This window comes from Eriocheir sinensis, unplaced genomic scaffold (genome assembly GCF_024679095.1).
Source record: "Eriocheir sinensis breed Jianghai 21 unplaced genomic scaffold, ASM2467909v1 Scaffold121, whole genome shotgun sequence".
Classification (NCBI taxonomy): Eukaryota; Metazoa; Arthropoda; class Malacostraca; order Decapoda; family Varunidae; genus Eriocheir; species Eriocheir sinensis.
The window spans coordinates 660,227-730,000 of NW_026110530.1; the positions used below are offsets into that span (position 1 = coordinate 660,227).

Here is a 69,774-nt window from a genome sequence, read left to right on the forward strand (position 1 = left end):
ACTCTGGGTATGGGGAGGAGAGAGGAGGTGGAGGAGGAGGAAGAGGATGAGACGTGACCGAGAGAGAGGAGGAGGAGGAGGAGGTTGGTGTATAGTCTGGGAGAGCAAGGAAGGGAGGAGGAGGAGGGGGCAGGAAGGAAAGGAGAGAGGAGGAGGCCGAGGAGGAGGAGGGCAGTGTCAGCTTACACTTCTCAGGCAAGGATTTACGACTAGCTGAATCCTCTCTTCCTGCCCTACGCTGACGGCCTTGCCTTCCTTCCTTCCTTCCAGTGGGTGTGGAGGGCCAGGGAAGGGCGTGAAGGGAGAGGTCAGGGCAGGTTGTGATGGCAGAGAACGAAAACTAGGTAGGGGTTGAACGGGAGAGGTTAGCATAAGTTGGAGTGCCCTCCTTCTTTCCTTCCTTCCTTTCAGTGGGTGTGGAGGGCGAGGGAAGGGCGTGAAGGCAGATAACGAAAACTAGATAGGGATTGAACGGGAGGGGATAGCGTAAGTTGGGGTGCCTTCCTTTCAGTGGGTGTGGAGGGTGAGGGAAGGGCGTGAAGGGTGAGGTGTATCCATCATACCGAACCTATCACAAACATTGGCTTAGTGTTGCAACGTCAAAATCATCTTATGGCGTCCTTCGTTATCTAAAGTCCATCTCAAAACGCTAATGTATCGATTGGCTTGAGGATTTATTGATGTATTCTAAGCCTCGTAATAATTAAGAATGGCTTATATGCCTATGAGGTCGCTACGGCTGTTTTCATTCTCTACCAACCAGCTCACCATTCTCTCTCCCTCTTCCTTAGGTATGTTGGCAAGGGCGACGGCATCACCATCAGCGTGTGGAACAGACGGAAGATCCACAAGAAGTCTGGCAGCGGGTTTCTAGGATGCGTCCGTCTCCTGGCCTCGGCTATCCACCGCCTCAAGGACACCGGATGTAAGTCTTGGGGGCCCGTGCATCACCGGGCTCCAGGCGTGAGGAATGGGCGCTGCCTTTTTTTATAATCCTCACCGCATGTGCTACTCGTGTTGAATTTCTTCTTACCTGATAATGATAGTGGGAGTGAAGGGGTGGAAGAATGATAGAATGAAAGAATGAAGAGAGGAGGAGGAGAAGGAGTGAGAGTGAGAATAAATGAATGAAGTGAGAATGAGAATGAGAGAATAAGAATGAAAGAGGATAAAGAGAATGAGAGAATGAAAGAATGCAGATAAAATAAGGACGAGAGGAAAGTGAAAGAATGATGGAGGATGAGAATGAAAGAATGAGAGGATAAAGTGGTGAAGAATGAAAGAATGCAGAGAAAATGAGAACGAGAGGAAAGTGAAAGAATGATGGAGGATGAGAATGAAAGAATGAGAGGATAAAGTGGTGGAGAATGAGAGAATGAAAGAATGCAGATAAAATAAGAATGAGGGAAAGTGAGAGAATGATGGAGGATGAGAATGAAAGAATGAGAAAGAATAAGAGAGAGGGGATAAAGTTAAGAATGAGAGAATGAAAGAATGCAGATGAAATGAGAATGAGGGAAAGTGAGAGAATGATGGAGGATGAGAATGAAAGAATGAGAAAGAATAAGAGTGCGAGGATATAGTGGTGAAGAATGAGAGAATGAAAGAATGCAGATGAAATGAGGATGAGGGAAAGTGAAAGAATGATGGAAAATGAGAATGAAAGAACGGAGAAAATGAAGTGGTGAAATGAAGGTGAGGATTAAACTAACCTAACTCAACTCTTCCCATCCCCAGACCAGCGACTTGACCTGACGCGCGTTGGCCACGATGACAGTGAGCCCGTGCGAGGACAGATCGTGGTGTCCCTCATGTCCCGGGACGGCCGAGGCACAGGCTCTCACAATGCAGTAGTCGACACATTAGGGAACCTCTCCTCTCCTGACGACCTGCCGGAGGTAAGATGTGACCCCGAAATACTACTACTTCATACATAGCATTTCGTCGCCCAAGAGCACCTATTTGACAAGACTCGTAGGGGTTGTGGGCATTTCCAGGAGTAGTTTTATGACCCTTCTTCTGTACCATGAACCTGAAAAAACACTCATTAGAACCCGACTGACCCCCTCTTTGACCTTTAGTAATAGATGATGTGAGAAGCGAGTGTCTTATAATACTGACCATAGTCCATCTATTCTTGGGGTTGGGCTTGCTATGATCCACCTCTACCTTGCTCAATTCCTCTATTTCTGACACCATTTCTCAACCTGTTTTTCTACCCCCCGGACTGTCAAAGTGATTGGACAGACACAAAGGAGTAAACAGTGGTATATTTTTCCTAATGTTGGGTGGATGGCAATGCAGTTTAGGTTATTTTGTCAGAGAGTTTAAGTTGTCATCAGGGTGAGCCTCTCAGTGTAAACCAGAGAGTAAGGAAATGAGAACATGAGTAGTCTGCAAGATAGTATAGTAAATCAGGACACCTCTCCTCCCGAAATTGACCTATCTTTCGGCCACTCCTCTTGACTCTTTTGTGTGGTGCAGTGGTTAGCACACTCGGCTCACAACCAAGAGAGCCCGGGTTCGATTCCCGGGCGGAGTGGAAAAATTTGGGCGGCTTTTCCGATACCCTACGCCCCTGTCCACCCAGCAGTGAATGAGTACCAGGTATTAATCGGGGGTTGTGTCCCGTCTCCTGGGGTCTGTTCCCTTCTCCTATAATTCCTTCCCGTTCTGTCTCTCTCCGGCATATGACCACAGATGTTGCGCCGACTAAACGAAACTTTCCAACTTACTTTGACTCTTTTGTAGGAGCAGTGAGTAGTGGGCTTTTTTTCATTATTGTTTCCTTTTTGTTGCCCTTGAACTGTTTCCTCTACTGTAAAAAAAAAAAGAGGCCGGTAATATTATCTAATGCAGAAGTAGAATTGCAAATCACAAAGCATAACACAACTTGAAACACATTATTTCCTGTAGTTCCCGTCTTTCCTCTAACTCCTTGTCTCGCTTCTCATCTTCCAGGGTTGGGAGGAGCGGAGAACCACCACAGGTCGCCTCTACTACGTCAATCACCACGACCGCACCACCACCTGGGAGCGACCCACACTACCAGCGCACATCTCGTATGTACTCCTTCCCTTCCCTACTCCTTGCCTCTCAACCTGCCTAACCTCTAAACACTATACCTTGCTTGTGTGTGTTTGAGTGTGTGTGTGTGTGAGACCTTTTAACTCAGTTTCTTAGTGGAGGTTTGTGTGTTTTGTAAAGGCATTAGATCATCCTACGACTTTACTTCTATCGAGAGGGGAGTGTCAAGGCTCCGCTTCACCCGAAATTGACCTCTCTTGTAGCCACTCATTTCTATTATCTTTCTAGGATCTGTGATTAGTGGGATTTTTTGTAGTTATATATTATTTGCCCCTTGAGCTGCCTCCTTTACCTTAAAAAAAAGAATATCAGTCAGTTGAACACAGAGACTCAAGCGTTGGCTCATGTGGATAATGTTAAAAGTGTGTTGAAGGGATGCTCGACAACTGCATTAGTACAAAATTTTATGCATATCAGTTTAACTTCAAAATTATTAATGGTGTTGTCATTGGTCATTATATTAGACCCTCAATCACTTTTAAACCCAGAATACTCAGACTTTGGTTCATGGGAGGTTTAATGGCTGCACCGCAAAATTCTATGCATATCGGTTAAGCTTCAAAATTATTAATGGTTGTGTCACCGGTCGTTATATCAGAACGTCAATCACTTTTAAACCCAGAATACTCAAACTTTTGCTCATGGGAGGTTTAACGGCTACACTACAAAATTCTATGCATGTCGGTTTAGCTTCAAAATTATTAATGGTTGTGTCATTGGTCATTATACTAGACTCAATCACTTTTAAACACAGAATACTCAAACTTTTGCTCGTGTGCCATTTTAGAAGTATGTTAGAGGACTGCATTACAAAATTCTATTCCTATTGGTTTAACTTTTGTCATCAGTCATGTCAGGTAGAAGGCGCCACATGACTTTGCAGTTGCGGCGCCAAGACCAAACGCTCCAATAATCAATCAGTGTCAGGTAGAAACTCCTTCGCCTCAGGGGCAACACCAGAAGCTTTCCCCTCCGCTCCGGATCTTAACACACAGACTAACCCCTGAAACACTAGAAATTACACTGCCTGCTGAACCTAACCGTGACTTACTTCTCTTAACAGTTCACAGTTACATGGCTTCCTTCCTCCTATGTCCTTTTCAGAAACTATTGTGAGTGAACTAAATTACCCTCCAGTCAGTCATAAGAACATAAGAAGCAATAGTTATGTGAGGGGTTGTTCCTACCTACACTCAGAATACTGCACTTCCCGACATTGAACTTCATCTGCCATTTCCCCGCCTAGTCATACAATCCGTTTAGTTCATCCTGGAGAAGAGAAGAGTAGAGTGATCAGTGTTACCATTCATCCAGTTAGACCTAAGATGTATCCGTGGTGTTATTTTTCATTATGGGTATTGAAAGTTAGTATTGAAAGTTAGATAGTTTTATATAGAAGTGAATGTTCATTGCCAAGTGTTGTCAGTAGCTCAACAGGTCTTGTCATCCACACACATGCAAGGGAGGGTCTGACCACTTGCTTCTAATCATCCATAGACTCATCCATCCACTTTGCAACACAGAAGAAGTGAATGTTTTTTGTTACCAAGTGTTGACAGTAGCTCAGTAGGTCTTGTCATCCACACACATGCAAGGGAGGGTCTGACCACTTGCTTCTCATCATCCATAGACTCATCCATCCACTTTGCAACACAGAAGAAGTGAATGTTTTTTGCCAAGTGTTGTCAGTAGCTCAGTAGGTCTTGTCATCCACACACATGCTGGGAAGAGGGTCTGACCACTTGCTTCTCATCATCCATAGACTCATCCATCCACTTTGCAACACAGAAGAAGGCTGATGTGTTTGCTTTGTTTGTTTTGGTTTTGTAACATCCTGTGAAAGCTTCATATTCTGAGCTTTCATTTTTTTTGTGTACGTTCTTTTAAGGTCAAACCCTTTTTTTTTTTATTTATCTTCATTTCTGTTGTCATGCTTCCTGGAGATTATTAGTTATGTTTTCTTTGTGTGTGTGTGTGTGTTTGTATGTGTGTGTGTGTGTGTGTGTGTGTGTGTGTGTGTGTGTGTGTGTGTGTGGACATCTTGCATTGATATCAACATTTATTTGCTTCACAAGTCTGCTTCTCCTTGGTTCATTGCTTAAAGCAGCTAAGTTATTTTTCACTGATCCATTTAATTTTGACTCAGGCTACAACAGATTATTTTTTTATAAGACCAAGTTAGAGGCTTTGCTTTATCACAGAATTTCATCTTCCTGAGGTGAGGTTCTGAGTGAATTCCATCAAGTTTTTAAAGGCTGTGCTGCTTCAGGGTGGTGCTTGGCAACTTTGCTTTCATATAATATGGTAATTTCATTTAAGCCAACCTTCCACCAGTGTGGGAAGCGTTGGATCAGCTTCGTGTGCTGGCTGGGGTCTGCCTCACCAGCACCCACTCAGTCATAGGAAGGGAAGGGTGTTGATTCCTCTCGGGACGTTGTTTGGCGCCACTCTGAGCCAGCACGGGGAGAACCAAGATGTGCTGTTACATTTTTATTTAGATTTTATTATGTTCCATTGCCTTTCAGTTTTATTTTAGCCTCACAACATGCATGCTCCATTTACTGCTTGCTTTTCTCTGTTATGTTGTAGTAATTATTTCCTTTCAGCTGAATGACTTTTGTAAAAAGAAAAACTGCTTGTGCTGCTTGCTGCTGCAGGCCAGTGGGTTTTATTTGCATTACAGTCTTACAGAAGGAAATCATGGGCCTGCAGGTACTTTGTTCATGGGTGGTGGTGGTGCATGCTACCTGAAGGTGTTAATGACCCTCTCTCATAACCTCATCTTAAAGGCTCGTCACTCATAGGAATTAAGACAGTTGCCTCATTTCTTTCCCCACATTTTAAGTGTAGATATATCTGTTGCAGAGGTTCGCTGTCAGCAGACTGAAGCACAAAAAATACTTACTTTTGGATGCTAGCATCTGTTCAAGAGTCTTGTATATCACTCATATTAGTCAATCCAATTCTGTCCAGTAAGATTAATTTAAATTCCATTAGTCCAATGGGGTTTTAATATTTCATCATGATATGTGATTGTCCACCACTTGACAGATATGTTATTACTTGAACAGCATTGTTTCATCCTGTTGAAAATTAAAAAGGTGCATTATGTCTGCCGCTGTGTGAGTCTGACAAGGATGCTGAAGCACGCGTCACTACTCTGTGTCTCCTACCACGCCCACTAGTTGTTACTGTACAACTTTCCAAATTCAGCTTTAAATCAAGTATTTTACCGTTCAGTAAGGATAATTTTGGACCAGTTTCCTCGCTGGCTTCAGTTATAAGTTTAAGCTTCACTGCTCCCTTCTTGGTGTCATGAGCAGCAGGCGGCGTAGAGACGTGACCGCCTCACTGTGCCGTCCCAACCCCTGGACGCTGCCCAGCCTGTAGCTCCATGTGTTTCCTTCCGTCCGTCACCAGTAGCCCCGACCTGCAACACCCCAAGGCAAAGCTGATCAGATTTTCTTCTCCTATTTTCTTTTGTTTGTACCAGCTTGCCTTTGGTTCTGCTTCCTTTAGTTTGTGTCCTTTGTTCTAGCCCATGGTACATGGATACACGAGGGGGAGTAGCTTGTGTGTCGTGTGCTGTAGTTTGTTTTGACTCATCACAGTTATGTTCCCATCACCTCTGTCTGATATTATGGTTTATCCTGGGAAGTATATATATATATATATATATATATATATATATATATATATATATATATATATATCTATATATATATATATATATATATATATATATATATATATATATATATATATATAGATATATATATATATATATATACTCCATTACAATATTAATTAACAACTTGATTTTGGACTGTAATACATGCAACAAAATACTATAATTCTGACTGAAGTTCAGCAATGTAAATTTTCCATTAACATCATTTGGTAGTTGAAGACATTTAATATAACCTTTAATTATACCAGTTAAGTAATAGCTTCAACATAATGCTTTGACCTAAAGCCGGCACAGTTCTGTAAACCAAAGGCTCAGGCTAACGTAAATAAGTGCCCCAGAGTTAAGTAGCTTGACGAGAGGCAGAAGTGACTGGTCCTCCCGATTGGCTCATTGCAGAGTGGAGCGCAGGCGGCCCGACAAGACGTACACGTGTCCATGTGCCATCTATGTCTTCCTCTCGTCTGTCTTCTCCTGTGTTGCTCCCAGTGCCTCCAATTCCCCCTCATGCTCAGGCTGCCCTTCCTCCTCCTCCTGTTCCTCTTCCTCCTCTGCCTCTCACTCCTGCGCCAGAGGTTGTGGTCAAGCATGCCCCTCATCCTCAGCTGCTTCTGGCTGCACAAGATGTTCTAGTCATTCCCAGCCTTCCACTTCCTCTGCTCCGTCTAGCTCTGTTGGATGCCATAAGCCTTGCTCTCACCATCACTCTCACTCGCACACACCATCATGTGCACAGCCCCCAAAAATTACATGTGGTGAGGCGTGCCCTCCATACACATCCTCCGGTTCTCCCTGCACTGGACCCTCCCCCTCCTCCAAGTGTGACCCCACCAAGCCCTCACGACACAGTGCCGCGTGTTACAGGCCGGGTGATACAAGCGCTCTGGGCTCTCCAAGCAGACATTCCACATGCTCCAACTCAGTCCCGGCAAGTACAACCTCCAACTCGTCACCCGTTGGAGGGAACATTGTACTCAGCAACCCCAACACAAGCTCAGACGTGCCCCCGCCGCCAGAAGGAACGCCAATCAGACGGTGAGGATGCTAATGCAGTATTTTCTCTTTTGGTTACCCCTGAAATTGACCTCTCTTTTGGCCACCCCTTAACCCCTTCAATACAAGCAGACAAAACATAACCTCCATGCCCTATCCTGGTTTTACAGACTACGTAGAATAGTCCAATGACCATGACGCACATACAGCGTCTCTGGGATATGGTTCGAGAGATGAAATGACTCATATACTGCGTCATGGTACTGAAGAGGTTAAATTGACCTCTCTAGACCACCTCCGAAATTGACCTCTCATTTTACTACCCCTGAAAATGACCTCTCTCTAGACTCCCCCTGAAAATAGCATCTCTTTTGGCTACCCCTGAAAATGATCTCTCTTTTGGCTACCCCTGAAAATGCCACCCCTGAAGTTGACCTCTCATTTTGCTACCCCTGAAAATGACCTCTCTTTTGGTTACCCCAGAAATTGACCTCTCTAGACCACCCCTGAAAATAACATCTCTTTTGGTTACCCCTGAAAGTGACATCGTTTTAGTATCCTTGAAAATGACATCTCTTTTGACCACCCCTGAAATTAACTTCCCTTTTGGGCAAGTTTTTATCCTTCCTTTCCAATAAAATGCTCACATGAAGAGTTTTTGTGGGCTTTTGAGTTTTATCTACATTTCCCTGACCGCCACAGAGACACACGAGACCGAGAGCACCGGAGGAGTAGGGCGGAGAGCGTGGAGCGTGTCAGTCAGCGGGATGGCGGCAATGAAGCCCGGCAGAACCCAAGCTCCGTACGCAGACGTTCTGCCCGCCACCGCCACTACCTCTCACGCAACCAGCTCCACCAGCCGCCAGACCTCCCGGAAGGCTTTGGTTAGTATGGGACACTTGTTGGTGGTCTTGCGGAGATCTCATCATAACCATCACCCAAAATTATTCCACTGCAAGACAGACCTTTTTCTTCTTATTATTATTTTTGCTTGACGTCCTTATTTTCCCTTATGGCATTGGTTAGTACAGGACTTGGTGGTGGTCTTGCAGAGGGTTCATCGTAGCCATCAAGCAAAATTAGTCTACTGTAGAATAAAATATTACCCTCATATTTGCCAATTTTCTCTGGGAGGGACTCTTTAATTTCATCTTTCCACCTCATCTTTCCTCCTGCCTGTGACTTGAACTCTATCTGAAATTGACCCTCTTTTCTGGCTACCCAATTCAGTGTTTCTTTTATATAGGGGCAGCACTTGGCAGGCTTTCATTTTATTTCTTTATTGTTTTACTTTCCCTTTCCAATAAAATGCTCACATGAAAAGCTTTGTGGGTTTTCGAGTGTTATCTATATTTTCCTGACTGCCACAGTGGGCCATATTACAAGTCGAATCGGAGAAGTTTCGGGTCCATACAAAGGTTGGTTTAGGGGCCATATTACAAGTCGAATCTAAGAGTTATTCATTCCGAACTCTGTAGGGACCTGAAACTTCTCGGATTGAACTTGTAATAAGGCCCCTAAACCGACCTTTGTAGAGACCCGTAACTTCTCAGATTCGACTTGCAATACTGCCCAGAGACCCATAAGCATAAGCACATAAGCAAATTAGACATCAGCAAAGAACCTTAACCATTATCCTCAACTCTGAAGCTCGGCAACACAGTTCTCTGCCTCTATTTCTTTTGCCTCCTCTTCTGCCTGATCCAACACTAGCTTCTCCTCCTGGTCAAAGTTCTACCCCCGACCCTTACCATCTCCTGCTCCTGGTCCTATCCCCGACTCCTACTACCATCTCTCCTCTTTCAATAATAATAATGAAGCTTAGAAACACACCACTAATCAGGTCGTTATTGTTGCTCCTCAGAAATGCGCACCACCCAGCAAGGACAAGTCTACTACTACAACATTCACACCGGAACCTCCACGTGGCACGACCCCAGAGTGCCCCGGGATCTCGGGAATGTCAACATCGATGATCTGGGTCCCCTTCCGAGTGGGTGGGAGCTGAGACACACCCCCAGTGGACGGCCATACTACCTGGACCACATCAACCGCACCACGCAGTTCACCGACCCAAGGCTCTCGGACAGTCTCATCCTCAGTAACATTCTCAGGTCAGTTTGGAAGTTTATTATTTTTTTCTTTTACAGTAAAGGAAGTATCCCATGGGCATAAAAAATAGGGACAAAAAGAAGCCTGCTAATCACTGTTCCTCCTTAAGTTTTGTTGTTTGTTCTGCAGGTCTAGAAATGAAGGAAATCGGACAAGTGTAATAGAGACTGGCGGCAGCAGTGACCCAAGATCTATTACGAGCAATGAGAGTCCCGTGCCAACCAACAGTATTTCCAACACCACGAGGAGTAACCGAACCTCCAGCAACAGCAGACGAAGCAGTACTTCCCGTAGCCGAGGTCCATCCCCTGAGGCCAACACCTCAGGAGTGACTATATCAAACAATGTGCCTAATAATGAAGATACTAATAACTCTGTCGTTAATAGTACTCCCGTTAGCCCCACTTCTGTGCCTACTAGTAGCATTAATAATAGCGTCAGCGTGAGCAGCGAGCGCAGCGGCGTCACGACCACCAGCGTGAGCAGCAGCAATACCGTGGTGCTGCAGAACAACAGCACCAACCTGCAGATCAGCACCAGCAATAATACTCCTGGACCCAAGGAGCCAGCTGTGATAGAGATGGATAGTGACTGTCTGCCCAAATACAAACGTGATTTAGTTGCTAAGATGAAGGTGCTGCGGGCCGAGCTGCAGTGCCTCCAGCCCCAGAGTGGACACTGCCGGCTGGACATTCCACGAGGAGAAGTGTTTGAGGAGTCGTACAGACAAATCATGAAGATGCGACCAAAGGACCTTCGGAAGAGGCTGATGGTTAAGTTTAAAGGAGAGGAGGGACTGGACTACGGAGGTGTGGCACGAGAGTGGCTCTACCTCCTGTCCCATGAAATGCTCAACCCCTACTACGGCCTATTCCAGTACTCCAGGGATGACATCTACACACTGCAGATCAACCCAGACTCCAGCATCAACCCAGTAAGTTTGTAGAATGATTTATTTTTCCGTTCCTCAAAATTTAGGCATGAACCATATTGTAATGACCATAGCCAATCTTAGGACAATTTGGGAGAGTATTAAAACACCTCCACCCAAATTTGACCTCTCTTTTGGCCTCATGCTTTGTTTTCATTTGTTTTTAGTGATTTATTTTTCCGTTCCTCAAAATTTAGGCATGAACCATATTATAATGACCATAGCCAATCTTAGGACAATTTAGGAGAGTATTAAAACATCTCCACCCAAATTTGACCTCTCTTTTGGCCTCATACTTTGTTTTCATTTGTTTTTAGAGTGATTTATTTTTCCGTTCCTCAAAATTTAGGCATGAACAACATATAAATGACCATAGCCATTCCTCGAAGGGTATCAAGGCACTTCTCCACCCAAAATTGGCCTCTCTTTTCACCTCCTGTTTTGTTTGCTTTTGTTGGAGCGGCATCTAGCATCAGGCCTTTTTGTTTGTTGCCCTTGAGCTGCTGCCCTTGTAAATAATAAAAAAAGGTGCTGGGTGAGAGGGTGTGAGAAAGCTTAGCATGGTCATTGAGACAGACATTGTTTCTTGAGGCTTGTCATCTCTGCCGTGTGTGTGAGGAAAACAGGGAGGCAGGCAAGGGTGATGGTGATGAGTGTGGTGACTAACATGTTGTCTTTCTTCCAGGAACATTTGTCCTACTTCCACTTTGTGGGCCGAGTCATTGGAATGGCAATCTTCCACGGCCATTACATTGACGGGGGCTTCTCCATGCCCTTCTACAAGATGCTGCTCAACAAGCTCATCATCCTGGACGACATTGAGGCTGTGGACCCTCACCTGCACCGCTCCCTCAACTGGATGTTGTGAGTAAAAAATATATGGTTCATCTTGGGTTTGAAATTCGGTACCAGGTAATATAAGATAACCTCTGGAAACTTAATTTTCCATAAAGTACTTGTAGTAAAATAAATTTTTATTAGTTTAAGGTAACAGACATGCCTTGCATAAACGTCTAAATACATGTTTCCATCCTAGGGAAAATGACATCACAGACATCATTGACAACGCATTCACTGTTGAGCACGAGAGCTTTGGCGTCCTGCAGATGAGGGAGCTGAAGCCCGGCGGCAGCAACATCATGGTGACAGAGGAGAACAAGAAGGAGTACGTCAAGCTCTACGTCAATTACAGGTTTATGCAGGTTGGTACAGAGACAATTTTTTCATGGTGCACTGAATAAATAACATCTTAGGAGGTATCACAAACACATTGTACTTGTATTAATTTGTAACCAGTCAAAGGGTGATCCTATCAAACACTATAATAAGTAAATAAGTGGTTAAAAATGCATCTGAATGAACCTTTTGCTTTCCAGGGTATAGAACAGCAATTTGCTGCTCTCCAGAAAGGTTTTACAGAAGTGGTCCCTCAACACTTACTGAAGCCTTTTGATGAAAGAGAACTGGAACTGATCATTGGTGGCTTAGGGAAGATAGACATTGATGACTGGAAAGCAAACACAAGACTTAAGGTGAGTATTATATCATAAGGAAAGCTATGAAAGTGTAAAATAAAGGGGAAAAATAGAACCTTGAGGTACCTTCTTTTATATTTTTATGATTACTTTCAAACAATTGTCAGATGAGTAGGGCATCAAGAGGTATTTGCATGCACTGATATGTGAAGCATGGCAGCTCACTTTCCCCCCACTCCTGGTAGCACTGCACCCCGGAGACACCAGTCGTCGGCTGGTTTTGGCAGATCGTTGACTCCTACACGGAAGAAATGAGGGCACGGCTGCTGCAGTTTGTGACAGGTTCCTCGCGGGTTCCTCTTCAGGGCTTCAAAGCCTTGCAAGGGTCCACCGGTGCTGCTGGGCCAAGGCTGTTCACTATTCACCAGATAGATGCTCCAACAGGTACTCACATGTTCTTTTTTTAATAGGGTTCATTGTGTTATAGCTTCTGTGTGTGGCATAGCACTGCAACCTCTGTTTTAACTGTGATTTGATATTTATGTGCCATTGTCATTTCAGAAAATCTACCTAAAGCACACACTTGCTTCAATCGCATCGACCTTCCCCCCTACGAGTCATATAGCAAGATGCTGGAGAAGCTGACTCAGGCTGTGGAGGAAACTTGCGGGTTCGCTGTTGAGTAAGCTGTGGGGACGCAGCTTGTTGGCATTTGAGCATAAATATTTGTTATGTTTGCATACAAGTGGTGTATGTGATTGTTTGTAGACGCAACTACTAAACGTTCAGTGCCGCGACACTGAGAAGGATACTTTCATGCATTACTTATGAGTTCTGTGAACTGTGGAATGTCAAAGTTGTTTCAAGTGCTTTCTATATTTATATGAATTAGACTGAAAAACTACTAACACAGCACTCTCCTTATCTTTTATTAGACATTAAAAGCCAAAAGTTAAGTGACAATATGTTGATTCCCATCAGCATATCATGGGTGTCTTCCCTTAGCAGTGATAAGGAGATTTCAACCAGGCTTTGTATTTTATAAACTGAGATGAACTCAGTATTTAGTCATTTGTGAATAACCTGTGATAGCAATACAGTTCCAACTTCCAGGGCAGTGACACACATGTACAGACTCATTTTTTGACATATTGCAAGTGAAGTGTGAGCTTGATCCAGGGATTTTAATTTATTATTAGTCAATCCTTAGAATGTCATTGCTCACTCCAGCTGTAAACATTTATAGGCTTTGGTAATGCTGTGGCCTAGAAGGGTCTATTTTTATTGAAAATTTTATGTACATAACTCACATATCAAAATGTATATTGAGGATAGGAGATATGAGATATGTCTACTGCCAAAAACATGAGAAAACTTCCCATAGCATACTTTTATGCGCAACCTCTCAACTTTGTAAGCAGGGGAAAATTGTTCCTCTTTTTAATGTAGATATTTGCAGATTGGTACAGAGGAAGCATCGCCGTACATTACTTCACTTGGGTACACACACACACACACACACACACACACACACACTTGCTTATATGCAGGTACAAAACACTGAAGACTTGCGGCCTGAAATTCTTCCCCGCACTCTACCGCCACACTTTTGTTTAGTCAGGGTAGTTGGTTGCAGGCATTTTTACCGTGAGTTTTTAGCTTACATGAGAAAGAATCTCATAATTCTTGCAACTGGGTGCCTCTTTATCCTAATTTCAGTCAGTAACAGATAGCATTTATTTTATACGGTGAAAGTAAATTGAAAAGTCTGCACAATTGTTAAAAAGTTATTGTTATTGTGTGTTGCTATTGCCATCAGTTAGGTTAAGAAATTAAAACCCCGTGTGAAAGTGGTCATGTTTATCATCGTGTAAATAACCATTCCATCATCACTTGACTTGTGCTGGAGCTGCAGAGTCTGTACCAAACACAACGTACAGGCCTTGGTCATTACAGTATCAGCTCTTGCTTAAAAAACTGTTAATACTCCAACCTCATGTGCTGTGTTCATATTTGACAGCCAGTAGGCACATTCCGTTAGTTTCTTTAATATGGTAGTCATTGGGATGAGGAATGAACAGTTTAAGGATTCATGATGCTTCAGGTATGAGTTGTTTAGCAGTACAGTGTAAATTGCCGTCTTGTTTTGTAGCGTTAAGAGTATACCGGTTACACTAGGAAACAATCAACATATCATGAGCCTAGAGTGTCCCATTTCCTCAAGGTGTCTCTGCAGTACCTTCTTCCTTGTTAAATTCTGATACATATAACAAGGTACTTAAACCATTATGAGGATTCTTGCTTATGCACCAGGAAGTGTTCGCTCTTGTTCGTCGACAGAATCTTGGGTATCACTGTTGGCTTTGAAAATAATCTCGTTCTGTAAATCACTGTTGCAGGGAAGGGAAAGGAAGGTCACTTGTATAACATTTTCCCAATCTTGAAATGATGAGTAGCTCTGGACATACTCCAAACTACACTTCTTTCTTGGCCTTAACTGGAACTTGAAGCAGAATGTATAGCAGCGGAATATACTCGTCAAATGATATTGGATTAGAAACTGTTGGATTGATACAAAATAGATTTTCGTTGTATTATCTCCCAGTCTTGTGGCAGTGGAGTCATTACGAGTATGCCAATTCCTCTATGGTGTTGGGCGGACATGCCATTTTTCTCCCCAATGTTGGTTCAGTGAAGTGGTTCCGTCTTCCTTTCCTGCTTTTATCGTCACCCACAACCTCATGCAGCTGCTTTGATTCAGAGATGGATATGCGAGGAAGCTTCCACCCATGGCATTGTTTATATGACTTCTCGGTGAAACATGATTGGTGTGAAGGTGTGATGGATAGCGAGACCCAGCCTTACTCTGATATACAACATGGTACTGCAGCCACAATCAATCTCAGCCCAGTGGTAACAGAATAATTGATGTGTGGTTGTGATTTTGCAGTATGCCCAGTTTTGCTTGAATCCTAAACATTAAAAAGATTGCCGTTCCTTCCCCTTAACAGTGCCACATGAGGAAAGATTGGCAATGGCTAATTTACACACGGGTTGAGCCAACTCGACTGTACTGTATTTTATGTCACAGGGTGTCCTCTGGTTTACCTCATAGGATGTCTGGCAGATTTTGGCAGAATTACAACATTTGGTACATAGATTGTAAATGACCTTTTGTAACCTAGGACTAGTTTATCCAAATAGAGAATCACAGGCATGAAAACGCAGCAGCTGTCAGTGTCCTAATGTTGGTGCAGTAATAGCCACTTCCGTAACCTCCGTGCTGTCATGACACCCATTTAGTAATACTTCCTGCTGTGAGCTTTGACCAATAAAGTGAAGTAACCCTCATGTCACGCCGCTAGTGTTGACGTTCTCTTTCGCAGTGTGTGTAACAAATTATGCCATTATGGACCCTGCCAGTTAGCCTAGAAACTTAAGTATTTTTAGAGGAGTTACTGCAGGTAGATTAATTTTGTACGGGAGCAGTGTCATCCATTTATTCCGAAGACCAGACTAGTTTTGCTGTCAAGTCAAGGTATGCATGGACATGATAAACAGCAGTCCTGATGTAAGGTGTACAATGTGGTCGTTCTATTCCTACACTTGTATATTCAGTGGCGTTCAGGCACGTGGGTATTTTTACATGTAACAGCCGAGACCTCGTCCTCTTGGCTGAAGAACACACTTTTCCCAGGTTCCTCTTTTGAAATGCCATTGGAGATGATGTTACTGGAGATACAAGCTCATGTAGTCAATTTAATCTTAATGAAATTGGCAAAAAATGTATCCGAGATTTTAAGTACTCAAATCTCATTGGTCTTATCAGATTTCAAGTTGAAGGACAGTACCTGTGCACCCTGTAGGGCATAAAATACAGTAACTTTGTGGGAGCATGTTCAATACGCTAACTTGGCGTTGCTTCCATTTGTGACGAAGCATTGTATGAATGGTTTGAGATGGAAGATATACTTGTTGTTTTTGAATAGTAATAGAAGTAATAATGGTCTTAGTAAACCCAATGCATATCATCTGTAACAAGGTTAAAAAGGGCTGAAGGCTTGCTTACTGGTTTAGTATACCACATTCATCGATGATATAAGATGTATTCAGGATGCCAAGAAATGCAGCAAGCAGCCAGTCATGTATTTAGTTGTGTTGGTAAGAGAATATTTAGAATTTTTAATAAATTTTCAAGTGACAGTATCTACACTTTTCTTTACCAAAAATTATATGTAAACTTAACACTCCCCCTCCTCCTTTGTCACTATGCAGCTGTGCCAGTGAAGTTTAACCGGGTAGCAGTTGACGGGCCAAATTTGTGGCTTTACCGTGTACCAGCGACAGGCCAAATTTTTGCCATGATATAAACCCCCCAAAATAGATGATGCATAAACTGATCACAAATGCGCTGATAAAAATTACGAAATGGTTTGCGTGAGTCATGATTTTCTCATTTTTCTCGCTTAGAGGGGCCTTTAAGAAACATGATCCCTGCAGCTACTGGGTTAAGAATATCAGCACCTTTAAACTCTCCTCCCTAACCATAAACATCAAACCAGAAAAGAAAACTTCAACGTATAACTTAATCAAAACACTCCCCCTTCCTCCAAGGCATCATCCTCCTCGTCAAGGTAATTGTCCCCATTGTCAAAGTAGCTGTTGAAGTAATCCGTTCCTTCATCCAGCTCCTCGTCCACCTCCTCCTCCATGGTCTCAACTTCAGCCTTGTCTGCATTGTCCTCTTCGCCTTCCTCCTCATTCTCCTCATTCGTCAACGCTTCCTTCTTTTCAAGTGCTTCCAGAGTCTCACTTACGTTCATATCTTTGGTTCGCGCCTTTTTCAAATTGACTTTAACTTTCGGCGACTCTTTCTTTCTCTTTTTCTTTAGTGCTGACACCGATGTGGGATGCAGTTCTTTGGGAAACCAAGACCAGTTCAGGGTGAGCTGGCCTCGGTGACTCGCTAAGACTTGGTACCTGTCGGAATACCTCTCAATGTCAGGTCTTTTCACTCCCGGCTGGATGTAAAACTGAGAATTCTGCATGTGCTCTCGGAACTCCTTTTTAACAACCAGCATGTACGATTCAGCAAGACTCTTTTCCTGGGTTGGCTGAACAGGTCTGAACTCGAGAGGCGGGTATGTCTCGGGGGGCCCAAGGACTCGCTCTGGCAGTGTCTCTCCTTTCTGCACCCCAAGCTGCTCCAGGCTCAAGCCCTTCCCTCGGCCGCGTCCTCGCCCACCCATCTTGTCTTCTGTGAATGAAAGGATAAAAAAATACACACATAAAAAACCTCTGCCTCATACTGTTAACCCAGTAGCAGCAACGGGCCAAATTTGTGGCTTGACATAACCCCTGAAAAATAGAGGATGCATAAACTGATCACAAATGCCTTGGTAAATATTATATAATGATTTGCGTGAGTGATGATTTTTTTCTCATTAATTCACTTAGAGGAACCTTTAAGAAACATGATATCCGCAGCTATCGGGTTAATGGGTTCTGATGTAATGTCAGTAAATATTATGAATGCTCAATAATTTTCCACTGATTATCAAAACACTTGAAATATCCTCCTACTGGGACACATATTAAATTGATAAGCCTGGGGATCTATCTTCTCATGGGTTCTGTGTCCTACCCATGGCTAGCAGTCTGTCTAATCTTATATATGGATTGGTTGGGGGTAGGCCTTGCGACCCCTTCCTCTTAAATCTCACTTAGGCTAAGGACAATAAGGGTAGAAGCTGGGGTCAGACTTTTTTACAGTAAAGGAAGCTGCTTAACCCCTGACTGCAGATTTCCTAAAAGAAGACATCACCAAGCTACAGGAATGGAACAAAAAGTGGCTGCTACATTTCAATGAAGAAAATGTAAAGTTATGCACCTTGGGAGGGGATATCCAGCACACCAATACCACATGGAAAACACTCCACTATCCACCACAGAGGCAGAGAAAGACCTGGGAGTACATGTTTCCAGGCTACCAGTGAAACCCAAATTCGTGTCAATCGCAGCAGGCGGGTTAAGGACAAAAAAATAATAATGAGAAAAATGGCCCGCTTATCACTACATGCCCCTATTGATTGATGGACTGATAGGCATTTTAGATACTTACATGACGTACACTAGGGTAATGGGTACAAGTCTTCAGTTGGTTGCCACTTGCTTCTCTTTGGGAGCAGTCACTTGCTCTTCCTCATACTCGGCAAAGTCCTCCTGAAATGAATGATTAGAAATAACATGGACGTTTTTATTTTTTTATTATTTTTTTACAGTAGAGGAAACAGTTCAAGGGCAAAAAAAGGAAACAATAATGAAAAAAAAAAAAGCCCGCTACTCACTGCTCCTACACAAGAGTCGAGGAGTTTATTTATGAATTGCCACCACGACATATACAAGAGGATGGGAAGGTTTTCAGTATAGTTCTCTTAGGTATCTCATGATTAGTTTTTCCTTGCACTTAAACACAAAAGCAGAAAAAAAATTACCCCGTCCACAAACTCACAATATTATAAATGACTGACAATGAGGGAGAAGCTGAGGAGAGATTTTGATTATAATTCTCCAAGTATCTCATGACTAGCTTTTCTTTTAAAATTAACAGAAAAGCAGAAAAAAAATTACCCCGTCCACAAACTCGCAATATTATAAATGACTGACAATGAGGGAGAAGCTGAGGAGAGATTTTGATTATAATTCTCCAAGTATCTCATGACTAGCTTTTCTTTTAAAATTAACAGAAAAGCAGAAAAAAAATTACCCCGTCCATAAACTTACGATATTATGAATGACTTTGATGACGAGGGAGCAATGAAAAGGGTTGAGAGGTATCCATTATAAGATCTCTAAGTATCTCATGACTAAAGCCTCATTTTCTCATAAAACCAAAAGCAGAAAATAAGTTACCCCATTCAGACACTTCAATATTATAAATGACTTTGATGATGAGGGAGATGCTGAGGAGAGATTTTCATTGCAGTTCTAATATCAAGCGACTACTTTTTAATTTTCTCATAAACACAAAAGCAGGAAAAAAATCACCCCGTCCAGAAACTCACCATATTATGAATGACTTTGATGACGAGGGAGCAATGAAAAGGGTTGAGAGATATCTGTTATAGTTCTCTAAGTACCTCGTGACTAGAGTTCTCCTTTTCTCATAAACACCAAAAGCAGAAAAAAATTACCCCGTCCAGAAACTCACCATATTATAAATGACTTTGACAATGAGGGAGAAGTTGAGGAGAGATTTTCAAGCGACTACCTTTTCATTTTCTCATAAACACAAAATCAGGAAAAAAATTACTCCATCCAGAAACTCACCATATTATAAATGACTTTGACGATGAGCGAGCAGCTGGGACACGTGGCACAGTCCTCCCCGGCCGCTAGTTCCTCCTTGGTGATCTCGAAGCGATCGCCGCAGGGACAGGGGTAGTGGTAGGTCTCGGTCTCTTCGTCGTAGTCAAAGTCTTCAATCTCAATCTCGTCGTGGTAGACGGACATAGCTGGAAAAAGGATGGATATACCGTTGATGCTTTCACGAATAGTATCACAAATATCCATTGGTTCAGTTTTCATGTCTGATATTTTCATTATAGTATCAATTAAATATCCAGCGATTATTTCCGACCCACTGAACATTTATCACACACAATTTATCTTTGAGTAGTACAAACACTAATTAATAGCCATGATCAGTTATGTTATGCCTTGACTGCAAATTTCCTACAAGAAGACATCACCAAGCTACAGGAATGGAACAATTAGTAGCTGCCACAATTCAGTGACGAAAAATGTAGTCATGCACCTTGGGACGGGATATCTAACCTAACTTAACCTAATGTAACCTACCTAATGGGGGTATATTCGCCCCCCTCGATCCCGCCCCCCCCTCTATTTTCTGGAAGTCATTTATTACTGCACTGTGTTCAAAAAAAAAAAAAAAAAAAAAAAAAGGCCATGTTATTTTTACTTTGGAAGAAGTGGATGACCCTTCTTTGACATTAGCCGGATAGATTAACTAAGAAGAAATAGAAGAAGAAAACATATAGTATAAGAAGAAGGAGGAGAAGAAAACGTATAGTACAGGAAGGAAACGTTTGTAGAGGAAGAAAACGTATTGTATTTAATTTGTATAGGAAGTAAACGTTTAGTACAGGAGAATAACGTGAGAATAACACCTGCACTTATAGACTTGCATTGGCTACCCATTAAGGCACGAATAGTCTACAAAATATGTGTCTTGACTTATCAAGCAACGCGACTTGGTAAACCTGGATATTTGAGAAATATACTACAGGATTTTTATTTGGACACCACCATGTCAATGAGACACAGTACGGAATGGTATAGACTCTATGAGCCCAGGGTCAACCTGGAACTGGGTTTTAGAGCATTTGAGAAGAGTGCCCCGCAGCTCTATAATGAGTTACCCGGGGATGTTAAGAACAGTGTCAGTCTGGCAATCTTCAAGAAAGCGCTGAAGACTCACTTATTCACTAAATCCTACGACTTAACAAATATGAGGATTGAGGACAACTTTAGGTGCTAATATTACTGTTATAATGTTAGCGGCCCTGTGGAGCGCTGCTACGGCGGCGGACCGGGGCCTGAAACCTCATCAACGGTAAACGGTAAAACGTTTAGTATAGGAAGAAGAAAACATATAGTATAGGAAGAAGAAGATGAAGAAAACATATAGTATAGGATGAAGAAGAGGAAGAAAACGTATAGTATAGAAAGAAGAGGTCAAGAGTAAAGCACACGTCTGATCTCCCCTCACCTCGGTCACCTCCTCCGCCGCCCTCTTGTCCTTGTGTCCCGTGGCGCCTGGAGTCCCTCAGAGGCTTGGCAGGTATGGATGAGCGTTGAGGACACACACACAGGAGGCAGCGACCCTTTCCACCCTCGGCCCGCCACAGCACACCACGTTGTTGTTGTTGTTGAAGACACTCGAACTTAATCTTGATGTGACAGGGGACTGATCAGAAGTCTGATCTTCTTCTTCTTCTTCTTCTTGGGTGTTTTACGGGGGCAGTGTTAAAGATAGTGTAGTTAGAGTTAAGAGTCTATATTATGAGTATAGAAAGTCGATATTAGTGTTAAGGTCAATTTTGGTTAAGTTTAGTGGCTGTTTAGTAATGTCCGGTCAAAAGGGCCGAGTCTCGATGATGTATGTCTGTATTGCATTATCCCATACACCATGCTTGCAGGGAGAGTTATACGCATAGCCCTTTTGACCTCATACAAACATCTTATTCATCATTTCCCTGTTATGTATATTAGTTTGTGTATATAAGTCATTACGTATAACCCTTCCTGCAAGCATGAAGTGTATGAACGAATGCAACACAGACACATCGAGATTCAGTCCTTTTGACCTTATACAACCATCTCATTTATCATTTTCCTGTTACGTATAATTGCTTTTGCATAAATTTCAGTAGGTATAAGGTATAACCCTTCCTGCAAGCATGGAGTATGAAAGAATGCAACACAGACACATCATCAAGAACCAGCCCTTTTGACCTTATACAAACATTCCATTCTTCATTTCCTGCTGCGTATAATTACTTGTGTATAAATTTCAGCACGTATAGCCCTTCCTGCAAGCATTGGGTGTATAAAAGAATGCAATACAGACATGCATCGCAGAGAACCAGCCCTTTCGACCTTATATACTAACCTTATTCATTTTCCTGTAATATATATTAGTTTGTGTATAGAAATCATCACGTATAACCCTTCCTGCAGACATACAATCATATGTCATCAAGAATCATCCCTAAGGAAACAGAAGGCATTTTAATCAACCATTTTTCGTTACGTATATTTACTTGCGTTTAGAAATCACGTATAACCCTTTCTGCAGACATTCAACCATACATCATCGAGGATCAGCCCTCTCAACCGTATATGTGTGTCTTCGTATGGCGGAGACACTGTATAACGGGGTGTATGGTAGTGTGTGTGTGTGTGTTCGTGTGTTGACTTTATTTCCACACCACCTTGATTTGAGGTAAAAGTCTTGGTGCGTTTTTTTTCAAGAGGTGTCCCCCGTAGGCCTAATCCTCTTTTATTTGGTCAGAAAATTAATTGTTACGAAAGAGTGCACGTTGTTATAAAAGCACATGGGGTTGTAACAAAAGGGTACAGAATAGTTTTGAAAGCATACGTGGTTGTAACGAAAGTGCGCGGTGTTGTAACAAAAGCTTGCGGGGTTGTTTCGATCAACAGTGTATGGGTTTGTTGCAATACCCAAAATCCGTAGAAATTGTAAATAGCCGTAGCAGCAAATATTGTCATGCAGAAACCATATATAGTTGTTAATAGCAGCAGCAGCAGCAGCAAAAAGGTTAATGTGAATAGTCGAAGAGGAAGTTAGGTTTGGCATTCAAAAGCCATAGATGTTGTTGATAGCCAATCGCAGCAGCACCAAAGCTGTTACGATACTACCATTATGCCAGATTAATACGCTCCCCATATGTATTTTCCCATAGCACGTACTTAAAATATATCCCACTCCCACTGGTAGACATGTAAATATATAGTTTAGTACACACACTTAGAAATATAAAACCCAGTACCTTTTGCTTAAACTATACCACCTAAACATACGTAAATATATCGCTTCATACATATACTTACAAATATAACCCAGTAACGTACGCTTAAAATGTCGCATCGTACATATACTTACAAATATAAGTATAATTGCTCGTGTATAAATTTCAGTGCGTATAGCCCTTCCTACAAGCAAGAAGCGTATAAAAGAAAGCAATACAGACATACATCGTCGAGAATCAGCCCTTTTGACCCTATACAAACTTCTTGATGAATATTCATCATTTTCCTTTTATGTATAATTGATTTTATAAATTTCAGTACGTATAGCTCTTCATGTAAGCTTGGAGTGTATATATGGGAGAATGCAACACACACACATCATCGAGAATCAGCCCTTTTGACCTTATACAAACATCTCATTCTTCATTTTCCTGTTATGTATATTAGTTTATGTATAGAAATCATCACGTATAACCCTTCCTGCAGACCTACAATCATATGTCATCAAGAATCATCCCTAAGGAAACAAAGCATTTTAATCAACCTTTTTTCGTTACGTATATTTACTTGCGTATAGAAATCATCACGTATAACCCTTACTGCAGACACTGTATAACGGGGTGTTTGGTACCGTGTGTCATTGCCACAGTACGAGGAGCAACAACACAAAGCAGATTTTATCTATAGCGCGTGCCAGTTCCTACGACTTTTGCCTGGCCCATGCTGCCCCCCAGTGCTTCTCTTAAATGGAGATGCTGAAGTTGGGGTATATTAAAGGTCTGGGCAGTACATGGGTACCAGAAGTAAGGGTTGCGATAGCCGGAGCAGCAGTGCACACTTACAAATATATAACCCGAGACTTCATAGATCCGTAAACATAGCGCGTAGTACGTACATGCATGAAAATATAACCTGGTACTTCAAGTTTTTAAAATATTCCTTACAACACACTTATATGTATATATACGTCAGAACCTTTCCATTTCATTCTTCTTATGTATAGTTTAGTCGCTACTTTTATATATTCCCATGTACCTTAATATTCCTTGGTAACTTGTCGTAAGACGTATAACCCAGAGGCCAGGGAATTGGTACCAGGGAGACTGGGGGAATAAGCTGCTGTTCAAGGCAAGGACTGGAACAACAAGTAAAGGAGAGAAGCAGAGATGAGAAGGACAAAAACTGCAGCGTTTGTATAGGGGAAAAAGAAACAAAAAAGAGCACCTGATAGTGGCCTGCGACAGGCATGAAGAGGAGAGGCAAAGGCTATTAGCATCTGTGGTGGAGATCATTGGGGAAGAGGAGTGGCATAGCAGAGTGGAGGAGGAAGACTGAGGAACAAGTACCGTGTTAGGACCGTAAGGATGTAAAGAGGAAGCAGTGAAATTAATACCTCACACAAAAATTTTCTTGGCATGTTGCTGCAAAAAAAGATCTGAGCATGTAGTGAAAGTTGAATGAAAAATGTAATAATGGAAAATAGCAAAAGCGCATAGGTAGGCAAATCAGGGAAAGAAATGGACAGAAAACCTAAGTTCAGGATGAAGTGCTCAGTATTACAAGTGAATAAAGGGCAAGGCAAGGCAAGGCAAGGGAAGGCAAGGGAAGGGCAGGGCAAGGCAAGGGAAGGGCAAGGCAAGGCAAGGGAAGGGCAGGGCAAGGGAAGGTCAGGGCAAGGGAAGGACAAGGCAAGGGAGACCAACGCACAGGGCTATATATGGCCAGCCAAGAAGACGAGACGCACAGGGCTGGCCAGCCAAGAAGGCAAGGTCAGGGAACGCACAAGGCCAGCCAGCCAAGAAGACGAGACGCACAGGGCTGGCAGCCAAGGCAGGACAAGGCAAGGGAAGGACAAGGCAAGGGAAGGGCTGGGCAAGAGAAGGACTGGGCAAGAGAAGGGCAGGGCAAGGGAAGGACAAAGCAAGGGAAGGACAAAGCACAGGGCTATATGTGGCCAGCCAAGAAGACGAGACGCACAGGGCTGGCCAGCCAAGAAGGCAATGTCAGGGAGCGCACAAGGCCAGCCAGCCAAGAAGGCGAGACGCACAGGGCTGGCAGCCAAGGCAGGACAGGGCAAGGGAAGGGCAAGGCAAGGGAAGGGCTGGGCAAGGCAAGGCAATTAAGTCAAGGCAAGGACAAATCAAGGCAAGGGCAAGGCAAGGCTTAAGCATTCATCCTGAACTTAGGTTTTCTGTCCTTTTCTTTCCTTGATTTGCCTGCCTATGCGCTTTTGCTATTTTCCACTATTACACTTTTCACTCAACTTTCACTACATATTCAGATCTTTTTTCCCCAGCAACATGCCAAGAAAATTTTTGAGTGCAAGGGAAAGGCAAGGCAAGGCAGGGGCACCACCACCACCATCACGTACCACCACCACCACCACTATCAGGTACCACCACCACCACCACCACTATCACGTACCACCACCATCACCACTATCACGTACCACCACCACCACCACCACTATCACGTACCACCACCACCACCACTATCACGTACCACCACCACCACCACCACTATCACGTACCACCACCACCACCACCACTATCACGTACCACCACCACTATCACGTACCACCACCACCACCATTATCACGTACCACCACCACCACCACGTACCACCACCACCACCACCACCATCACGTACCACCACCACCACCACCACTATCACGTACCACCACCACCACCACTATCACGTACCACCACCACCATCACCACTATCATGTACCACCATCACTATCACGTACCACCACCATAAGTCATCGGCGCATGGCCTAAGACCACCCACATGTCCTAAAAACCACCTATCAACCCAGACTCCAGATTCTCTCTATATAAGGATAAAAAAATGAGCTGCGGGGAGGTAGAATGTGCCAACTAAGATGGCATCATTATAAACATTAACCACACCAGGTCCCACAAAAAAAAAAAAACCAGGTCCTACAAAAAACACCAGGCCCCACAAAAAAACCCAGGCCCCACCAAAAAAAAAAACCAGGCTCCACCAAAAAAAACACCAGGCCCCACCAAAAAAAAAAAAAACAGGCTCCACCAAAAAAAACACCAGGCCCCACCAAAAAAAAAAAACCAGGTCCTACAAAAAACACACCAGGCCCCACCAAAAAAAAACACCAGGTCCTACAAAAAACACACCAGGCCCCACAAAAAAAACACACAAGGCCCCACCAAAAAACACAAGGCCCCACCAAAAAAAAAACACCAGGCCCCACCAAAAAAAAAACACCAGGCCCCACCAAAAAAAAACCACCAGGTCCCACCAAAAAAACCCCACCAGGCCCCACCAAAAAAAAACACCAGGTCCTACAAAAAAACACACCAGGCCCCACCAAAAAAAAAAAACAAGGCCCCACCAAAAAAAACACCAGGCCCCACCAAAAAAAAAAAAAAACACCAGGCCCCACCAAAAAAAAAACACCAGGCCCCACCAAAAAAAAAACACCAGGCCCCACCAAAAAAAAAAACACCAGGCCCCACCAAAAAAAAAACACCAGGCCCCACAAAAAAAACACCAGGCCCCACCAAAAAAAACACCAGGCCCCACAAAAAAAACACCAGGCCCCACCAAAAAAAAAAAAAACACCAGGCCCCACAAAAAAAACACCAGGCCCCACAAAAAAAACACCAGGCCCCACCACAAAAACACCAGGCCCCATCACAAAAACACCAGGCCCACAAAAACACCAGGCCACCAAAAAACACCAGGCCCCACCAAAAAACACCCGCCCCCACAAAAACACCAGGCCCCACAAAAAAAAACACCAGGCCCCACCACAAAAAAAAACACCAGGCCCCACCACAAAAAAAAACACCAGGCCCCACCAAAAAAAAACACCAGGCCCCACAAAAACACCAGGCCCCACAAAAACACCAGGCCCCACCAAAAAAACACCAGGCCCCACCAAAAAAACACCAGGCCCCACAAAAAAAACACCAGGCCCCACCACAAAAAACACCAGGCCCCACCACAAAAACACCAGGCCTCACCACAAAAAACACCAGGCCCCACCACAAAAACACCAGGCCCCACAAAAAAAACACAAGGCCCCACCAAAAAAAACAACACCAGGGCCCACCACACCCACACCCACACAGTATAGATGGGCCACTATCACCCACACCCTCACAGTATAGATGGGCCCATAACACACCCACCCACAGTAATAGATGGGCCACTAACACTGTAATAGATGGACACGAACACGCACACTAACACATTAATAGATGGGGCACTAACACACCCACCCACACAGCAATTTCTACCCAGACACACGGAAGGAAAGAGGTTGGAGGTGGTGTCAAGAGAAAAGACAGACAGCGAAAGCTTAAAGCTCTGAATCAGCTACCTAACGTCACCTTCTGAGGGAAATAAACCGAGACGTGCTAAGCGAATCCGAAACGAGCCATCCAGAGGGAACGAAACACATGAGCGGGAGCGAACCACCAAACATACACAAACTACTTCCTCCCTTCTCCTTTGTTGTTTACTTGCAACAATAAACTATCAATCAATCAATCAATTATTCACCACACAACCATAACAAACAAATATCACTAGCCCCCCGTGAAACTACTAAAAACTGAGAATGGATACAAAACGATAGTAAAAAATGGGATAAATCAAAGGAAAATGAAGGAATTGAACTCTTAAAATGTATACAAACAAGCTGTACTGCCTGGGGGTTGGGATGGCATGCTCCTCCCTTCTCCTTTGTTGTTTACTTGCAACAATATACTATCAATGAATCAATCAAGCTGACTACCCACATGCTGTCCTAAAGACCACCTGAACTCCAGATTCTCTAAATGAGGATAAAAAAAATGAGCTGCGGGGAGGTACAATGTGCCGACTAAGAAACATAAGAACGAATTAAAAGTAACCAATGACAATCAGGAATGTTGGGCAAGAAAGGTAAACCACAAAGGATCACTGGCAGGACACGACACATCACAAATAAGGTTACAATGTATCAACTATTGCCGGGGGATGCCATTACAGTGTTATCTCTCCCATCTCATTGCAGAGGTGTTTCGGTTCAGGCCGGACTGGAGTGGGTGGGAGTAGGGGAGAGCCGGTATGATTCAGATACTTTTTAGAAAAATATTTTTAGAAAAAGAAGTTTAAGTAGTAGTGTAATTTTGTTGATCTCAAAATGTTCCTCCATCCTTTGGCTCTTTCGGCTGCTAATATGACACTCGTAGCTATTTCCAGTTTTCAGATGTAGGTGGTGAAAGACAAGTTTCTAAATCGTCCGAATCATCCCCACCCGTGGTGATGGTTCGGCCAGGGAGGTGGGATGGTACGGACACTCATAATACTCGCCATAATATTAATATAACTTAAGTTTGATTGGCTAATAAACAAGATTATATCTTCTACAAAACATTTATATAAGGACAAAGTATCCTCTCAATATTTAAAGGGGAAAAAAAATAAAAGGAGAACTATAAGAAATATCTCAAAACTTTTGGTATTATGGCTTCCTTCTCTTCTCACAAGCATAATATCTGAATATAAATCAACCAAATTAAAAATGTGTGGTCACACTCCTTTTCCAGCACAAGAGCCTCGGTGGTGATCGTGTTATACGGCAACACCGCCGTGCATCGCTGCGTCACCGAAATAACTTACATCTCGCTAATTGGCACGTTTTTGAAGCGAGAGCTTACGATACACCATGACAATATTACATACGAGATGCAAAAAAGCATAAATTAGGACTTGCAGCGAAAATAACAGCTCTGAGGGCGTGGTTATCCCTTTGTGGGCCAAGGCAACAAAGTTTTGCACATTTGTAGTGACGACTAGCCTGGTAGAGTCAGAAGTGATACAAAGCGTTACAGGTCAAAAGAAGAAGAAGAATGTTGATGTGACAGGGAGACTGACGGGCCCCTTGCGTTCATACATATGTTCATTCCTATGTTCATTTGGGACTGATCTTGAAAAAAATAGTTGAAAGTTGTTTAGGATGCCTGTGTGGAGGCTTATTCAGGTGCAACGGTCCGAATGTGAGTGAACGAGAATGTGAGTAAGTCAGTGAGTAACAGAGTGAGTAAGTGTGAGCGAGTGGGAGCGTGAATGAGTGAAAGAGTGAATGGGTGGCTGAGGAATGTAAGTGCGTAAAAGGTTATGAGAAGATAACACGGCGAGCGAATGAGCGAATATATGAACGAGAGTTACTGAAATCCCTCATCTCAAAGCCTCGAACCCCTCCAAGAAACCAATAACTAGTAATTAAGGTAAGTAGGGTTTGATTGTAATGCCGAGAGGGAGTCACGTGAAGAAGGGGGAGGAGCTTAGCGAGGAGCAGAGGCGAGAAGGCGAGGGCAAGGAGACCCACGAGTCAGTGAGGAGACAAGCACCACTGCAGCAGGAGACAAGCTTGAGAGACGCGAGGAGACGAACACCCCAACAGCACGGAGCGGCAGCGAGAAAACACCGAGAAGCGGGCTGGCCAGAGAGGTGTCCATCTCTCCACTCAGCCCCCGACCCACACACCACCCACGGCTTGTTGTGTGAGGCGGGCTAGTCAGGAGACGAGCAGCAGGAAGCAAGAAAGGCAGCGAGTTGGAGTTGAGTGAGAGGTGTCAATCTCTCCACTCAATCCCCCCCACCCACCCACCGAAGAACCACCCACGGCCTGCTGTGTGAGACGGACTACAGGATGGGAACTTGTATGGCGGGGTAACCTGCCCCTCGACTGCCCTGGGGGCCGAAATACCACTGCCCAAGCTGCTCCCTACATCAAACGGCGCCCGCCTCTTCACACCACCCGAGCCGCTCAGTCTCCTCATCAAGCGGCGCCCGTCTATCCATCACCAGGACCGCCCATTCCCATCGTGGACGTCCCCTGCCGAGCCCGACACTCACGCCAGCTCCTGTTTCTCCGCCTCCAGCAACCAGAGCTAAGCATTCTGTGTATTCCCCGAATCTCCCTTGTGCCGGTAGCTAGTTAGATTAGAGGCATACAGCCTGTCAGTCATTTTTTTTTTTAGTACTCCGCTAACCTTTGAAAAAGAAGACCAAATACATATTTATATACAACCTTACTGTGAGTGTTATTTGGAGCCTGTTTTGCTGATCATTTGAGATTACTGAACCCTTACACACATTCGCCGCGCCCCCCCCCCCCCCCCTTATCACCATCCAGTTTCTTAATGCTGTCTCACAAGTGGTTCACACTGAAATCCTCCCACCTTCCATAATTAATCACACAAGTAACGCCCTTCTGGTCTCAATCCTCGGAACGAGTGTTCACTTGTCCTGAGGCCTTCCCATCCGGGACCAGTGCTCGACGACTACCACGCTACCATACCATCACAACCATAGTGGTCGTCAAAAAGGGATGTAGCTTTAATTATTTTCTTTCCACGCTACACAGGGTAACTCTGGGGAAGGGTGTGTGTGTGGGTGAGGAATGGTGTGGGTGTGTGTGTGTGGGTGAGAGAGAGAGAGAGAGAGAGAGAGAGAGAGAGAGAGAGAGAGAGCTTCATCCAGTCTGATCATGTTTGACTTGTGATAGCCGGCCATACCTTCCAGAAAGAGAGGAGGAAGTCATACCTTCCAGAAAGAGGAGGAAGTATGTTTTTAATTCATTAGACCAATCTACGGGTATATCTGGAACCTCGCACACAACAGCTCCCATCCCCATACTTGGAAGGGACAGTAATTGCTTTAGTTGGCATAACTTTTCTGGCCCAGCAAGATGTGATACTCTGCCCCAGGTGGCAGCTGAGTGTTATCCACTGCACCACTAAGCAATGTGTGTGTGTGTGTGTGTGTGTGTGTGTGTGTGTGTGTGTGTGTGACATGAAAACAAATATTTTAAATATTTCTTTATTGCTTTGTATCACTTTTAATGTTAATTAATTATTTTGAAATTCAAAAGCTAAAGCTAAATATATAAGTAATTGCCAACTTCATATCAAAGGTAAGATAAACTGCATGAGGCTTTTTGATTTTTGGTTTGATCTTTACAACTGAAAAAAGAAAACTACTTCAGGAATATTTTTTCAAAAATACAATTTAAAGAAGTAGTTTAAGAGCAGTTTCAAGCACTGTCTTCATTATTATTGTCAATGACAAATAAATCCACAAAATGTACAATACAAATATGTGCAATACGTTATATACATGTTCAGAAGTGCTTGAAAACCCTACACTATTTTGACTAGCCTACGTTATACACCCAATTTGAGACCTGGCGCAGCACCTGCCCCGTCGCCGGCAATATTCATCTGGCGGTGCAACAAACTTCCCCACCGAACACCCACCCCCTGGACCCCCTCCAATGACAGGCCACTGTCCCGCCATGCTGTTAATACCACCATAATGTAGGACAGCCAGAAATGACTAGAAAATAAAAGCAGTGACATTATTCTGCCACAGTCACAGTAGCTAGATGTACAGACACTCTCACAGCCTTAACAAAAATATGATTTGCTTTGAGTATATGATATGCCATAATAAGTCTCATTTCTAGCGATCTCTGGAATGATCCAGAATGTGTTACAAATTAAATACAGAACCCATTTAAAGTGAACACATTTTGAAAGCCACTCCTTGCTGTAAATTTGTGCTGTGTTAAAGTTCTTGAGCTGAAAGTTACCCTATGGCTTCCACCCCCTCGTGTCAATGGATCAGTGTGAAAGAAAGGGAGTGAGGAGGAATGTTACATTTTAACACTTGCTGAAGACCAGATGTCAGCATGCTAATCGATCTCCTTTCAAAACTTTATATTTTTGAGTCTGGGGTGACAGTGATGAGGGGCGGGGTGGGGCTCCTGGGGTGTGCCGGGGAGGGGGACGGGGAGCTCGGACTCTTCTTCACAACCTTCATGAGTGCTGTGTTGACCAGGAACTTCACCGTGTCCGATAAAAGTATTTCCTGGCTCTCCAAATAAGTCCGGCTGTTCTTCTCACACTCGTCAATGAAGTATCTGGAAAGGACAAGACAAGACATTAATATTGGTGACTAGTGATTGTTGTTAGTATTCAAGAAGAGAGAATCTGGACACCTCTCCACCTGTGATTGACCTTTCTTTCAGCTGGGAGCCTTGTCAAACTATCCCTTGGCTTATAAAACTACTCAAGGAAATATACCATTTACCGTTGATGAGGTTTCAGGCCCTGCTCCGCCACTGATGCAGCGCTCTCGAGGGCCATCAACAATTACAACGTTAGCCTCAATAATAGTCTTCGATGCACTTATTTTCAAACATAGTAGTGAGAGAGTGAGTGTCTTAATTGCTTTCACGAATAATATCACATAATCATTAGTTCAGTTTTCATGTCTGATATTTTCATTATAGTATCATGGACAACCTCTACGAAAGCCTTATCAAATGTGGGTGCGTAAGACTAGGAATGTTTGAGAATAAGAGCCCTGCACTGAGAGAGTTCTGGAGTACCTGTAGTTGACCATGATGCCGCAAGAGTTGGCCAGGCCTCGGGGTGACTGGTCTGCCTGCCAGTTGATGCGCCACATGACTGCACCATTTTTCAGGTGGAAGTTTGCTGAAAGGCACAAAACACAGATAGTTACCATAAAGGAAAATGGGACAACAGGAATAATATACGCATGAATCCCTCTATAGATGTTGCAAAATTATACTCTCGTTGTACTTATACTTTGCATTTTTCTGAAGCAATATTGGGTACTATTGAGGAGAGGCCAGCCTATGAATTTTGAGATCCTGCGCAAGTCTGACCTCAAGAACAGAAGATGTACTATAAACAAAGGAGATAGTAATGTGATAAAATACAGCATAGCGGTTATAAAAAAAAGCTTACGAAGTGTTAGAAATAGAGGAAGGATTAGCACTGGACCAAGCAAGATAGGGGAAGATCATCACAAGTCCAATCCAACAGTAAGAAAAGACAGACTATAAACAAAGAAGAAAAAGAAGATAGTATTGTGATATAAAATAATGCTTACCAACAGAGTCAAGGGCATAACCTCGTCTCTTCTCAACCACAAGATAGTAAGCACAGAGCCGCATCAGGGGGTTCTCCAGGCAATCCACCAGCTCGGCCGACTCCATCCAGCCGTTGGTCGTGAACAGCTTGCGGAGGCGATCATATATGGCAGAGGGCGTGTCCACCTCCAGGCAAACTTGTAGCTCCTTCTCCTCAGCCTCAGTGAATATAACGACCTCCCCTAGAAGATGAGACTTACTTATGAGACTGTCTATACAAGAAAGAGAGGTTATTCTTCGTTGATTTATACCATAAGGTGCTGGCAATCATGTGTTTGAAGATACCCTAAACTTAACCTAACCTAACCTACCAAACCCCAAACAATCACTATAGGTCTTGACAAAGAAAATTCATATATGCTTCCTTACTTATGAGACTTTCTATACAAGAAAGTGAGGTCATTCTTTGTTGATTTATACCAAAAGGCACTGGCTATCATGTGTTTGAAGATACCCTAAACTTAACCTAACATTACCTAACAAAACCAAAACAAACACTATAGGTCTTGACTCAGAGAATTCATATATGCTTCCTTATCAATGAGACTTTCTATACAATAAAGTGAGGTCATTCTTTGTTGGTTTATACCATAAGGTGCTGGCTATCATGTGTTTGAAGATACCCTAAACTTAACCTAACATATCCTACCTAAACCCCAAACAGTCACTATAGGTCTTGACTCAGAAAATTCATATATGCTTCCTTACTTATGAGACTTTCTATATAAGAAAGTGAGGTTATTCTTTGTTGATTTATACCATAAGGTGCTGGCAATCATGTGTTTGAAGATACCCTAAACTTAACCTACCAAACCCCAAACAGTTACTATAGGTCTTGACAAAGAAAATTCATATATGCTTCCTTACTAAAGAGACTTTCTATACAACAAAGTGAGGTCATTCTTTGTTGATTTATACCAAAAGGCGCTGGCTATCATGTGTTTGAAGATACCCTAAACTTAACCTAACATTACCTAACAAAACCAAAACAAACACTATAGGTCTTGACTCAGAGAATTCATATATGCTTCCTTATCAATGAGACTTTCTATACAATAAAGTGAGGTCATTCTTTGTTGATTTATACCAAAAGGCGCTGGCTATCATGTGTTTGAAGATACCCTTAACTTAACCTAACATTACCTAACAAATCCAAAACAAACACTATAGGTCTTGACTCAGAGAATTCATATATGCTTCCTTATCAATTAGACTTTCTATACAATAAAGTGAGGTCATTCTTTGTTGATTTATACCATAAGGTGCTGGCTATCATGTGTTCGAAGATACCCTAAACTTAACCTAACCTAACCTACCAAACCCCAAACAGTTACTATAGGTCTTGACAAAGAAAATTCATATATGCTTCCTTACTAAAGAGACTTTCTATACAACATAGTGAGGTCATTCTTTGTTGATTTATACCAAAAGGCACTGGCTATCATGTGTTTGAAGATACCTAAACTTAACCTAACAAACACTATAGGTCTTGACTCAGAGAATTCATATGCTTCCTTATCAATGAGACTTTCTATACAATAAGAGAGGTCATTCTTTGTTGATTTATACCATAAGGTGCTGGCTATCATGTGTTTGAAGATACCCTAAACTTAACCTAACCTACCAAACCCCAAACAGTTACTATAGGTCTTAACAAAGAAAATTCATATATGCTTCCTTACTAAAGAGACTTTCTATACAATAAAGTGAGGTCATTCTTTGTTGATTTATACCATAAGGTGCTGGCTATCATGTGTTTGAAGATGCCCTAAACTTAACCTAACATTACCTAACAAAACCAAAACAAACACTATAGGTCTTGACTCAGAGAATTCATATATGCTTCCTTATCAATGAGACTTTCTATACAATAAAGTGAGGTCATTCTTTGTTGATTTATACCAAAAGGCGCTGGCTATCATGTGTTTGAATATACCCTAAACTTAACCTAACATTACCTAACAAAACCAAAACAAACACAATAAGTTTTGACTCAGAGAATTCATATATGCTTCCTTATCAATGAGACTTTCTATACAATAAAGTGAGGTCATTCTTTGTTGGTTTATACCATAAGGTGCTGGCTATCATGTGTTTGAAGATACCCTAAACTTAACCTAACCTAACAAACCCCAAACAGTTACTATAGGTCTTGACAAAGAAAATTCATATATGCTTCCTTACTAAAGAGACTTTCTATACAACAAAGTGAGGTCATTCTTTGATGATTTATACCAAAAGGCGCTGGCTATCATGTGTTTGAAGATACCCTAAACTTAACCTAACATTACCTAACAAAACCAAAACAAACACTATAGGTCTTGACTCAGAGAAATCATATATGCTTCCTTATCAATGAGACTTTCTATACAATAAAGTGAGTTGTGTGATACTGATGCTCCCTCTTTCAACACACAAGTGCATCTTACCTCTCTGTGCCTGTGCCATCATGCCATTCAGCCACTTGACATAGCCAGGAATGGGTGAAAGACTGGAGAACTGATTCATATTGGGAAACTCCGCCTTCAGTTCATGTACCACTCGCTTGATGAGATAGTTCCCGAGTTCAATGCCCTGGAAGTAGAATAATTTAAGTTTTCCAAGGCTTGACTCCACTCTGCCTAGATGGTAATGATGCTTTGATGCTCTTGATAATAGTTAACTGAGGTGAATTAGTGTTTTTTTTATATAGTAGAAGAATAATTTAAGTTTTCCAAGGCTTGACTCCACTCTGCCTAGATGGTAATGATGCTTTGATGCTCTTGATAATAATTAAGGGAGGTGAATTAGTGTTGTTTTTTTATATAGTAGAAGAATAATTTAAGTTTTCCAAGGCTTGACTCCACTCTGCCTAGATGGTAATGATGCTTTGATGCTCTTGATAATAATTAACTGAGGTGAATTAGTGTTTTTTTTATATAGAAGAAGAATAATTTAAGTTTTCCAAGGCTTGACTCCACTCTGCCTAGGTGGTAATGATGCTTTGATGCTCTCGATAATAGTTAACTGAGGTGAATTAGTGTTTTTTTTTATATAGAAGAAGAATAATTTAAGTTTTCCAAGGCTTGACTCCACTCTGCCTACTATGGGTTTCACTGGCCGTGTTACACTGTTTTTCGCAAATAATTCCTAAACAAATTGTCGGATCAGTATGGTATTTCAACACCAAGCCTTTTACACCCCTACATAATTTATGACCCACATATCATATTGCTATATCGTTCTGAAGAGTTTACTCTTGTATATTAAGCCAAAGCCAGGAGGTCACGTCTACACTTTCAGAGGACGCGTCCCCACCCCCAAACACCCCACTACCCTCCATATTTCCCCCTCCATCCTCCTTCGTATCCCTCCCGTCTCCTCCTTACCCTCCCTCCCTCATTAATCTATTTCCTGCCTCTTCCATTATGTTATACCGTTTACTTTATGTACTGTACTTATAGCTACATATGTCATATAGGTATGCATCTAAGTAATGCAGTGTGTGCAGCTTTCAATATTACTTAACATGTAACGTGGGAGTACTGCAAGCTTTCATGGAGGCAAAACGTATATCACGTTGTTCATTACTGTATAACATCATGTTTACGCAAATGTAGTAGGAGGCAAATGTGTGCTGTAGGTCCTATGGCCAGCCGAATGAACACGCTCTATTTGTATTACCTGTGGCCTTGACTTTCTTGTAATAACTTGTTCTTCTTTAGAACATAGTGTATTTATCACACAACATGGTCAAGTTGACATTATATTATTTTGTTGACTTGTGTCGTTCATAACCACAGGGTTCCATATAAATTGCACAATTGTTCTTCTCTGCATCACTGCATCTTTGTTTATTGATGCCTAATGGTAATAATGGCGTTGTAGCTTTATCAAGTACATTTGAGGCAATAAATATACAAAATATGCTGTGGGATATTATGAAGTTACTGTATGTTATACATTGTATTATTTTTATGAAATGAAAGTATTATGATCGATGGCGAAGAACAAATGCCGTCCTGCATCCACGTGGGCAATGGAGCAACATGCCTGACATCGTTGATGGTTGTTGTGCTTGTGCCTCGGTCCTCAATGCAGGACGTTAAGTCACTTCGTTCACGCCACCCCGGTCGTGGCGTGACATGACGTATCACTCACTGATTTCATGCTATCAGAGTAGGCGGAGCCCACTACTTTTTTAGTAGAGCATCTTAGTAACTACTATCACCGCCCCAGACGCCAAACAAGGTAGCAAAACCATTCTAATATTTACTCCGAATGTATTCCGTACCAATGTACGTGATGGTATGTAGTACCATACCTCCTATCAATGCACGTGCAAAGGGACGGTGATAAAGGGGTTAAGGGAGACGGGAGGGTGGGTGAGGTATAAGGGTAGGGAGGGAATAGTCTGGGGGTTGGTAGGGGTGTAGGCGGGCTAGGCAGTACCCACATTCGCGAATGTGCATACGACCTTGGTGACCATGCCTGGCTTGGCTTAATATACAGGAGTAAACTCTTCAGAAACACATAGCAATATGCTATGTGGGCCATAAATTATGTAGGGGTGTAAAAGGCTTGGTGTTGAAATACCATACTGATCCGACAATTTGTTTAGGAATTATTTGCGAAAAACAGTGTAACACGGCCAGTGAAACCCATAGTAGATGGTAATGATGCTTTGATGCTCTTGATAATAGTTAAGTGAGGTGAATTAGTGTTTTTTTATATAGTACAGGAAGCAGCTCAATGGTAAAAAAAAGAACTCCCCTAAATCAACCATAGCCAGTCCAACCCCATAAAGGAAAAAAAGGACATTACACGAGAAGAATCAACAATGTATACACTCCATTACTTTCAGACATACAGAGCAATGGGCGTTAGTTACAACCATGCTTCATACACCTTTCTCACCTGTAGTCCTTTTTGAGTTGACGTTATGGAGTAAAATATCGCTGTGTTGATGAGGGAAGGGTTCTCAAAGTCTTTCTTCATGCTCTCCTTTTCTGTTGCCAATACGAGGGAAGAGTTAATGAGTTCATGTTCACGGAAAGAAACAAGAACCTAAGCTCACATTCTGATAACTGTTATGGCAAGAGTAAGGTAAAGTTGGGGGCACATGCTCTCAAAATCTTTCTTACTTTTCTCCTTTTCTGTTGCCAATACGAGGGAAGAATTAATGATTTCATGTTCACGGAAAGAAACAAGAACCTAAGCTCACATTCTGATAACTGTTATGGTAAGAGTAAGGTAAAGTTAGGGGCACATGCTCTCAAAATCTTTCTTACTTTTCTCCTTTTCTGTTGCCAATATGAGGGAAGAGTTAATGATTTCACGTTCACGGAAAGAAACAAGAACCTAAGCTCACATTCTGATAACTATTATGGTAAGAGTAAGGTAAAGTTGGGGGCACATGCTCTCAAAATCTTTCTTCATGCTCTCCTTTTCTGTTGCCAATACGAGGGAAGAGTTAATGATTTCACGTTCACGGAAAGAAACAAGAACCTAAGCTCACATTCTGATAACTATTATGGTAAGAGTAAGGTAAAGTTAGGGGCACATGCTCTCAAACTCTTTCTTACTTTTCTCCTTTTCTGTTTCAAATACAGGAGGGAAGAGTTATTGCATGTTCACGGAAAGAAACAAGAATCTAAGCTCACATTCTGATAACTGTTATGGTAAGAGTAAGGTAAAGTTAGGGGCACATGCTCTCAAAGTCTTTCTTCATTTTCTCCTTTTCTGTTGCCAATACGAGGGAAGAGTTAATGATTCATGTTCACGGAAAGAAACAAGAACCTAACCTCACATTCTAATAACTGTTATGGTAAGAGTAAGGTAAAGTTGGGGGCACATGCTCTCAAACTCTTTCTTCATTTCCTTCTTTTCTGTTTCAAATACAAGAGGGAAGAGTTGTATATGTCACAGAGAGAAACCCAAACCTAAGTAACTGTTCATCATCATCATTTCGTTTAACGTCCGTTTTCACTCTTCCTGAGCGGTTGGACGCTTTATGGCTCTCCTCCATTCTACTCTGTCTTCTGCCTGATGCTCATCCAATCCCATCAATGCCAAGTCTTCCTGTATACACCTTCTCCACGTTTTCCTAGGTCTACCAATTGGCCTCCTTCCTTCTACCTCCAATCTCTCCAAGACTCCCAGCACTGTATCCTCACCTGCTCCAAACCTAAGTTCACACACTGATAGCTTGTATGGTAAAAGTAAGGTAAAGTTGGGGGCATACGCTATAGATGTGCATGGTATAGAAGGACAATTACATGAGCATTAGCAACTTCAAACAGTTTTCCATGCCAAGAATTTACAACAAGTGAGGTCAATGCAATATAACAACCAAGAATCATGAGACACTAAACCCACACTGACCTATTGATGACGACCTCGAACTCCGAAGGATCTTGCCCATCGAGCATGAGATTTCGCTGGTGAGGAAGATGTGCAGGACAACCAGAGGCTCCTTGGGCATGCAGGAGTGGGTGAAGGTGAAGCAGCGGCGGTAGGGGCCAACTCGACGCTTGAGATCCGCCCAGTTGCGCACGGGGTGGACCGCCTCATACTCGGAGATCTAAGGGATGAAGATTAACCTGGTAGCAGCGACAGGCCAAATTTGTGGCTTTACTGTGTAGCAGTGACGGGCCAAATTTGTGGCTTTACTGTGTACCAGCGACGGGCCAAATCTGTGGCTTTACCGTGTAGCAGTGACGGGCCAAATTTGTGGCTTTACCGTGTAGCAGTGACGGGCCAAATTTGTGGCTTTACCGTGTAGCAGCGACGGGCCAAATTTGTGCCATGATATAAACCCCCCAAAATAGATGATACATAAACTGATCACAAATGCATTGATATAGAGTGCTGGAGGGTCTGTGCGCCAGTCGGGTCTGTGCGCTAAGCCCCGCGTTAAATCTCATAACACACAAACAAAGTGTTTAAATGGCGGGCCGTAGTTCAAATTTTCCCGCCAGTACCGTTCCAGTGTTGTGTTTGCGCCAGGGAGAGAGAGGCAGTGCGTCTTCCGCTATAGTACTGAGGTAAGTTGTCTTCCGCTAACTGTTTCGTTAACACACATGAATATCAGTGTTAGTCACTGCTACCTATTTTGATACAAAACTGACATAACTTGTCAATCAATTCTTTGTTATAATACATGACTGTCAAATGGTTGAGGATAAACATGCCTGAGTGTCAGCAAATAGGAGAGGGCGTGGGTAGCGCGCAAACCCGCCACAAACGCTCATGGCGGGTCGCGCGCCCACCAGGCAAAAGCAACACTAGGCTAGAGTGCTTGTTTTGTTTTTGTTTTCTCTTTTTAGGCTATCTGCATTTTCAGTTTTTTTTTTTTTTTGGAAAAAATGAAAAAAAAAAAATTCCATTATGCATACACATCCCAGGCTGCCTCACAACCCCTGCCTTCCACATCCCAGCCTGCCTCACAACCCCTGCCTTACACATCCCAGCCTGCCTCACAACCCTTGCCTTCCACATCCCAGCCTGCTCCACAACCCCTGCCTTACACATCCCAGCCTGCTCCACAACCTCTGCCTTCTACAAAGAAAAATTCCAAAACGATTGATGATTACCTCACGCTGCCCTCATTCCCGAAGAAAAAAGGATTAAAAAAGACCATCGCAGTATTGCCATGCTCAATAAGCGGTGTTGAGTACCGGCAAATGATTGAAGAGAAACAGAGAAAGAAACGAGAGGAGGAGAGGGAGAAAATGGAAAGAAAAAGAAAGAGAGAAGAGAGAAAAAAAATTATAGAACAAGAAGCTGAAGCAAAGAGAAAGAGAATGGAGGAAAAGAAAAGGCAGAAGGAAAACAACAGGAAAGAAAAAGAAAAGAGAAAAAGGAAAGAAAAACGATTCAGGACACTTCAGTATGTTTCCCAAAAGCAGAAAGACAAGGAAACAGAAACTTCAGAGAGTGCGGATGAGCCAGTCTTGGACGATGACTCGGATGATGTAATTGATGATATGAACGAGCTCTGTGGAAAATGTCAATGTGAAACAAAAGGAAAGTTAAGGATAAAATGTGTATTGTGTGACAGCTGGTGGCATGCAGAATGTCTGAGTGAGATGAATTTGAGTGAAAAGTCTCAGGAGGACATTGATACAATGGATACTGAGTTTTTTTGTAATAAATGTAATTAGGCTATTTTGATACTGTTGAATGATTTTTTTCACGGAGTATTCTTAAGATTTTCGTTTCGATTTCTGAAAGGCATTTATTTGTTATTTTGACACTGTTAAATGAAACATTTCACGGAATATTCTTAAGATTTTCGTTTTTAACTCTGTGAGACATTTATTTGTTATTTTCATACTGGTAAATGAAAATTTTCCCAGAGTATTGTTAAGATTTTTGTTTTGTACTCTGTGGGACATTTATTTCTTTATGATATTCATAACTAAAGCACAGTTTTTATGTTTGTCAATACACTATTTTAAAAAATAAAAAAAAGTTAGTTTGCAATCTTTCATTTATTTTTCCAAAGCTTTTACTCCTTGAGAGGCAAGAGGATTTATTAACTACCTATTGAGAGTGATTTTGATAGCTTGTAGATTAAAACAAAGAACTTAAGGCACCTAGCGCGATGACCCGACATGCCATAGCGCAGTGACCCCCCCCTGGCGCAACCCCCTCCTCAACCTAGCGCGTAGACCCGGCTGGGTGGCGCACAGACCCTGCCTAACTTTCCCTTACTTACAGTGCACAATCGGGGAAACTGCAGTGATTGAGGGTAGCGCGTTACCCGCCATCATGAGCAGACAAAATTTTACACTCCTTGTTAAAATTTCGTTTTTGTATTCAAGTCTGGTGATTTTGTAGCAATTTTTTTTCTGCTTAGGGTAGCGCAAACTGCCTCCTCTACTCTATATTATGAAATGGTTTGTGTGAGTGATGATTTTTTCTCATTTTTCTCACTTAAAGGGACCATTAAGAAACACGATCCCCGCTGCTACCGAGGAGGAGGAGAGCTTGAGGAACTAACCTCTATCTATCTATATCTCCAGCGCCTTGCTCCCTCACAGCGGCAGAAGTGTCTCCATCTCTCCCTATTCTGGCACTCCTTCTCATCACACTCAATCCTGCTACTTCCGACTCTCTCACTCCAATACTAACTCACCCTATTGATCCACTCCACAGGCGGTCTCTCCCTGTTCTGGCACACTCTCTAATCACATTCAACCCTGCTACTTCCGACTCTCTCACTCCAATACTAACTCACCTATTGATCCACTCCACAGGCAGTCTCTCCCTGTTCTGGCACTCCCTCTCATCACACTCAATCCTGCTACTTCCGACTCTCTCACACCAATGCTCGCTCACCCTACTGATCCACTTCACGGGCAGTCTTTCCCTGTTCTGGTACTCCCTCTCATCACACTCAATCCTGCTACTTCCGACTCTCTCACTCCAATACTAACTCACCCTACTGATCCACTTCATGGGCAGTCTTTCCCTGTTCTGGTACTCCCTCTCATCACACTCAATCCTGCTACTTCCAACTCTCTCACTCCAATACTCGCTCACCCTACTGATCCACTTCACAGGCAGTCTTTCCCTGTTCTGGTACTCCCTCTCATCACACTCAATCCTGCTACTTCCGACTCTCTCACTCCAATACTCGCACACCCTACTGATCCACTTCATGGGCAGTCTTCCCCTGACTTGCCCTCCCTCAAGCCATCTCTCATAGACATACAGGAACTCACCTTCTGTAGAATATTGCACGGCGAGTCCCAGGTGATTCGCTGTACCTCCAGAAGGCCGACCGTGAACCACAGCGACAACAACTCCCTCAGGACTGTGTCGAGGGACTTTAGGACGGCAGAGGGTGTTGGGTCGGAAGCCTTGGTGTACAGCGTTGCCTGAAAATGTATTGGTTCACAGGTTATTTTATGATTGAGTAGAGGATTGTGGCCAACGTTGCCAAATTGTCGTACTCAGCCACTTATATTTCCTGACTTCCTACCCCAAAACTGTCTTCTGGGCTCCAATAACGAAACTCATGTATAGTTATCGTTAAAAGAGTTATATCCTGATGTTTCTTGGCAATAGCTAGGCGTTAGAAAACAGTAAATACTATGCTTATATTTCCCGACTTCCTACCCCAAAACTGTCTTCTGGGCTCCAATAACAAAACTCATTTATAGTTATTGTTAAAAGAGTTAGATCTTGATGTTTCTTGGCAATAGTTAGGCGTCAGAAACCAGTAAATACTATGCTCTGAGTACAAGAATCTGGCAACGGTGATTGTGGCTCTGTTAATGATACGTCTGGTGCTTTCAAAATCTGACCATTCCTCTCTGGTTTTTGAGGATTTTAAGAATAGTAGAAAGCCAGGCCACTCAACACATTTATCATTTCTCTTCCACAGTCTAACTTCCAACACTACACTGCATGAATATATATACACACTAGACATGGGGTGTGGATATCGGGGACGTAGATTTCTGTTTTTTGAGCATCCTAAGAATAGTTGAAGGGCTATCCAGTCAATCTCTCCTATAGCTTTCCCTCATATACTCTTCCAGTCTCTTAACTCCTTGAATATACACACTAGACATGGGGTGTAGATATCTGGGATGTAGATTTCTGTTTTTTGAATATCCTAAGAATAGTTGAAGGGCTATCCAGTCAACACATCTATCATTCATCTTCTTTAGCTTTCCCTCACATACTCGCTATCCAGTCAACACATCTATCATTCATCTTCTTTAGCTTTCCCTCACATACTCTTCCAGTCTCTTAACTCCATGAATGAACACACTAGACATGGGGCGTGAATGTCAAGGGAAGGAGGGTGTGTGGACAAGTACAGTCATCCCTCAAATAGCATGGTTTCCAATAGTTAGGTTTCGGTTTTAAACGGATTGTTGTAGAAGATCTTTTAGGATTTTTAAATTTCCTGCTTGTTGGGAAATTTAAAAATCCTAAAAAATCTTCTTAGAAAATGTACATAGAACCAAAACCAAACTATTGGAAACCGTACTATTTGAGGGACGACTGTAGTGTGGGTCGTTACTGAATAATCTCTCCTCCTTAGAGTAACTATTTGTATCTGTTTTCTGAGGACCGACAAGAACGAAGGAGTAGATAAGATAACAGTTCACATAGCGATCAAACTCCTTGCCACACGAATGATACAAAACATCACCTGTAAAATAACTCACCAGCAAGTCCTGCCGCATGTCCACCAGGAACTTGACGCCCCCTGAGAGCCGGGATATCTGAGAGAAGACCCAGTGGTGCGGAGGCTGCAGGGACTGGCGCAGACGGTCCTCCCAACGCAGCAGCTGGGCGCCGTTGTCACCATTCCCTCCGCCAACCTGCAGAGAACGAAAACTGGTGATACACATTATGACCAATTTGACGATACTCTGAAGCCTTTCTTTTGATTACGAACGAACAGCGTTATATATTTTCCTCTGTATTTATGGGACTAAAACTTGTGATACGCATTATGATCATTTTGACGATACTCTGAAGCCTTTCTTTTGATTACGAACGAACAGCGTTATATATTTTCCCTTCTATTTATAGGACGAAAACTTGTGATGTACATTTTGATGAAACCCTGAAGCCTTTTTTTCTATTATAGACAAGTGGAAAGTTTATTTATTTTTCCTTATGGGGTTGGACGGGCTATGAATCTGTCCCACTGCTGGGGATTGTACACTCTCTTTTCGCTAATGCTCATCCTTCTCATGTCTACACTCACCATCCCCAGGTCTTCCTTGGTCTTCCAGCTGGTCTACTCCCTTCTACCTTCATCTCCACAGTTCTCAGTACATGGCCCTTCTCCCTCCATTCCCAGGTAAGTTTCCATGCCATGAGCTCACCAATATGCAGATTAACAGGTCATCGTTCTCATGTCTCCACTCACCATCCCCAGGTCTTCTTTGGTCTTCCAGGTGGTCCACTCCCTTCTATCTCCATCTCCACAGTTCTCAGTACATGGCCCTCCTCCCTCCATCCCCTAGTAAGTTTCCATGCCATGAGTTTACCAATATGCAGATTAGTACGCAAGATTTTTTTCGTTCCTTTAACTTACGACTGGTTTCTGTTGGATGAGTTCCTCCACTACGCGATGGTCTGTGGACAGCGCCGTGGCCATGTACAGCAAGAACTCGGAGCGCTCGTCAGTTCCAAGCTGGGTGTAGTAGTAACACATATCCCGCATGTCCTCCTGCAGAGTGGGGTATTTATTAAGTGAGTGGTAAGTTTTAAATCTATCTATCTATATTTCTTATTTCCCCCATCTCTCTACAATGCCATCCATGGGGTCAAGACTGCATAAAGAGTGTATCAAGGCACCTCTCCACCCGAAATTTACCTCTCTTTTGGCCACTCTATACTATCGTCTGTTGTGGGAGCGGCAAGAAGCAGGCTTTTTTTTTTACACTCTATTTGCTGCCCTTGAGCCATCTCCTTTGTTTGAAAAAAAATAATAAGGGCTAAACTCACATCGATAGCTAGGGAACTTGTTTTGGCATCCCTCTTTGACACGGCTTGCAATAGAGAATCTTTGGTAGCCTGGATGAGCCCCGAGGGAGAGCTTGGTGCTGGCGGTGAGGATGGGGGCGAGGGCATGGGTGACGGGGTGAAGGGCCGACTGCTGGAGAAACTGAAGGAGCCTAAGGTGATGGGGGAGAGGCTGACCCCGCTCCGCACGATGGGAATGGGCGAAGACTTGCTGCCCCAACTGCTGCTGGTTGGCCTGGAATAGAAGGCGAGGTTTAATACATGCTATGGCAGGAACAAAATTACGTGTGAAAAGGGAAAGGAGAATAGAGAAAGTAACGCCGAGGGGAAAGAAGATGAATAAGAAGGAGGTGCGAGAAGGAAACACCGAGGGAAAAGGAGATGAATAATAAGGAGGCGCCTCATAATTCCATGCCCCCCCCACCCCCTCATAATTCCGTGCCCCGCCCCCCGACTCACTATCTCATGCCCCGCCCCCCTCGCCTCACATCTACTGCCCTGCCCCGCCCCCCCCCTCGCCTCACAATCTCGTGCCCCGCCCCCCCCCCATAAATACGTGCCCCGCCCCCCGCCTCACAATCTCGTGCCCCGCCCCCCCTCATAAATCCGTGCCCCCCCCCCCGCCTCACAATCCCGTGCCCCCCCCCCCCAGGTAAGGCGGCCCACCTGTGCGAGGGTGAGCCCGGGGAGCTGGAGGCCATGGGGGCGGTGCTGGCTGCCCGTGCTTCGCCCACGCCGTGCTCTACAAGCTGTATTAAGGTCCGCAGGGTTCCTTGGCTCCGGGATTTGCACGTGTACATGTTAATCAAGGAGCTGCTGGGTGCTTTGGGGTCCGGGCCGCCTCCGCCTCCTCAACGGCACCTGCTCATCCACTTCGGCCCATAAACATTGTAATTTTCGTGTTATTTCTCGTATTAATTGTCTTTTATTTAATCTCTACTGTAAATAAATAATGACCTACTACTGTAATTTAAGTTTTAAGTACGTAATGTGTTTATATGTATAGTTCTATACCGGCCACTCCGGCAACTGTAACACACATTTCCCACTAAGTACTCCCGTGCCATATTACAGATAGAGTTAATAGGATTTAATTGAATTGAAAGGAGATAGCTTTAACCTCATATTTACTGGATAATGTGCATAAAGAGTTTTGTTTAAGCCGAAGTCAGTCAGAGCCGAGGCCATCCCCGTTCAGGCCAGCCCGGGACGGGGAGGGAGGCCGAGGGTCGCCTCACACCCTCAGGTAAAACACTTGATTAAACCTTTATGTCAGTGTGTCCGGCAGGCGGTTGGTGTCCTGAGGTTAGCTGAGAGTCCAGGCTGCTATGAATGACAATGCAAGGCCGCTGGAGAGAGTTAATTGGGTGTTTTTAGGGATAAATACTGAGGTTATACTGCGAGGTTAAGGGAGTCGTGGAGGGCGAAACCACCCATTTACTTTGGGAGGGTCGTGGATGGCGAAGACCTCCCGTTAGTGAAAACAACAACAATAAAAAAAAAATGTACCCAGAAATTAATAGTCACTGTCGCTGAAATGAACCGCTCAGGTCACCCAGACATTAACCATATAACCTAAAAAAGAGCAAAAGTTGACCCACATCCTCAATCTTCTCGGGGCTCACACATCCACATTTGCTAAGACTTTCGTATAGAGGTTTTGAGCAGTGTTGCCAACTCAAAATTTACAAATCCGCTAGGATGGCATGAAAAATCCGCCAGATTATAGGTGAAACCATAAAAATTTGCCGCTAGATTGGAGTTAAAAATCCGCCAGTTACTCCTGTCAATTTTAAGATTTTTCCCGCTAGATTTCAAACAAAACCTCTAGATTTAGCGGGAAAACCGCTAATTTGGCAACACTGGTTTTGAGCATTTCTATGGACAGTTTTGTAAGCCTAATAACAGTTTGACAAGGCTTCTGTGTAATGCCAGAAGGTTAAGTATGGAATGTACACAGGATCACAAAAGTAGGTATAAGTTATGTAAGTAATTTAAGTGTCTCCCTGCGACCGTTAGACTTCCGCATTCCGTTACAGATTTTAATTACTTACAATACTTATACTTTTGTGAGCCTGTGTACATTCCATACTTAACTTTCTGGCATTACATCTGCATCATGAACCTGAAAAACACTCCTAAGAACCCGACTATCCTCCTTTGTGGCCTTGGGAAATATTTCTCGTGAGCCGAAAGCGTCTCAGAATACGTGTCGAACTCACCACCTCTGACGTCACTAACACACCTTTCTCACCTGCACTAATAACTCTTCTAACACCTTGTACTCACGGATGAAGCTGTAGAGACGCCATGTTCGTGTCGTCTGCTGGTTGACAACTGCGTATGTGCCTCGGCCTGAACGGACCCACGTGGAGTCATGTTGAGAAGTGTCACAGTCTTGGCGGCTTGTCTTGGCTCTGTTGGATGTCACGAGTTTCTCTCAGCCTCGTATTCTTGGACGCTTTTGACTCCCACAGTGATCATTTACCAAGGCCGCAAGGCAGATGAGTCTGGTTGTGGTACGAAGGAAATGAATCTGGTTGTGGTACGAAGGAGATGAGTCTGGTTGTGGTACGAAGGAGATGAGTCTGGTTGTGGTACGAAGGAGATGAGTGTGGTACGAAGGGGATGAGTCTGGTTGTGGTATGGAGATGAGTCTGGTTGTGGTACGAAGGAGATGAATCTGGTTGTGGTACGAAGGAGATGAGTCTGGTTGTGGTACGAAGGAGATGAGTCTGGTTGTGGTACGAAGGAGATGAGTCTGGTTGTGGTACGAAGGAGATGAGTCTGGTTGTGCTATTTTCCGAAGGCCGCGAAGGAGATGAGTCCGGTTGTGATATTTTCTGGTCACAAAGGAGATTAATCGGGTTCTCATAAGTGCTTTTCCACGTTCAAGGTGCAGAAGCTATCACTAGGCTCATGAAACTACCCATGGATATACTAACAACACAACCTCGACGAAAGCCATATTAAATGTTGGTGTGTGGGTGTGGGTGTAGGCTCCAAAATGGTTAAGATGTATGGTGACAAGGGCGTGTACTAAGCTAACACGATTCCGACCTTGATAGTAACACCGGATCACTATAGCTGCGCGTAGCCTAGGTGCTCATCTCCGTGGCATTAACCCAACCTAACCTTTCCACTTATCATTATTATTATTATTATTATTATTATTATTATTATTATTATTATTATTGATGGTAGACTTGCAACTGACCCCTAATCTTTATTGTAATTCTACCTTAAGCAGTTAACATAAAAGCAGTAGTAGTAGTAGTAATGATGATGATAATAATAATAATAATAATAATAATAATAATAATAATAATAATAATAATAATAATAATAAAAATAAACGTTCAAGTATTATTTCACTCGTTTCTAAGACTGTAGGGAGAGCATTGAAAGACCGGCGAAAGGATCTCTACAGTAGATCACAAGGCTTAAATAACAAGAGCACAGTGTTTACTTTACAGAAGAAATACTAAAGTCTACCCAACATCGAGGCAGACAAGGCTGCAGTTTCTCTAATGTGCCAGTAAATGAAAACCGGCCGCCTCTTACCGTAGATTTTCACGCGGGCTGCGGCGACCTTCATGACTGACTGGGTGGCTGGGTACAGGACAAACAGGCGCCAGCAGTCCGCTTCCCCCGGCAGCGAACAGATGGTATCGGATCGGACCGCCGAGGCAGTTACCAGCGCCGCCAGTGATTGTCAGGAGGCGCCACCGCTGCATAAGGCTTTACGACTCCCTGACGCCAATACTGAGCCACATACCAGCCACGTCGAGGGTCCTTGGCTCCCCCCATCATTGCTTCCGACGCCTGGTTCACCCTAACGAGTTCATGTTAATGCTTCCTTGGGCCTTGGCGGAGTACAGTGACAGAGGGGAAGCTTGGTTAGGTTATGCAAGGCCACCCCGAGTGATTTCCTTTTTCCACTGTCATTTTAGGTTCTATTTGCGGTGTAGTTTAATAGATTTTCTTCTTCCTACTTTTTCTCCTTCCTCTTTTTTTCTCCTTCCTCTTCTTTCTCCTTCCTCATTTTTCTCCTTCCTCTTTCCTTTTTCTACTTTTTCCTCTTTCTCGTTCCTCCTCCTTCTCCTTAAATCCTTCTCATCCTTCCTTATCCTCTTCGATCTTAAAGGCATGTAAACTATTAAGAATTTGTACCATTAGATCATTGCGGTGTAGCTTGATAGGTTGGAAGCTCGTATATGCAAGCCCATCTCTAGTCCTTCCCTCCCTTCCTATCCTCTCTTCGTTCTTGAAAGCGCGGAAGCTATGAAAAATTTGCACCTTTGTCATAATGCCGCCTCCCACTCTCCCTCCTTCCCCCCGTCCCGCAGTGGCGCACAAATTAGCATGCTGAAGATTCCCCGACGCATGCTAAGGTGAAGCAGATTCGGGTATTAGCTTCAGCCAGTTCGGGGCGGTCATGCGAGGCTGAATGAGGCGGTGTTCACTTCGGAAGGTTCGCTATATGTTGCTCGCCCATATTTGTTAGCGGTAAGAAAGCAGCCACGTTCCGCAGCCCCGTTCTTGGCGTGGTTGAGATAATGGTGTGTCCTCCCGTGTGTTTATCTCGCCTTATGATAGAGTGTGCACGATGGGATGCCGCACATAGATGAGCGCCCAACGTAACCAGACTCGCACCCACCATATTGTACTCATCGGTTTCAGGCCCCCCAAACTATCATATTTTACTCCTTCATGAACAGTCAGTGTCGTAAAATGTCTGAGAAATAAGAACTATCACCTAACGGCTTACACACCAGCATTTGATAAGGTTTTCGTAGGGGTTGTGTTGGTAGTATTTCCATGGGTAGTTTTATGAGCCTAGTGATAGCTTAACAAGGCTTTTGCATCATGAACGAGAGCACTTATGAGAACCCTTTGTGGTCTCGTCCCCACGCAGATAACGACACTCATGCATCGTGAAGTCGTTAGTTATTGATGGACTTTTTGCAATACTTATAGGTCAGAAAGCGGAAAATCAAGTATTACGGTCATATTTTATAAAACATTTCGTCGCCCAAGCTCACACATTTGACAAGGCTTTCATAGTAGTTTAGGACATTTTCAGAGGGGCTTCTATGACTCTGGTGGTGGTTTGACCCTTCCCCGTGACCCCGACTCGCGCACTCGCCTCTAGTCAGCCAAGAAGTCGCCACCACAGAGACAGAGACCGCTAGTTAAAGGCCACCACAGTCTCCTTCAGCACTTCTCACTAGTATGTTATAAATCGGCAACATCCAAGAAAGCAAGAAAAAAAATATAAAAAATGAAGCAGGTAGAGAAATGATTAAATTAAGAGACAAAAGGATAAACGAGCGAAGAGGAAAAAAAAACACGACAGGGAAGAGAGAAATAGGAAGGAAGGGATGGAGAGAGAGAGAGAAAGAAACACAGAGACAGAGAAAAAGAGACAGTAGGAATGAGAGGAGAAGAAAAAGGCAGAAAGGAAGATGACAAACAACCACAAGAATCACGAGAAAAAAATGCAGACAGATAGGAATGCTAGGCTAGGCTATGGAGGGGTTAGGTTAGGTTAGGCTATTAAGGAGGGCATTGCAGTCTCGGTGTGTGTGTGTGTGTGTATGTGTGTGTTAAACTTTGATCATTTTAACCCTCTAACGAATACAAATTACCGTGACATTTTACTAGTTTGGTCGTTATGCACGGGAAAAGAACTCTGGGTTTCGACAACACGAATGAGAACTTTAATATTGAGGATTCATAAACTTCAGTAGCGGTTTGCATCGGCCTGAGAACAAGAGTCTATGAGCCGATTTCGTAACAGCCCGAACCAAACTATAGAATCCCATACAATCCAAAATGGGGAGGTCTTCGATGCCACACTAAATACACAAGACTTTTCCATTATAGTTTCATCAAATTTGTGAACTTAAATATAAACACCAGACACTATACAAGGAAATTTCGAAGGCTCTGATATTGGTTTGGGAGCTTACTAACCGACAGAGCTGGGATTCTGTAGAAAAAATCTACCACCGGTATCGGTAGTCGGTAGCGAGCCGCGTCCAATCGGTATCGGTAGATCGGTAGATTTTTCAGAAATCTACCGATCGGTATAGATTCGGTATCGGTAGATTAAAAAACTCTATAATTATATAATTATATAATAACATACAAAACACTCACTCAACACACAGCATATCCTAACCTCTGGTTCGTAACAATATGATTAAATAGTTCACTGACTTGATCAAAACTTTTTTAATGTAAAATAAAGTTTAAAAAAGGAAAATCACTTGAAAAGTTAAAAGCACAAAACGATTAAGTGCTGCTGCCGCGGCGGGTGGACTTAAAAACACTGCCACTTAAAACACTAGGCGATGAGGCTGAGCACGTTGTCGAGAGCGTAGGAGCTAGAGCGTAGGTGTAGGCAACTCGCGTCGGCAGGAAAAACAAGAGTGGGGCTCCCGCCAAAACTTTTGGCGGGAGCGAGAATCTGCTAGGTCGTGGCTGCCTCTGATTGGCTGAGAACGCCCAGAACGGCCGGTGATTGGCTAAGCGTGATGACGTCAAAGTAATACCTGGAATTTCCTGCTAACTGCTTCCCATAGATGCGCTCGAACGTGTTGAAACTTGTCCGTTTCATTTTGCCGGGGTCGTCTTCTCTTAAGTCTTAACAAAAAAGTCCCGCGCTCGCTTTTTCAATCTACCGATACCGATTGACTGCCAATCATGCGATCGGTAGCGGTATTCGGTAGTTTCTTCAAAATACCGAATGATCGGTATCGGTAGCAGTAATCTACCGCCGGTAGTACCGATCCCAAATGTCAATCGGTAGTCCCAGCTCTGCTAACCGATCATGGGGAACTGTGAAACTGGCCCTGTCTGTCTCGCCGCCATGCACGGGAAAGGAGCTCCATCCAGACGTTGGGTCCGCAGGATAGCAGCAAAGAGGGACGTATTAGGCAATGGTAGTACATGACCGCCATGGAAAGCGTCGTCATGCATGGTGGGACTCAACCAACGATACCAGAATGTCTTAAAGGGCTATTACACTGGGCAAATTTGTCGTGGATTTTCAGTCAAACTATAATTTCCGCTGGCGTGGTTCTCATATTTCCATGGTTTTCTAATGTGCCCACGATCTTCCAAAGCTACGGTATTACTCACCATCATCATCATCAGCAATAACAAGAAACAAATGAGAATCACGCTAGCGGAAATCGTGGTTTGACTGAAGATCCACGGAAAATTTGCCCAGTGCTATTTAGCCCCTCTACTCAGCATGTCATCGATTCCAACCCACAAAAACTGACTCATCCACAGTGATATCGATACTCATTTGTAGTTAGTATTCATATCGTTAGTTATTGATGCGTTTTGGTAGTTGTTATGCGCCAGAGACATGGAATACGATGCTGTGACTATGGTAATTTGGTAACGCTTTTTGGGGAGTCATTCATATTTCAACATTTCGGCGCCCAAGAACACGTATTTGACAAGGCTTTCCTAGGAGTTTCGGGCATTTCCAAGGGTAGTTGTGGAGTAGTTGTGGATGTTGTGAGTACGGTAATTTGGTAACGTCTTCTTGGGAGTCATATTTAATTTCATCGTCCAAGTACACGTATTTGACAAGGCTTTCCTAGGAGTTTGGGGCATTTCCAAGGGTAGTCGTGGATGTTGTGAGTACGGTAATTTGGTAACGCTTTCTTGGGAGTCATTCATATTTCAACATTTCGGCGCCCAAGAACACGTATTTGACAAGGCTTTCCTAGGAGTTCCGGGCATTTCCAAGAGCAGTAGAATGGCCCTGTTGGTAGTTTAACCCTTCCTCTGTACCTCGAACCCCAAAAAAGACTCAGCAGAACCCAATAGATATCCTTTTTGGGCTTTGGAAATGGTTAACATGTGAGGCGGGTGTGTGTGAGTATACCAATCCACACGGAGTCATCTCACGGCTTCCTTCCTTCCTTTCCTGGCTCGTCGTCGCCGCGCCTGACTGGGTGTTATGATGGCAGGCTATATATAGTAGTGGGGAGTCCTCGTCATCGTCCTTCCCGTCCAGGCGCATGCGTTGTGGGTTGCATGAATGACCACAGAATTTGATAACGTAGTACAGTGCCACTCATTCACTAGGATGGACTTGCTTGCTTGCGGTTACTGTCTCTCTCTCTCTCTCTCTCTCTCTTGCAAAAATGATAAACTGTGTGTGGGGGGTGGAAGGGGGGTTGAGAGTGGAAGGGGGAGGTTGTGGGGGGTAATGCGTGTTTTAAGCCAGTTGCAAGGGAGGTATGTGTTCAGCTGGTACACACACACACACACACACACACACACACACAGAAGAAAGAAAGAGAGGAAGGAAGGAAGGAGGGAGGGAAAGAAGGAAGGAATCTAATCTTCCTCCCTCTCCATCCCTTTCCATCCCTCTGCTTTTCCTTCTCCCCCACAAGTCCATTCTCTCTCTCTCTCTCTCTCTCTCTCTCTCTCTCTCTCTCTCTCTCTCTCTCTCTCTCTCTCTCTCTCTCTCTCTCTCTCTCTCTCTCTCTCTCTCTCTCTCTCTCTCTCTCTCTCTCTCTCTCTCCTTTCCTTCCTTATCCTTCTCACCCACAAATCCATTCTCTCTCTCTCTCTCTCTCTCTCTCTCTCTCTCTCTCTCTCTCTCTCTCTCTCTCTCTCTCTTCACATTCCTTCCACACCTAAATTCCACCAGCCAGACAGACAAGTTGAGACGTCGTTTGAAGGGAGTCTTATAATGGGCGAGGGAGGGAAAGGGGCCGGCCGGGACGCGAGCCATTTAAGTCATCAGGGCAATGCTTCGTGGCTCATCACGTCATCAGGCTGTCAAAGAGGAGGCGACACTTACCCAACGCGAGCCACTTGGTGCAATGGGATAAGTGCTACATAGATGGCGCTCATGTAGGGGCGGGTTAGGATGGGCGGGGTAGAGGGTATGCTAGGTTAGGTTAGGTTAGGTTTGGTATTTTTTGACAGGCCATGGACTGGAGGGGTTAGGTTAAGTTAGGCTAGGTTAGGTTAGGCTAGGTCAGGTTAGGTTAGGTTAGTTTTTTTTTATAGGCCATGGACTGGAGGGGTTAGGTTAAGTTAGGTTAGGTTAGGTTAGGCTTGGTTAGGTTAGTTTTTTTTATAGGCCATGGACTGGAGGGGTTAGGTTAAGTTAGGCTAGGTTAGGTTAGTTTTTTTTTTTGGCTATGGACTGGAGGGGTTAGGTTAAGTTAGGCTAGATTAGGTTAGGTTAGTTTTTTTATAGGCTATGGACTGGAGGGGTTAGGTTAAGTTAGGTTAGGTTAGGTTAGTTTTTTTATAGGCCATGGACTGGAGGGGTTAGGTTAAGTTAGGTTAGGTTAGGTTAGTTTTTTTTATCTCCCATGGACTGGAGGGGTAAGGTTAAGTTAGGCTAGGTTAGGTTAGGTTATTTTTTATAGGCTATGGACTGAAGGGGCTAGGTTGAGTTAGGCTGTTAAGGAAGGCACTGCAGTCTCGATGTGTGTGTCTGTGTGTGTGTGTGTGTGTGTGTGTTCAACTTTGATCATGTTAACCCTCTTACGAATATAAATCACCGTGACATTTTATTAGTTTGGTCCACAAGCAGACAGATTAATCATCCCTTGTTAATCATACGAAGCTACGAGGCTAATATACGCTTCATATTATTATAGACTCCAATGAAGGGTTTGTAATTTCAGTAGTACCAATATTATGATTTTCTCCACCGTGAGACAGCCTGAGAGTTAGAGTAATCGTCATCAATCATCGGGTTGAGATCTTCGTGGGGGATTAGAAGCAGTTTATGGGGTTGGATTCTTCATAGTGGTCGTGTTTGGGGGATTGAGATGGTTTCCAGGAGTATTATAAAGGGTTGGATGGTAAGGACTTGTGATCAGATACTAAGATTGGAAAAAACAGAGAAGTTTATGGTATTGGATTCTTCTCATCACTCGTGTTTGGGGTTTACGATAGAATCCAAGAGTATTATAAAGGATTGATGAGTGTGGGTTTGGGATCAGATACTAATAAATCCCTTACTCCTACTTCTCTTTTACTATCTTTAAGTTAGTTTCCAGAGCACACTTATTAATTAAACAAATCCTTTCTTCTCTTCCAGGACAGGCGTTGGTACTAAATGTGGACTGACTGACTATATAGAGTTTGTGTTAGTGTTCGTGTGTAAGTGAAGACATCAGCAGAGGAGGGAACCACAAGAAGACCAGAATTAACGTAACTGCCACATCTATATACTGAGTGTGAATTGACTATATAGTGTTCGTGTTGGCGTGTGTTTGTGTAAGTAGGGACACCAGCAATAGATCATAGGACCAATAGGGGACCAGAACGTAACTCTCCCATCTATATACTGAGTGTGGATTGACCCAAGGCAGGATTGACTATATAGTGTTCGTGTTTGCTTGTGTGTGTGTAAGTGTAGACACCAGCAAAAGAGGAAAGGACCAATAGGGAACCAGAACGTATTGCTGCCACATCTATATACCAAGTCGACGGGCCACACCTCGACGTCAGCTAAGATGTGAAAAGCCAAACTAGAAAGCAGTGAACGTGTGAATCCATCAAAATTGGCGAACGTGAAAAAACAGACCAGATGAAAGTGTAATGGAAAGTGAAAAGACAGACATAGAAGCAATAATTAGAAAGGAAAAATATGAGAAGGGAACATGAGGTGGGCTGTTAATTGAAAAGCAAGGCTAACCCACTGAAACTACATGGAATCGAACTGGCTTGGCTGACTGACTGGCTGGTCGACCTAAACCTCCACGCTGGGTTCTTTAATATATGAGTACCCACAACCACCAACACCATCACCATCACCACCATCACCACCACTACCTAAACCTCCACGCTGGGTTCTTTAATATACGACTACCCACCACCACCATCATCACCACCATCACCACCAGTCTGAGAAGTTGAGGTAAGTGAATCCAGTATATTGATTGACCTCACTTGTTACTTATATATTACTGATGTTATGCTATGTTATGCTTGTACGGTATTGGTATTTGCTATGGGCCAAAAGTTTACGAGAGGGGAAGCTTGTGTTGGCTTGTAAAGGAAGGAGTTAAGGGGAAAAAAAGCTCCATTATATCAAGTTGTAGTGTTAATTAGATGATGTTGAGCTTTTGTTATGTGGTTGAGGTTTCTTATGCAAAGGGAAGATTGTGTGGAAATCGAAGGTGGATTTTGAATAGCCTTATCTCTCTCTCTCTCTCTCTCTCTCTCTCTCTCTCTCTCTCTCTCGGTGATAACAGGAAATGCTTGGTAAAATCTCATCGTACTATCGCTATATTTTCTTTACCAGTTCCTGAGAGAGAGAGAGAGAGAGAGAGAGAGAGAGAGAGAGAGAGAGAGAGACGCAACTGTTCTGTAATATGTGTGTGAAGGCTACCGGATGTTAGTGGAGGAGGAGGAGGAGGAGGAGAGATATGGATGAATAGGAAGAGGAAGAAAGAGAAAAGCGAGTGAAAGAAGAGTTAAAGAGGAGGAGGAGGAGGAGGAAGAGGAGGAGGAGGAGGAGGTGTCAAAGGATAGTCTCGGTAGCTTGTTCTTTTTACCTAAGAGAGAGAGAGAGAGAGAGAGAGCGAGAGCGAGAGAGCGAGAGAGAGATGGATCACTTCCGACGTGGGATTAATTTTCTTGTTTACTTTCTCCTTTTTTTTTTTCTTTTTTTTTTTCTACGAAGTCTCGGTTGGTCACTGCATAAGTAAGTTCATTTTGCTTATCACTGTTTGGAGAGGAGGAACCCGATCTCTCTCTCTCTCTCTCTCTCTCTCTCTCTCTCTCTCTCTGCCTGTCCTATACTGGTTAATAACGTGTATCGCTCTCCCCACCCCCACCCCGCTGTGATCTGGGGTGACGTGACTTTCTGCTCGCCCTCCTTGAAGCTCCCCCCTCTCCCCCGTCACCACCACCACCTCCACTACTTGTATCAGCCTGTGTGTGTCTCGTGGTGTAAGAACGTAAGCTCTCTCGTGTAATCAATCTCTGAGCTGGCGTGTTATGACTGCGAGGAGCCATGTTTGTATTGACTCTGCGTTCGGAACTCCCACTCAAGACTAAACTATCTCATCTTCCCTTCCTTTCCTAATATGAGGTTTGATATGACCCAATAACCTTCAAGAATTGGGTATCTGTAACTTGGTCCTTCCTTTCCTTCCCTCAGCTTTGTAAATAAACTTCAATTCGACTCGTTAACTCTTGCTTGCGATGAAGAAATGTGTGTGACTTTTCTTTCTCTTCCTTCCCTAATATGAGGTTTGATACGACCCACTAACCTAACCTAACCCTCAAGAATTGGATATCTGTAACTTGGTCCTTCCTTTCCTTCCCTCAGCTTTGTAAATAAACTTCAATTCGACTCGTTAACTCTTGCTTGCGTAGAAGAACAGCGTCTAAGTTCTTTTCCTTCCCTTCCTTCCCTAATATGAGCTTTGATATGACCCAATAGCCTTCAAGAATTGGATATCTGTAACTTGGTCAGTCTTTTCCTTCTTTCAGCTCTGTAAATAAATTTCAATACGATTCGTTAACTCATGCTTGCGTTAAAGAATAGAGTCCAACTTCTTTTCCTTCCCTTCCTTCTCTAATATGAGCTTTGATATGACCCAATAGCCTTCAAGAATTGGATATCTGTAACTTGGTCAGTCCTTTCCTTCTTTCAGCTTTGTAAATAAACTTCAGTACGATTCGTTAACTCTTGCTTGCGTTAAAGAATAGAGTCAAACTTCTTTTCCTTCCTTCCCTAATATGAGCTTTGATACGACTCACTAAACTAACCTAGCCTTCAAGAATTGGGTGTCTAACTTTCCTTCTCTTCCTACCCTCAGTTTTGTATATTAGATTCAGTATGAAGAATTGGGTGTCTAACTTTCCTTCTCTTCCTACCCTCAGTTTTGTATATTAGATTCAGTATGAAGAATTGGGTGTCTAACTTATCCTTCCCTTTCTTCTCTTAACCTTTCATATGAGCTTCAGTTTTGCTCGTTAACCTTACCCAGCCTTCAAGAATAAGGTGTCTGTAACTTGGTCCTTCCCTTCCTTCCCTCTGCTTCGTATGTCAACTTCAGTAACTTTTAACGTTCAAGAGTATGGTGCCTTTAACTATCCCTTCTCTTTCCTTCCCTCACATCTGTATATTGGCTTCAACAGGTTCGTAACGTTCAAGAATAGGATGTCTAATTTCTTTCTTTCCTTCCCTCAGTTCAGTGTTTGCCTTATTTTCTTTTCTCTTGCTGCTTTCTCTTCCTTCCCCCTCCTCCTCCTCATCTTCCTCCTCCTCCTCCTCCTCCTACTCCTCCTCATCATTATAATCCCTTGCATGCTCGCCACTCCCAAAGCCATCCATGCATGCAGTCGCTCAACCAGTCAGCCAGTCAACCTCCCATCCTCCACCCCCTTCAACACCTCCACCCACCCACCTCGCTTTCATCCACATGCTCACCTATGCCGGGCAGGTCAGAGCGCTCGTCGGTGCTGCCAATTGGTTCTCACCTTTAACGGCCGCCCCCGACACCTTGTACGGGCGCGGCGCTGGGCTGGGCACCGCTGGATTAGGCGATGATCTCCCGCCTAGCCATGCACCAACGTGACTGGCTTACCTGTCTGGCTCCCTTCCTTCATTACTACCTGCCTTTCCTGTCTTCCTTTCTTCGTCTCCTTCCTTTGGTTCCTCTGCTTGCTTGCCACTCCCATCATCAGGCTCTGTGTGTGTGTGTGCTGGGCGTTAAAAAAATTGTTAAAATCTTATTGGTAATCGCTAGAAAAGGTTGGATTTTATTGGCGGATGCTGGGAACGGTTAAATCTTGTTATTGGATGCTGGGAAAGGTTAAATCTCGCTGGTGGATGCTGAGAAAGGTTGAATCTTGCTGGTGGATGCAGAGAAAGGTTACATATCGCTGGTGGATGCTGAGAAAGGTTGAATATTGCAAGTGGATGCTGGGAAAGGTTAAATCTTGTTGGTGGATGCTGGGAAAGGTTGAATCTTGCTTATGGATGCTGGGAAAGGTTACATCTCGCTGGTGGATGCTGGGAAAGGTTGAATCTTGCTGGTGGATGCTGGGAAAAGCTACATCTCGCTGGTGGATGCTGGGAAAGGTTGAATCTTGCTGGTGGATGCTGGGAAAGGTTGAATCTTGTTAGGGGTATTTCCAGGGGTAGTTATGTAACCATCCTCATCTTTGCATTAATACTCTCATCTGGTTACTATAATTATCTAACACACACACACACACACACACACACACACACACACGTGATTGAGACAAGTAGTTCTTTATCTTCTCTCTCTCTCTCTCTCTCTCTCTCTCTCTCTCTCTCTCTCTCTCTCTCTCTCTCTCTCTCTGCTCGTCTCTATGTATTGTTTCTTTGTCTCCTCCTCCTCCTCCTCTATCTCCTCCTCCTCCTCCTCCTTTGTCCTGTGACCGTCAGTGAACCGTGACCACTCTCTCTCTCTCTCTCTCTCTCTCTCTCTCTCTCTCTCTCTCTCTCTCTCTCTCATCCGTGCATTTCATTTTATCTCCACATCTCCTCCTCCTCCTCCTCCTCCTCCTCCTCCTCCTCCTTCTTCTCTTTGTTATGAGTCTAGGGGAGAGAGAGAGAGAGAGAGAGAGAGAGAACCTACACTACAGTAACAATCACAAGGCTGTCACGTCAGAACCTGCATCCTCTCTCTCTCTCTCTCTCTCTCTCTCTCTCTCTCTCTCTCTCTCTCTCTCTCTCTTATCTTATCTCTACCTCCTCGTCTCTTTGTCCCGTGTTAGACTATCAATAACACACACACACACACACACACACACACACACACACACACACAGACGTCTCCTGATAAACCCTTTCAAATCTAATCCTCCTCCTCTTCCATTCCCCTCCTCCTCCTCCTCCTCCTCCTCTTCATCTGTGTTACCTGGAAGCACATATATAACAAGGTCAGTTTTTATCTCTATCTCTATCTTTATCTTCTTTTTCTTCCTCTCTTTATTTATTTTTGTTTGTTTTCTAATTTCTCTTCTTTTTTTCTCTCTATCTTTCTTTCCTTTCTCCTCTTCCTTCCCTTCCTTTCCCTTCCTCCTTCTTAATTCTCTTTCTTCCATCCTCCTCCTCCTCCTCCTCCTCATTCCTGCTGCTGCTGATGATGACGATGATAGTTCTGATATTATTGATCTTGTTCTTGAGCTCGATGTCACAGTTCTGATATTACCGATCTTGTTCTTGAGATCGATGTCACAGGTCCTGGGTCTTGGGCTGTGTCATGCACGTTCGGCACCGCTCAACAGATTCGGCTCTTCGACATATGGCCAGGAGAGAGACAAGAGGGCGTGTGCCGTGTTATTTTAGTACCAGAAGGAGGAGGAGGAGGAAGAGGAGGAGGAGGAGGAGGAAGAGGAGGAGGAGGAGGAGTGTAGGGTAAAAAAGCCCTTTGTGACGATGCTAAATATTGTCCTTCTTTGTGTTGGAGGAGGAGGAGGAGGAGGAGGAGGGGAAGGAAATGGTAAGGAAAGGGGAGATGCTGGGAGGAGGAGGAGGAGAAGGGAGAGGAGAGAAAGAGGAGATGAGGGAGGAGGAAGAAGGGAGACAGAGGTAGGGAGAAGAGTGAAATATTGAGAGAAGGGAGGAAAGGAGAGAGAGAGAGAGAGAGAGAGAGAGAGAGAGAGAGAGAGAGAGAGAGAGAGAGAGAGGCAGGCTACAAAGACCACCATTACTTCACTCTCTCTCTCTCTCTCTCTCTCTCTCTCATCCAAGTGTTTCTTTAGCGAGAGGTCGGACGTTCCTGCCGTGACTAAGGAGGTGACTAACTAGCAGGAGGAGGAGGAGGAGGAAATGAAAGAAGACTATGGTAAGATTAGCATAAGGAGGGAGAGGGAGAGGAGGAGGAGGGTAATGAAGGGAGAGAGATGAAGAGGAAGTAGAAGAGAAGAGGAAGGAAGGAAGAGAGAAAGGAGAGAGCGACTTGGAGAGGGAGGAAGGAGGAGAAAAGAGGAAGGAAAGGGAAGAAAAAAAAGAAGAAAAAGAAGAAGTGTAGAGAAGAGAAAGGACGATTTGGAGGAAGAAGAGGAAGAGACTTGGAGAAGGAAAAAAAAGGGAGGAAGGAGGAAGGAAAGGGGAAGAAAAAGAAAGAAGGAAAAAAAGAGGTGTAGAGAAGGGAAGAGGAAGAGGAGGAGGAGGAGAAGGAGGAAGAGGAAGAGGAGGATGTAAATAAAAACCTATTCCCCCTTTCTTCATCCTATCTCAGCCTCTTTTCCTTATCTTAAAGTAATAAACGTAGGCGCGCACACACACACACACACACACACACACACACACACACACACACACACACACTTCCCCTCCTCGTCCTCCTCCTCCTCCTCCTTATGAGATAATATTGTTCCTGATTAACTTTTTTTGTATATATTTTTTTTTCTTTGCTTCCTTTTACAATACATTACATTAATAACAACAACAACAACAAAAACAACATCACCACCACCACCAACAGCAACAACAACATCACCACCACCACTACCACCACCAACAACATCACCACCACCACCACCACCACCATCAAGAACAACATCACCACCACCACCACCACCATCAAGAACAACATCACCACCACCACCAACAGCAACAACAACATCACCACCACCACTACCACCACCAACAACATCACCACCACCACCACCACCACCATCAAGAACAACATCACCACCACCACCACCACCATCAAGAACAACATCACCACCACCACCACCACCATCAACAACAACATCACCACCACCACCATCACCACCACCAACAACAACAACATCAACATCACCACCACCACCACTATCAGTCATCTCCAGCACAACCCGATAGCGTTCAATACGGGCCAAGACACAGACAGACACCAAGGTCACCAAATGGCCTTGATTGACCCCGGGCATAAGGGATGAAGGTCAAAGGTCAAGGGGGTCAAGGGTAAGGAAGGACTTGTAGGTAGGATCTCGTGTAGGACTCTGGCGGTGAAGGATTGAGAGGAGATGAAAGGAAGGGAGAAGGAGGAGAAGAAGGAAGGGAAAGGAGGAGAAAGGAGGAGGTGGAGGAGGAGGAGGAGGAGGAAGGAAAAGGAAGAGAAAGGAGGACCAGGGGGAGGAAGGAAGGGAAGGAAAGAAAGAGGAAGAAGAGATAAGAGAGAGGAGGAGGAGGAGGAGGATGGAGAAAGAGGAACAGTTACACACACCCACGCACACACACTCTTCCTCTCTCTCTCTCTCTCTCTCTCTCTCTCTCTCTCTCTCTCCACGTTTTCATTAAGTATCTTCAGACGCAAAGACACACAAGGAAGTAAGCAGACTGATAACCTTTGAAACACACACACACACACACACACACACACACGGTAATAAGCCTGAAAGACCTCCCAGTGCTCTCTCTCTCTCTCTCTCTCTCTCTCTCTCTCTCTCTCTACTTTCATCTCCCTCCTCCTCCTCCTCCTCCTCTTCCTTGGACACCTTGGAGCCGCGGTGTGCCTGAGGGGAAGGAGACGCTGGCTGGGGTGTGGTTAGGTCACGTCTCCTCCTCCTCCTCCTTCTCCTCCTATCTCTCGCCCGCATTGAAAGTCCTATTCTAAACCATTTCGGCGCCCAAGCACATAGTTGACAAGGCTAGGAGGAGGAGGGGCAGGAGTTGTGGCCATTTCCAGGGGTAGTTTTATGAGCCTAGGGATAGTCTGACCATTCTTCTGTACCTTGAACTTGAAAGAACTCTCGTGAGAACCCGATTGATCTCCTTTACGGCCTTTGAAATGTTACATGTTACAGTTAATTAAATGGAAGGAAGAAGCGGTTGTAGATACCTATACGATCAGGGCTTCAAAGTCTGGAGGACAGGAGAGAACTGTATTGTGAAGATATACAATTTTCAATGCATAACACTTCTTACCGCGCGCTGCCACCCTTCTCCTGTCCCTCTCTCTCTCTCTCTCTCTCTCTCTCTCTCTCTCTCTCTCGCCCGTGGTCCTTCCCTGCCTCTCTCCACACACACAGACACTCATCCCTCTGTGTCTGTGTGTATGTGTGTGTCTGTGAGGAAGAGAAATGATGCACTGGGTCCCTTGGTGTTACTGGGATTCTTCTTTCGCGCATAACACTTCAAATACCGCGCGCTGCCACCCTCCTCCTGTTCCCCTCTCTCTCTCTGGCGCGGTCTTTCTCTGCCTCTCTCCACACACACAGACACACAGACACTTATCCCTCTGTGTCTGTGTGTGTGTCTGTGAGGACCTGAGAGTTCCTAGGATTCCTCTTTCGCGCATAACACTTCTAATACCGCGCGCAGCCACCCTCCCCCTCTCCCTCTCTCTTTGGCGCGGTCTTTCTCTGCCTCTCTCCACACACAGACAAACAGACACTTATCCCCCTGTCCACACACTCAGTTCCCTCGAGCCAGTCAGAGACACTTTAGGTCACTTGCTCTCATGAAACAACCTTGAGTAAGAGATGCTACCGAAGTGTCGAGAGAGAGAGAGAGAGAGAGAGAGAGAGAGAGAGAGAGAGAGAGAGAGAGAGAGAGACAGAGTATAAAAAGGAGAGATAAGATAATTGGAAAATGAGAAAGATGTAAAAATTAGCAAAAACAGAGAGAGAGAGAGAGAGAGAGAGAGAGAGAGAGAGAGAGAGAGAGAGAGAGAGTATAAAAAGGAGAGATAAGATAATTGGAAAATGAGAGAGATGGAAAAATTAGCAAAAACTGTAAAAAGGAATAGAGAATGAAAGGAGAGAAGAGGAGGAGGAGGAGGAGGAGGAGGAGGGAGGAAGGGAAGAGTGGAGGGATGGAGGAAGATATGAATGGAGAGAAGGAGAGAGAGAAAAAGAGAGAGATAAGGAGGAGGAAACACGAGAATGAGGAAAGAAAAAAGAAAGAAAAAAAGGAGAGAATTAAGAGAGAGAGAGAGAGAGAGAGAGAGAGAGAGAGAGAGAGAGAGAGAGAGAGAGAGAGAGAGAGAGAGAAAGAGAGAGAACCGGTGTCGCGTTGCTGCTAAGAAACAAAGACAAGCGAAAAAACGAGAGAGAGAGAGAGAGAGAGAGAGAGAGAGAGAGAGAGAGAGAGAGAGAGAGAGAGAGAGTTACGTAAGGGAACATAGCGATGACCCGATTGGCGATTTGGTGAGCAATGAAGCGGAAGAAGAAGAGGAAGAAGAAGAAGAAGAAGAAAGAAAAGGAGGAGGAAGAGGAGGAAAAGAAGAATGAAGACGAGAAGAAGCCTACACACACACACACACACACACACACACACACACACACACACACACACACACACATGTAAATCTAAGCAACCTACATTTTAACATTGACGCAAATCCTCGCTTTTTCCTTATAAGAGAGAGAGAGAGAGAGAGAGAGAGAGAGAGAGAGAGAGATTGAGGAAAATGTAGAAGAGGAAAGTGGGGGAAAAAAAACGATATATTGGAGGAAAAAGTGTTTAGAAAGATGACGTGGAGGAAAAAGGAAGAGGAGGAGGAGGAGGAGGAGGGAAGAAGAAGGAAATAACACAAAGAAGAAAGGAAGGAAGGAAAGAAGAGAGAGAAACGAAGAAAGAAAATAATTAGAAACAAAAAGAAAAAAAATACGTAATGGTGGTGGTGATGGTGGTGGTGATGGTGGTGATGGTGGTGGTGGTGGTGGTGGTGGTAATGGTGGTGGTGGTGGTGGTGGTGATGGTGGTGGTGGTCATAGTATTAAGGTCAAAGAGAGAGGAATGAGGGTGCTGGTGATGATGGTGGTGGTGGTGATGGTGATGAGGAAGAGGAGGAAGAAGAAGAGGAGGAGGAGGAGGAGGAGGAGGAGAAGAGTGAACAAAAAAAAAAAACGAGATTGATATATGAGGAAAAATAAAGAGGAAAAGGAAGAAAAGAAGAGGAAGAGGAAGAAGAGGAGGAAGAAGAGGAAGAAGGGGAGGAGGAGGAAGAGAAGAAGAGGAAGAAGAAGAAGAGGAAGAAGAGGAGGAAGAGAAAAGAGGAAAATAAATGCATTCGTCCTTTCTCCTCCTCCTCCCCTCCTTCCTCCTCCTCCTCCTCCTCCTCCTCCTTCTTCTAATATTGAAAGAACAGGAAAAAAAAAAAAAAAACAGAGAGAGAGAGAGAGAGAGAGAGAGAGAGAGCGTGAGAAGCAGCGGGGAGGCGACGGCGGCGGCGGCGTCGACTAACAGGGGGGGGGAGGGGGAGGAGGAGGAGGAGGAAGAGGAGGAGGAGGCGGAGGAGGCGACAGTGTGGCGCCAGACAGGTGGTGCTGCTGGTCTCTCCTCCTCCTCCTCCTCCTCCTCCTCCTTACCTTTCCCTCCCTCCCTTCTCTCCCTTTCTCTCCCTCCCTCCCTCTTCGGCTGATTCACACACAAGGGGTCTTCCTCCCTCCTCCTCCTCCTCCTCCTCTCCTCCTCCTCAATGCACCTTTCTACTTTTTTTTCTTTCTTTTTTCTTTCTTTTTTTTCTTTTTTTGTTTTGTTTCTTGACTTTCTCGTGTGTGTGTGTGTGTGTGTGTGTGTGTGTGTGTGTGTGTGTGTGTCCATTTACCTAAAAGCTGTAGTTTTTACAGTGCTGCTGGTCTCTCCTCCTCCTCCTCCTCCTCCTCCTCCTTACCTTTCCCTCCCTCCCTTCTCTCCCTTTCTCTCCCTCCCTCCCTCTTTCCCTCCCTCCCTCCCTCTTCGGCTGATTCACACACAAGGGGTCTTCCTCCCTCCTCCTCCTCCTCCTCCTCTCCTCCTCCTCAATGCACCTTTCTACTTTTTTTTCTTTCTTTTTTCTTTCTTTTTTTTCTTTTTTTGTTTTGTTTCTTGACTTTCTCGTGTGTGTGTGTGTGTGTGTGTGTGTGTGTGTGTGTGTGTCCATTTACCTAAAAGCTGTAGTTTACTGGAATGGAAGTTCTCTCTCTCTCTCTCTCTCTCTCTCTCTCTCTCTCTCTCTCTCTCTCTCTCTCATGTCTCCATTCATTTCTTCCTCCATCCTTCTTTTTCTTCCTCCTCTTTCCTCTGCGCCCTTGGTTTCTTTTATTTTCTCTCTCTCTCTCTCTCTCTCTCTCTCTCTCTCTCTCTCTCTCTCTCTCTCTCTCATATGCAAAACGTCCAATCCCTTCCTTTAAGAGCTATCCTTCGCTCCTTCACTCCTTCTCAACAGTCATCCTGCATCCTGCTCTCCTTTTCTTTTATGCATACGCGTCCTGTAACAATCACGAGCAGGACTCTCCCAGCAGACCCTTCCCATGACCGTCACCAGCTTGAGGGGTCACGGTCGAGGAAGGAAGAAGAGGAGGAGGAGGTTGCATGGTTTTGGTTGGTCACTCTTCTGTACCTACGTCTCGTCCGTTATGGGTCATATGCGTAGCGAGTTAATCTTGTAGCAAACGTGTTCTCATTCAGCTGTATTTGTAGGGTCTTCGTCACGGTCGGAGGAGGAGGAAGAGGAGGAGGAGAAGGTTGCATGGTTGGTCAGTCTTCTGTACCTGCTTCTCGTCCGCTACGGGTCATATACTCATATACAGTGAGTTAGTCTTGTAGCAAACGCGTTCTCATTCAGCCGTATTTGTAGGGCCTTCGTTAGCGTGCCCGACTATGAAACTGCTGGTCTGGGGTTCGAATCCTTGCCTGGGTAGTTGGCGCGCAGTTCACCCATGCAGCGGTTCACCCTCCTTTTCTGTCTTTCTTTATTTTCTTTTACAACAAAGGAGACAGCTCAAGGGCACAAAACAAAAGGAAACAGTAAGATGAAAAAAGCCCGCTACTCGCCGCTCTTAAAAAGAATCCAAAGAGGTGGCCGAAAGAAGGGTCAATTTCCTTGTCTTTGTTTTATTCATGTTCTCTCTCTCTTTCTTGTTTTGCTTCCTTTCTTCCTTTCTTCCTTCCTCGCCTGCACTGTCTTTGTCTTTCTTGCACTGTCTTTGTTTATAGTTTTGTGCATCGTGGGAGACATTTCTGGGCAAGGTCGATGGTGTTGGAAGCTTCATTTTGCACGTTCATGGTCGATAAATGGTTACCTGTGCTCACCTGGGGAAACACTGGGGAACGTAAACTGTGGTAACCAGGATGTTGCAGTGGTCTTGAATCCCTTTGTGATGGTCTCAATGGTCAGTGGTACGGAGGTGAGCACTGAGGCAACGGGCAGCTATAACATACGCCCCCCAACTTCACCTACGTCACAACTACACTGAAGGATATCTGGGCAGTGCAGTTTATCCTAAGTCACTGTCAGAGGCCCAGAAAATAACCTTGCAGTTGTTCTATGTATATCGGCCTACTTGCATAGTCCTCCCTTCTCCCCCCTCACACACTCCCCGCCGCTACGCACCTCACGTACGCACTCGCTCTAAGGGGTCCGTCGTGGTCAGTAGTTGCATTTCGTTACGGAGGTCACGTCCACAGATCTCGAGCAAGTCCAATATTGGCTTGAATTTCCTCACTTAGTCTGTCCGTCCAATGTGTAGCGCTTGTGAGGTGCCTCCGTGCATGGCTTGGTGTGTGTTGGTCCGGCTTGGAAGAGGAAGAAGGGAGAGAAAGAGGAGGAGAAGGAAGAGGAGGAGGAGGAGGAGGAGAGTAAGAAGAACAAGAAGAATAAGGAAAAGGAGGAGGAGGAGGAGAGTAAGAAGAACAAGAAGAAAAAGGAAAAAGAGGAAGAGGAGGAGGAGGAGGAGAGTAAGAAGAACGAGAAGAATAAGGAAAAGGAGGAGGAGACAGAAAACAAGAACGATAACAAGATGAAAAGAAGGAGGAGGAGGAGAGAAAAAAAGAAGACGAAGAAGAGCAAGAACGAGAAGAACAAGAAACAGAAACATAATAGAGAGAAGAAGAAAAAGAAGAAGAAGAAGAAGAAGAAAAAGAAGAAAAAAAAAAGAAGAAAAAAAAAGAAAAAAAGAAGAAATGGGTATAAGTCTTAACCTGTTGCATGGACAAGGACGTGTGTGTGTGTGTGTGTGTGTGTGTGTGTGTGTGTGTGTGGTTCCTCAGTTTGCTTGAATAAGACTTTTTATGAGCGTGATAAGAAGCGCCTTGAGATTGAGAGCGAGAGGGAGATTCGAGGAGGAGGAGGAGATGAAGGAAGGAAGGAAGGGAGGGAAGGAGGGAGGGAGAGAGCTAGAAGAGGAGGAAAGGAAGGAAGGAACGAAGGAGGGAGAGCTAGAAGAGAAAGGAAGGAAGGAACGAAGGAAGAGAGGGAGGGAGAAAATGGAAAAGGAGGGAAGGAAAGAAGGATTTAGGAGAGGGAAGATGGGATAAAGGATTGAAGGAAAGAAGGGGAGGGAAGAGGGAGGGAGAAAGTTGAAAAGGGAGGGAAAGAAAGAAGGATATAGGAGAGGGAAGAAGGAAGGGAGGAAATTGAAAAAGGATTGAAGGAAAGAAGGATATAGGAGAGGGAAGAAGGAAGGAAGGAAGTTGAAAAGGAGGGAAGGAAAGAAGGATATAAGAGAGGGAAGAGAGAGAGGAAGGAAGTTGAAAAGGACTGAAGGAGAGGGAAGAGGAAGGAAGGAAGGGATAAAGGAGGTAAAAGAAGGATATAGGAGGAGGAAGAGGAAGGTAGGAAGTGGAGAAAGAGGGAAGAAAAGAAGGATATAAGAGAGGGAAGAAGGAAGGTAGGAAGTGGAAAAGGATTGAAGGAAGGAAGGATATTGAAGAGATGTTGAGTAAGACGAAGAAAAAACCCAACACAGACTAAAATACCAATACGGGAAGCTTGTTGGAGTGGCGCAGAACTCAAAACAAACACACACACACACACACACACACACACACACACACACACACACACACACGAACGAACGTAACCCAACTCTCGGTATAGGCAGTAACAACAGACGAAGGCAAGCAATTAGTCTCATTTGAAAGTATAATAACTGGTATCATCATCGTCATCAGCAGGATTCTCTCTCTCTCTCTCTCTCTCCTCTCTCTTATTAGCAGCATCTCCGGGTTCAAGAGAGAGAGATAACACAAACGATCTCTTTAGCGTCACCCTCTTCCTGCCACCCTGAAGGAGGAAGAGGAGGAGGAGGAGGAGTAGGAGGAGGAGGAGGAAGGAAGGTCGAAGGGTATGCTCCTGTTTGCCTAAGATAAAAAGAGAGAGAGAGAAGGATGTCTTTGTAGGATATTATGAAGGATCTCTCTGGTATAGGATTGAGGGCGGAGGGGGAGAGAGAGGGAGGGGGTTAGGGTGTGTGTGTGTGTGTGTGTGTGTGTGTGTGTGTTTGGAGAGGGGGAGTTTGTGTATGGTTTTGCGTCGTTATGTGTGTGTGTGTGTGTGTGTGTGTGTGTGTGTGTGTGCAATTTCCTTCAGCTTTATCGCATGTGTTTGTTGACTCGGTTCTTGGTTGTGCTCGTGAGTGTGTGTGTGTGTGTGTGTGTGTGTGTGTGTGTGTGTGTGTGTTCTGAAGCCACCAAGAGAGATACAGGAAGCCGCTGAGGGGGGGAGGTGGAGGGGTGCGAGAG

At 44.0% G+C, this 69,774-nt stretch overlaps 3 protein-coding genes across 7 annotated transcripts in view; 1 reads left to right on the plus strand and 2 right to left on the minus strand.

The window, feature by feature from the left end:
* Window positions 1-16,492, plus strand: part of LOC126989553 (E3 ubiquitin-protein ligase SMURF1-like) — a 65,091-nt gene extending 48,599 nt beyond the window's left edge. The window contains exons 4-15 of the mRNA XM_050848127.1: window positions 792-925; window positions 1,738-1,898; window positions 2,962-3,062; window positions 7,175-7,810; window positions 8,471-8,652; window positions 9,633-9,882; window positions 10,010-10,814; window positions 11,497-11,675; window positions 11,848-12,013; window positions 12,188-12,343; window positions 12,532-12,730; window positions 12,848-16,492. Of these exons, the coding sequence (XP_050704084.1) occupies window positions 792-925; window positions 1,738-1,898; window positions 2,962-3,062; window positions 7,175-7,810; window positions 8,471-8,652; window positions 9,633-9,882; window positions 10,010-10,814; window positions 11,497-11,675; window positions 11,848-12,013; window positions 12,188-12,343; window positions 12,532-12,730; window positions 12,848-12,972 (3,094 nt within the window). The 3' untranslated portion in view covers window positions 12,973-16,492. The remainder of the gene's footprint in view (window positions 1-791; window positions 926-1,737; window positions 1,899-2,961; window positions 3,063-7,174; window positions 7,811-8,470; window positions 8,653-9,632; window positions 9,883-10,009; window positions 10,815-11,496; window positions 11,676-11,847; window positions 12,014-12,187; window positions 12,344-12,531; window positions 12,731-12,847) is intronic.
* Window positions 14,132-21,264, minus strand: LOC126989549 (diphthamide biosynthesis protein 3-like). 3 transcript variants are annotated; one of them, XM_050848121.1, is made up of 4 exons: window positions 21,078-21,264; window positions 19,616-19,800; window positions 18,408-18,508; window positions 17,395-17,543 (listed from the first exon to the last, which is right to left on the minus strand). In XM_050848121.1, exons 2-3 carry the CDS (start codon window positions 19,796-19,798, stop codon window positions 18,440-18,442), a joined length of 252 nt encoding a protein of 83 aa, XP_050704078.1. In that variant the 5' UTR covers window positions 19,799-19,800; window positions 21,078-21,264; the 3' UTR covers window positions 17,395-17,543; window positions 18,408-18,439. The 3 variants fall into 3 exon arrangements, with proteins under 3 accessions (XP_050704077.1, XP_050704076.1, XP_050704078.1); XM_050848120.1 differs by lacking the exon at window positions 21,078-21,264 and having other exon boundaries at window positions 14,132-17,543; window positions 19,616-19,663; XM_050848119.1 differs by lacking the exons at window positions 19,616-19,800; window positions 21,078-21,264 and adding an exon at window positions 19,497-19,528 and having other exon boundaries at window positions 14,132-17,543.
* Window positions 21,265-31,357: 10,093 nt separating this feature from the next.
* On the minus strand, window positions 31,358-49,093 carry LOC126989550 (malonyl-CoA decarboxylase, mitochondrial-like). 3 transcript variants are annotated; one of them, XM_050848123.1, is made up of 12 exons: window positions 47,631-47,735; window positions 46,008-46,213; window positions 45,324-45,576; window positions 44,911-45,045; window positions 44,030-44,185; window positions 42,569-42,724; window positions 39,222-39,420; window positions 37,755-37,846; window positions 35,288-35,432; window positions 32,819-33,040; window positions 32,292-32,397; window positions 31,358-31,820 (listed from the first exon to the last, which is right to left on the minus strand). In XM_050848123.1, the coding sequence occupies exons 2-12, from the start codon at window positions 46,139-46,141 to the stop codon at window positions 31,616-31,618; spliced, it is 1,803 nt and encodes a 600-aa protein (XP_050704080.1). In that variant the 5' UTR covers window positions 46,142-46,213; window positions 47,631-47,735; the 3' UTR covers window positions 31,358-31,615. The 3 variants fall into 3 exon arrangements, with proteins under 3 accessions (XP_050704080.1, XP_050704079.1, XP_050704081.1); XM_050848122.1 differs by lacking the exons at window positions 46,008-46,213; window positions 47,631-47,735 and adding an exon at window positions 48,906-49,093; XM_050848124.1 differs by lacking the exon at window positions 46,008-46,213 and having other exon boundaries at window positions 47,631-47,789.
* Between the last annotated feature and the right edge of the window lie 20,681 nt (window positions 49,094-69,774).

Bases quoted from the DNA above. Each gene is read 5' to 3' on its own strand.
- LOC126989549 (XM_050848120.1), bottom strand. From the start codon at position 17,535: ATGGGTGGGCGAGGACGCGGCCGAGGGAAGGGCTTGAGCCTGGAGCAG.
- LOC126989550 (XM_050848122.1), bottom strand. From the start codon at position 49,078: ATGCAGCGGTGGCGCCTCCTGACAATCACTGGCGGCGCTGGTAACTGC. The intron at 45,577-48,905 runs GTAAGAGGCGGC...CTTCTATTCCAG, and splicing joins AGCCCGCGTGAAAATCTACG to GCCAACCAGCAGCAGTTGGG. The intron at 42,725-44,029 runs GTGAGTTATTTT...ATACATTTTCAG, and splicing joins ACATGCGGCAGGACTTGCTG to GCAACGCTGTACACCAAGGC.